Genomic DNA, 72,089 nt, shown 5'->3' with positions numbered 1-72,089 from the left:
GGTCACGTACCAACAAGAAAGAAAGGAAGGAAGGAAGGAAGGAAGGAAGGAAGGAAGGAAGGAAGGAAGGAAGGAAGGAAGGAAGGAAGGAAGGAAGGAAGGAAGGAAGGAAGGAAAGAAGGAAAGAAGGAAAGAAGAGCGAGCAGGAAAAACTTCATAGATGAAGAGATGACTAAGAGGGATTTTGAAAGATGGGGAGAGTTTGCTGAGGGAAGAGGAGGAGAAAGTGTGCCTCAAGAACCAAAAAGTAGTCCATGGAAAAGCACAAAGTGAGAAGCAGTGCTTCCGGCACAGAACTTAGCCCGTGGAAGGCACAAAATTGAGAAACACGTGGCAAATTTTGGCAACAGCAGGTAATTCAGCAAAGGATATATAAAAACAGGTAAGGAAAGAAGGGAACGGAGGTAGGGGCTTTGAGGATACGCAAATTAAGCCATTCAAAGAGGTTAAGTAAGGAAAGAGCACCATCAGACTTGGCTTTTAGAAAGACCTGTCAGCAAGCAGTCCTGAGGAGAGTTTCACCACTGCATAGTGTGAACATCTTCACCACGGTGGCCACGCGACATACTACATACTGTTTAGAATGCACAACTGGTGTGACTATGTGATCAATTAGATTTGATAGGGAGTGGTAAAGAAGAATGTAATTGAGGATGATCTGCAGATTTCCAGCTTGGGCAACTGGGTGAATAATGATGCTACTCACAAAGACAAGAGACTATGAGGAAGCAAAAGTCTCAGTTAATGAGTTCAGATTGGATTCATTAAGGATGAGATGGTTATGAAAGATTCAAGAAATGAAGCCTTATAGGACATTAGAGAGCTAGCAAGGCTGAAGAGACCTAATGGTAGTTGAAACATAGGTGTGTGGATAAGATTGTGAAGGGGGAGAGTATAGATAGAATCAAGAACAACATCAGGATACACCTGCATTTAAGAGCCCATAAAAAATAAAAATAAACAGTGAGGACTAGTCAGGCAGGAAGAGAGCCATAAAAGAAACATCATAAAAGAAAGATGCCTGCCATCGTAAATGTTAAGTGGTAAAATAAAAAATGAAACGTGCAATTGGCTTTGTAAATTAGATTTTTGGTGACCATATTCAATAACATGCATTCAAAATACATGTAATGAACACCTTACCTATTCTGAAGCACTTTCATCATGAAGCATACACTCTCAGCAATAAACAATAAATGTGACCCTGGCCATTGTGGCTCAGTTGGTTGGAGCATCGTTCCATATACAGAAAGGTGGTGGGTTCGATTCCAGGTCAGAGCACATACCTAGGTTGTAGGTTCTACCCCCATTTGGGGCACGTAAGGGAGACAACTGATTGATGTTTCTCTCTCTTGCTCGCTCACTCTCTCCCCCTCCATTCCTCTCACTAAAATTCAATTTAAAAAAATAAATAAATATGTTAACCAAGTAAAAAGCAAATATGATAAAAGTGTTATACAATAAATAAATAGGGCAAAAAAGTAGAGATGGCAACAGGAGGGCATGGAGGAGGGTGGTCTGCGCAGGTCTCTTTGGCAGGTGACATTTAAGCAAACATTTAAAGAGATGAGGGGTTGAGCCATGAGGATATTTTGGAAGAGTGTTTCAGAAAAAGGAAATAGCTTATGGAAAGGCTCTAAGCATGACTGGCATTCTTAAGAAATAGTAAGGAAGACAGAAGGGCTGGAACAGTGCAAACTAGGAGAAAGCAATAGGAGATGAGATCAAAGACTGAAGGTCATCTATAACGCTGTGGCTTATTGTAGGGACTCTGACTTTCACTTTATGCAAAATGACAAGCCATTAAGGGTTTGGAGAAGAGGGATGACATGACCTGATTGTTGCTTTGAGGGTTTACTCTGGTGAATAGACTTGGGGAAGGGATGATAGGCTCAAGGTAGAAAGAAGGACATCAGTTAGGAGGCTGCTACAATCATCCAGGTAAGAGATGCTGGTGATCAGAGCAGGTGGCAAAGGTGGTGAGGAGTGGGTGGCATCTAGATATTTTCTCAAGATGCCAGCAGGATTTTCTTTTTTTTTTATCCTCACCCGAGGACATTTTTCCATTTTTTGTTTAGGTAGAGTGGGAGGGAGAGAGAGGAACAGAGAGAGAGAGAGAAACATCGATGTGAAAGGAACACAAAGAGTGGCTGCCACCCACACAACCAACCAGGGCCGGGACAAACTGCAACCGAGGTACATGCCCTTAGCGAGAACCGAACCCGGGTCTCTCAGGACCGCAGGCCGACGCTCTAACCGCTGAACCAAACTGGCCAGGGCAGGATTTTCTGATGGATCAGAAGAGAGAATGAGAGAAAGAGAAGAGTTCACTTAAAGTGTAAATCTGTTAAATATCCTGGTGGAGATGGTGACTAAACAGTTGGGTACATGAATATAGATCCAGAAGAGAGATCTGGACTATAGATATAATGCAAAAGCTGCAGTCACATCCATGGTATTTAAAGGCATAGACAGCCCTGCTGGTATGGCTCAGTTGGCTGAGCATTGACCCATGCACCAAGAGGTCACTGGCCCAATTCCCAATCAGGGCACATGCCCCAGTTTCAGACTCAACCTCCAGTAGGGGGCGAGCAGGAGGCAGCTGATCGATGTTTCTCTTTCATGGGTGTTTCTCTCTCTCTCTCCCCCCCATCCCATTCTCTCTCTCTAAAAATAGTCAATAAAAACATTAAAGACTTAAGAAGAGGGAGTTCATCAAGTAAGTGAGTGTGGATGTGGAAGAGAAGAGGACTGAGAACTGTGCCCTGCGGACCTCCAAAGATAGGGATTGGGGAGAAGAGGAGGAGCCAACAAAAGCACTTGGAGAAGGTGGTCCATGAGGTGGGAAAAACCAAGTGAGCGTGGTATCCTTAAAATAAGTGAAGAAAATGCTGTTATGTCCAGCGGGCTGAGGAGTGAGTTGGCCATGGCATTTAATAATGTCATTCAATAAAGTACGAGAGGCAACACCCCATTTAAGGCGAGTTTAAAAGAGAAATTTGGAATTGTGATTTGTGCAAAGAGGAGCAACGAAATGTTTAGTTGGCAGAGTAAGTGGGGGCAAGAGAAGTAATATTCTTATTGTTGTTAAAGATGGGAGATGGGTATTTGTCTTTCTCTGACTGGCTTATTTCACTTGGCATAAGACTCTCCAGGTCCCTCCATGTCATCTCAAAGGATACAAGATATTTCTTTCTTACAGCTGCATAGTGCTCCGTTGTGGTGTACCATCACATGGTCTCACTTATTTGTGGAATATAATGAACAAAAAAAGCTGATGAACAAAACAGACCCAGAGACAGAGAAAGGAGAACGGTTCAGACTGACAACAATGCTGGGGATTGGGGGTGGGGGAACAGGATAGGGAGAAGGGTGTCTGCGGGGGAAAAGGAGAAACATCTGTAACAAAAATAAATTAACATAAAATAAAATAAAAGATGGAAGATGGGTACAGGTCAGATTGCAGTGAGTTGAAGAGGAATTAAAAGTTCTAAAAAATAAGGGGCGGACAATCAGTGATCGTTTCAGAAAGCATGGTTGTAAAGGGTGGGGTGAAAGAAAGTACTATTCAAAGGGTTACTACAGGCAGAGGTAAGTTAGCTTCCCGTCTTTTATTTTTTATTTATTTTTAATTAATTAATTAATTAACTTTTTGTTACAGATGTTTCTTCTTTTCCCCCCATTGACACCCTCCTCCCCCTCCCACCCCTCCCCCTTCACAGTATCGTCGTCTATGTCCACTGGTTACCCATATATGCATATAAGTTTTTTGGTTTATCTCTTCTCACCCTACCTCCCCCTTCCTTGGAGGTTTGTCAGTCTGACAAATATCACATGATTTCACTTACTTGTGGAATATAATGAACAAAATAGACCAGAGACATGGAAGTAGGGATCAGACTGACAAAGCTTCCTGTATTTTAAAGATGGTTTTAACATTTTGAACATGTGTATCTGTGCCCATAGAAGAAAATCACAGACGCCCTGGTCAGTTTGGCTCAGGGGTCAGAGCATCGGCCTGCAGACCAGAGAGTCCTGGGTTCGGTTCCCGCTAAGGGCACGTACCTCGGATGCAGTTTGTCCCGGGCCAAGTGGGTGGCAGCCAGTCAGTGCGTCTCTCTCACATCGATGTTTTTCTCTCTCTCTTCCTCCCTCTCCATCTGACGATAAATGCAAAAATGTCCTCGAGTGAGGATAAAAAAAAAAAGCAAAGAAAAGACCATAGAAGGCAGAGACAGGAAAACGTATTGAAATGTGGTTCCTGAGATGGCAGAAGGGTATAAGGCACAGGTTGGTGGCTCGGCCTTGTACAAACTGTGTGCAGCCCTTGAATCAGAGAGATGGCAGTGAGGATAAAGATGGAGGTAGGTGGAGATGTGGGAACTGAGGAGGAGGGAGAATTCGCTGGCTGGTTTCTATCTTCTTTGCAGAGTAGAATAACGTCATCTGAGAGTAAGGAGAGGGAGGGCAGAGACGTAGGAGGGAAACAGAGACATAAAGGGCAGACAATTTGCAATGGTTCTTTTATGCCCCCTACTGACTGCTGAACACAATTTGCTTGCTTGCTTTTCTCTGCCTAATCACACAATTGTACACACATACCAACACAAAAATGTAATTGTAAGAATAGGTAAAATATACCTAAACACAATTTCTCAAATATCCCATTAGAGTTGCAGCCTTCTTTGTTTTTAGTTATTATGTAGCACATGCTACAGATAAGACAAAAAAAAATTCTAAGATGGCCCCAAATGATCCTTACCTCCAGATAATCATGGCCTTGAACATACCCTCCCCTTGAGTTTGAACTGGATCAAGTAGCTTGCTTTCAACAAACAGAATACAACAGTAACAGCAGTGAGATGTCACTGCTGAGGGTGGGTTAGCAGGCTGGGACTTCCATCTTGCTCTCTCTGGTGGAAACCTGCTGCCATGTTGCAAGCTACCCAGTGGGGAGGCCCACAGGGCAAGGAACCACGAGGGATTTAGTCCTCCAGGCTGTCTAGTTGTGCAAGGAAAAAGGCAGAATGTCTGCACTGGAATCCTGACTTCATTATATTTTCAATAAGAAATGGGACCCTATTAGTGTCTTTTTGAGTGTTAAATATCCTTATGAGTCAGGCTACAGTTTGTGGCATTAGGTGTGGGGAAATTACATGTCAGAAATAGGACTAATGCTCCCGGAAAGAACGATGCCTCTATTCGGTTCTTTTTACGATTATGAAATTCACTACGGTGCTTCTGCCAGAAAAAGGAAGCCGGTTCAGAATCAGTTCTACGATAATTGAGATTCAAAATTTAAAGCGATTTACTGAGCTATTAATCTGATTATACAGAAACTAAATTAAAATCCTACCCGACTTACACTCTATTCTTCCACAAAAATTGTAGAGATTTTCCATGCCAGTTCAAAATGATCTACATCATCAAGTCATTGTGCTCATTACCTTCCCCCATATCTCCAACTTTTCTTTTTTCTTGTTTCGATTTATTGTACTTAAAGGGTTTCTATGTTTTCTTTCACCTTCTCTCTAATCATTCTCCATGTCCTACCAATTATTTCCCCCAAACCTATCTGTGCCCCCTTTTCCTATGTCCCTAACATTACCATGTCACCGCACACCATTCCCTGTGCCTAGGCCTCATCATGTACTTGATGCATCATCAGGTCTGTGCAGCCCCCTCCCCTTCCACTCCCCACCTTCCAGAAACCGACCTCCTTCACCTTTCTACACGGATAGGGCACATCCATTTTGCACAGCTTGATCCTATTCCACTGGGCACAGGTGATGGTCCAGACTAGGACTGACAGTAAGAGCTACTTTCTGTGGTGGCAGAAGATATAGAGTTAGGCCATGCTCCCCCCGCGTACCGAGGCCCTCAGAGAGGGAAAGAGAATCCAGTGCACAGGCAGGAGGGAGAGGAAGTCGAGGCAGAGGTCTGGTCTGGCCACCGTCCTCAGTGACGGTTGTTCCTTAGGTCTTCTGCATTCCAGTCTTTTGGTTTCGTTATTATTGTTTGTTGTTTTTTAAGTTCTGCAGTAATTAAACGGTCCTAACTAATATGCGGTGGGATTCTCCTAAGGGTTCTCTCTGCTTCTCATCTCTCCCTGTTCTCATCCATCCGCAGGCCGCTGGCAGACAGGTACGTTTTCGGATTAAGGAATTAGGCTTTCTTCAGTAATCAAAAGGAACCAATGTGCAGTTGCGGGGAGAGGTGACATGGGGGAAAGTTAAGTTTTTCATAAGTAGAGCTAATTGCAGTGCAAGAAATAGTTGGAAAAATTATTAGTGGCAAACAAGCGACTGCATCTCTAACGCAAGAGCTGACCACATTTCTGTCTGATCATCCACCGGCCCTCTGAATTCAGACCCTTCCAGCCTCTCAGGGACCGCAACGGCGAGCAACATTGCCACCTGCTGGGCTTTAGAGAAGTTACAGGGCTCGATTTTCTATTCAAATATTCTCAAACTTCAGGGTTTGAAGCCATCTTTAATTAAGAATCCGTTGTTGTTGTTGTTGTTGTTGTTTTAAAAAAGTAAATAAAATACAATTATGTTTAATGATAATTCTTATCTTTTAGGTCATAATACTATTGCTGAATGATAACTCTGGAAATGCTGCATCTGTAAGAATTGTAATTTAATGGCACCAACTAGAGTAAAAATGTAAAAACTCAAATAGAACACCAACATTAAATTAAGCAATTCTAGCCTAGTTAAATGTGTCTTGCAATAGAGCAGGTTAAAGAGACACATTTGATTCTCCATTCAGACTTGTTGGGAAAATGGATGTAGTTCAATTAAAAGGCATCTTGCCAGAAGGACAGATTTTTTCATTGCTGCTCTTAGTAATGACAGTCTCCTCTGGAGTAAATTTAGAGTGGATCATCTAAGGTCGATAAGTAGCAAAACAATATTTACATAAAGTTGTTTATGGCTTCATTTTAAGTAATAAAAGAAAAAAAAAGAAAATGTACAAGTAATTAAGTAATTTATGATCACTGTAAAACATTGGCTCAGTGGTTGAGCATCGACCCATATACCAAGAGGTCGCCGGTTCGATTCCCAGTCAGGGCACATGCCCAGGTTGTGGGCCAGATCCCCAGTGGGGAGCATGCAGGAGGTGGCCAACTGATGATCTCTCTCATCGATGTTTCTATCTCTCTCGCCTCACTTCCTCTCTCTCTAAAATCAATACAGCAAAAAAAAACTTTAAAAATAAATAAATAAAAATGTATAAGTTAAATGAGAAAATTAAAAATCACTACAATTGCAACTATGGAAAAATATGCATGCTTAATGAGTGGTGGCCCGAGGTCAAGCTATGCACCCACCCATGGAACTCATGTTAAATCGTGTTAGGGTGAACTTCTGGGGCACGGTGAACACTTGCCTTTCTCTGTGGTACCCCTGCTCTGTATCAGATTCGGAACCACACTGATCTAGTTTGGGCCAACGTCTGAAGCCCTCCCCACTATCTTGTGTGAGACCTTCCCTTGGCCTCTCACCTTATGTGTATCGGATGCCAGTTTGCCAAAATCCCTCAGACTTGCTGTGACCCCCACTCCTCTCCTTAACATCTGAGCAGTCAGGAAGGTACGGTCTACTCCCAGAATAAAAATCTTAACATTACCCCTTCAAATGCACACACAATCTCCAGGGGAGAGTAAAAATAGTTCTTTACTTTGTCCCTCAAAGCAATTACCAACCCATACAGAACCCAATTCCCGTGGGCATGAAGGGATCCCTTCTCTCTGGTCTCCCTTCTGTCTTTCTCTTTTTATTTTCTCTATTATTTGAGTCCTTTCTCAGCCCTGGGGGTCATTTGATTGCGCTGAGTTATCCCGTAGCGAAGCCGGAGCAGAGGAGAGTACAGAGGGTAATTCACATCCGCTCGGTCCTGACTAAGGCAGGATAATGGACAAGGGTACTTTGAGGTCCACCCTCAGAGTGAAACATCTGAAGGACAACCGAGACTTCCTCTTGCTAACAGTGTTGTTATTTTAAAGCAGAGCAAGGTCTGTCCTTTCTCCACCGATATTAACTCACTGTTTATACCCTAGCTTGGCACTGACTGGGGGAGTCCAGGGGGCAAGGTGGGGTAGGGAAGACCCACCCAAGGAAGGAGGTGAGGGAGCTTTGAAGTTCCATTTGGGATGGGGGTGGATGTGGGCCCAACACCAATATCACAGTCAGACTTCCTGCACTCTCCCTTTCCCACAGGGGACTTCCAGACAACCTGCTAGACCTACAATTTCCAAGGGTGGCTTGTGTTACAGAAGAGGATGGTAATGGTCTCTTTCATATTATTTACACAATAAGGTCCTGACCAAACACTACATTTATATGCAGCTGCTTAAAATAATAGTTATGATCTCCCGACAAGGGAAAAGCCAGGCTTTCCGTTCCGAGTGTCTGACCGTGAGATACCTGCAGTCTGTAGCTGTTTCTCCGGCTGTTAATTTCTTCCATCTGTTGAGTCAAAGTTCACAGACAGAGGTAAACCATTCACGGGCTTAAGTAAGATTTATTTTGAGGACGAGACAGATGCTGATAGAAAGCCAATGAGAGTAAAACTCAGAGATGCTATATTCTGACTGGCCTTGGGATGGGCAGTTTACCAAAAGCAAAAATATCTTTGCATTTTTTTTCTGATGACTTGTTCTGTCTTGACTAATCACCATCCAGGAGATGATGAGAGCTAAATGCTCCAGTTACTCAAATGCTGAGCCTATTTGTGTGTTGGCAGAAGGAGCAGCCAAGCCTGTGTGACTGATGTAAGAATTCAACTCGTCACATAAAATGGGATTGAGTTTGTTTAGTGTTTTATCTCCAAAATTTGGCCCACACCTTGGGCCCAAGAGTGTCTCAAAGTTTTCAGAACTAACTTATATTATAGCAAGATTCTCAATGCTGGCTACATTTCAGAATTACCCTAGCCTCTTATTTTATTTTTTAATAAGTTTTATTGGTTTTTAGAGAGAGAGGAGCGGGGAAGAGAGATAGAAACATCAATGAGAGAGAGAAACATCCATCAGCTGCCTCCCACACACTACCTACTGGGATCAAGCCCACAACCCAGGCATGTGCCCTGACCAGGAATTGAACCAGGAACCTCTTGGTGCCTGTGATGACACTCAACCAATTGAGCCACACTGGCCAGGGTTACCTGAGGCCTCTTGTTTATTTTTAAATCCTCAACCGAGGATATTTTTCCATTTATCATCAGATAGAGTGGGAAGGAAAGAGAGAAACATTGATGTAAGAAAGACACATCATTGGTTGCCTCCCACACGACCCGACCCGACCAGGACCGGGACGAACCATAACCAAGGTACATGCCCTTGACCGGAATTGAACCCTTGACTCATTGGTCCACGGTCCGATGCTCTAACCGCTGAGCAAAACCGGCCAGAATGAGGCTTTTAAAAACTGTCAGTGCCAAAGCCCAAACCCAGACTAATTCAATCAGAATCTCTGAGCAGCCTGGGCAAAGACTTTTTTTTTTTAAAAGCTTCTTCGGTGATGTTCAGCCTTTGCTAAGAACTGGTGCTATTCAGCTCGCAGCGGACTGGGAGCAAGCTAACACCCTTACCTCTTTTTCATCGCGTTCATTCGTAACGGCCAGGTTTGAAAAGTGTACGTAAATAATCAGCATCACAACTTGAAACTCTGACCAATAATTTTAGTCCTTAACATAGACATTTTCTAAATGGTTCCTAGCAGTTTCATGAAACATCAGTACAACTTCTATTTATTCCTAAAGAATAATTTATGTGCTGGGGAATTCTCTTCAGTTCCCACATTTGCAAAGCCTAAATACATCATTCTTTTTAACTGACCTGTGTATTTTTGTATACTTCATTAGTAAGTCACAGTCTAAAAAGCAACTTCATCTAGATAATACTAAAGCTTGCTGCGTATGGAAAATGTGTGAAGAACACATTTTCCTCAATTATTAAATAAAGGAAAGATTACTCCGTGTTTTTGGTAAGAACTACAAATTACATTTATATAGTCTCTGAATATGCATGTATATACATGTGTTAGTGAAGATGTAGATTAAGTTGCTGTAACAAGGACACATCAAAATACGGAGGATTAAATACAATTGAAGTTTATTTCTCTCTCATGAAAAAAAACAAGAGGAGGGTAACTTTTGGTACAAATGAGCTATATCAATTGTTATCACTTTCCAGCGAATGGGAAGAGAGGAAAGGAGAGAGGCGGAACACATCCCATCTGCCCACACGCATGCCCAGTTGCAAGGAAGCCTGGGAAGTGGGGTCTGCATCTGGGCAGCGATGCGCCCAAACCAAAGACTTCTATGCTGATACAAAAAAGAGGGGAATGAATATTAGGGATCGTTCTCAATCTCTACAACGTCAACATACAACCCCAAATCTAAATATACTTAGCATACAAAGGAACTATATGGTTGTTTAAATTTTATTTTGAGAATGTTTATTTTCATTAACATTTGAGAAGTTTAAGATTTGTATTTATTTGATCAAAAACCTATTGTGTGATACACCCTCTTCCTTTAGGTTTATAGCTTTAGCTATAAACACAAGTGATGCATAGCAAGTGATACGTATAATATGAAACATGCTATACCCCCAAATCTATTCCTCTGCACTGAGCTGGGTTTTCCCAGAATGCAATAGTTCCACAGAACAAGGTCCAGACAGATATATTGATTGTCAGTGTTATTTCTTTTATTTAATGAATAGATTCTAGCAGCTTCGTCATGGACTCTTTTGGGAATCTGATGAAAATATACTTGGGCTCCTCTACCCATATATATCAAAATTTTAACAAACAATTTTAAGGGTTTAGAGACACCTTCCCCCATGAAGCTTAGTTTTAGAGTACCTTGACTATGTATAATGTGAGAGGTTTTTTTCCCTGTCTGCCACAGCAGCCTGGGAACACATAGATGACATCTCTAATCTCTATCTCTGGGATCCATCAGTGGAATTCCTAGAACTCTGGCCCAAGGTGAGACACCTAGCACAGGATCTGGAGCATATTGATTGCTTAGTAAATGTTAGCTCTCTTGCATTTCAAGGCCCCTTGGCTGCCTTGGTGTTCCATGCATTCCCCTTGATATTCGTCTCACTCCTCCCATCGTCACCAACATGGTCACCCCACAGCCATGGACGTTGACTTGGTCATTCTCACGGCATGAATGCTGCTCCTTCTTTTGGCATGAACCTGGATCTCTTCCCCATCAGTGGGACACTTTTCAATCCTTTTGCTCATCCAGCATCTGAAGCTCCTTCCTATATATAGTACATATACTAATTACCTCCTTATATGTTTGGATGAGAGACAAGATTTATCTTGTGACAGAGAAGCTGAAAATGCAATATGTTTTCCAGGGCCCCTTGTAACTAGTGCGTGGGCACTCAGTACAGGCGCTGCCGGCTTTATGCATCTATCACGGACTTTGAATTGAGAACTAGTGATCCTCCAGATATACCGAATTAAAATCTAAAGGGGAAGTATTTAAAAATATTGTATACACACACACACGCACACACACACACATACACACACACATGGGATGGGACAAATGTTGGTTTATAGTTGTGAGTACACAAAACACAGAATTTATTATTGTATTATTATTTATTTATTATTGTATTATTTTTCATATGAACAACTTTTGCCCCACACTATATAAAATCCCCCCAAGTGACCGCTGCTTTGACATTGTGAGAGAACAGTGAGAAAGGAGAAGGGGCAGACCCAAGGGAAGTCTCCTTGATTCTTGTGACAAATTTGTAGAGGCATTCCGTGCCCTCCAAGCTGAAATGTGGGTGAAAGCATGCTCGAAAAGTAGAAATGCTGAGGTGAAGTAGGTTCCTCCAACGATAATAAAAATATAAGGAACGTTTCCTTGTAATTCCCACAGTTTTCACAAAAGGCCAATCTGAGAGACCAGCAAGAACTAATGTTAAATTCAAACACCGCGACCCTTTGGTGCGGCCTCATAAAAAAGTTGAGAATTTGTTTTCTTTTTTCCATATCTATAACAGGTATACTCAGTGACATATCATAAACAACATGTAAAGTCATTTTATCAAAGTGCTACCTGAATTATAAATAAAATTAAATTTCAAAAAATAATTTAAGAAATTTTTTTATTTTAATGGAAGAAAGCTAATAAACTACCTTGTGATGTTTTAGAGGAAGTGTTGTTTAATATACAGATATCCTAATACTATCACTATAAAAAATAAGCACATACTTTGGGCTATTTTTATCTTTATTACAAAACAAATATTTTATGTTGAGGTAACATTTCAAAGGGTATTTGGCAAAAATCAATTGAATTCTATATATACAATTTTATGTGCAACATATGTAAAGGACTCAGAGGACAGTTTTCCTAGCATTGCACATAGACAGATTTTAGAAAAAATAAATAAAGCTAAAAGTTTTCTATTTAAAGAGGAATCTCCTCCCACTGTCCCCATCCAGTCCTCCACATCATCACCAGTGGTCAATGAGGTGATATTCATGGGAGTCCCACCAAAAAAATGTCAAAACTGATAAATTAGTTGGAAAAAAGTTGTGTGTATCCAAACATCTCACTCTGGTTCATAACTTGAAAGTGCTTTCACAAACTAAACATTCAATTATATAGGACTTACTGTTACTTATCTCAAGAATAAATGAAATTCTCTCATCGTCAGTGAAATAATCCTATGAAGTGTTCTGACTCCAGTGTCTTCTCTGCAGTGAAGTCCTCCCTTCCCTGACTCCCCAAGGCAAAGTTGGTTGCCCCCTTCTACACTCTCATAAATTGTGTTCACACCTCTGTGATAGCACTCACCACATGGGATTGCAGTAATTCTTGTTTCCCTTATATGTATTCCTCTTTAGCTTTTTAGCTTTATTTATCCCTCTGTAAGCTCCCCAGGAGCAAGAAACAAGCCGTAAGCTTCTTTATATCCCTAGCACCTCGCACAGTGCCTGGCATGTAATGGAATGTCAGTAACTGTTTGTTAGGTTCATGAGTTAGGAACTATTTCAGCTGTGAAGCTATAATGCGTATCTTTCCTTGCTTCCCGTTTCATTGTGTTCTGGTGTCACTCCCCATTATTTAAACCTCTACGGTTGGTGACACCCTAGAAACAAAAGTAATGTCCAGCAATTCCTTTCAGAAAGCAATGACCCTCAGTTATCCTTCTGATAAAAACAAGTTACAGTTAGAATTCTTTCCTCGCTCTCCAACCTCTAAGGCTCCTCTACCTGAGAACCACTTCTTGGGAAAGCTGATGCTAATAACCATCTTGGCAGTCATTGTCGTCTTGATCCCCGATGGGTTTGTTGTGATAAGCATCGACTGTTAATTTTCTGCTTTCTATCTCAGTGTTTTTTGACTGGCCATCTTCCTCACTGCTTGATTTGCTCTCAGTAGAGTTGCTATCTTCTTGTGATTTGCTGCTGTCCTGAGAATCACTGTCATTGTCTTCCTCAGACGGGCTGTCCTGCTCAGACTGGCTTTCCTCGCTCTGGCTCTCCGTGGAGGCCCTGTCAGACTGGAGGCCCTCCTGGCTAGAGCTGTTCTCGTCCTCAGCGGACTCGGGGCTTTCCTCGGAGTATTTGAGGCTCTCATTGGATTCACTGTCAGCTTGCTCCTCCCTGGATTTGCTGTCTGAACTGGAGGGCGTACTCAAGCTGTCCTCCTCACTGGACTCACTATCTTCCTGAAGTTCTTCTGAGTGACTGGAGGTATTATCTGGGTTGTCACCCCTGGACTTACTCATTACCTCTTCCTGAGATTCACTACTGGTTTCTTGAGATGGCAGGTCAACCTCTTGACTAGATTCACTACTGGTGTCTTGTCCATTTTGACTGTCTTCTTGGGACTGATTCTCCTCACTGTCTTCTTGAGATTCACTCTTGCTGTTTTCCCTGGATTGGCTGAGGCCAGCTTCTTTGGACTTGGTGTCCTCTGCGGAGTCACTCATGACGTCTTCCATTGTGTTGCTATTACCAAGATCACCCGTGTCATCTTCCACAGAAATGCGGGACTTCCTGAAACTTTTCCTAGCGGGATTCTCCCCTGATCGGCTCTCCCCTGAATCCTGAGTGCTTGCTTGCTCGTCACTGTTCCCTTTTGATTCTTTTGATCGGACACTGGCGCTGTTCATTCTGGAGTGGCTTCTCTCACTCCTGATGGTGTCTGGATCATCGCTCTGCATCCCTTCATCATCAAACTCAGAGCCATCCCCGTGGCTGCTGTCTCCCTCACTGCCGCCTCCCACCCAGTGCTCCTCACTCTCGCTCTCTTTGCCAAGGTCCCTGCTCTCACTGGTGGTATCTGGGGCACTGTCTTCCCTGGATTGTGTGGTGTCAGCTGAGTCTTCATCGCTTCTGAGTCTGGAGTTTCCTCCTTGTCTCTCTTCAGGTCCTGGGCCATTGTCATCATCACCAAAGGTGTCATCTCCACTGTCATCTTCATCATCATCTTTATCATCGCCTTCCTTTCCTCCATTCCTAGAGAGGCCACCAGCTGACCCATGAACATATGGATGATCATGAAGGCCCAGGCCTTCCTCTGATTCGGCACTGTCACTGGGGTCTTCATTTACCTGGAGTTTGAGGTTAACAGACATGGTCAGTACCACAGGAGGTGATACAGAGGGTGCGTATTATCTAGTATCCATCTAGGTTCTTTCTGTTTTCTTCTTCCTACATCCCTCATCTAAACCACAGTCAATTTCACTGCTCAATAACATCTTTACCAGAGGTTAAAAAGCATGGAAGAGGAATTGAAACTCAAGTCATTCCATTTTATACAAGTATAATTCACTCATGCTGCAAAAAAATTCTCAAAAAAGCTTTATTGAATCATATTTATAAAACTCAAATCATATTGTAAGTATGATTCCTTAAAAAACTCTCAGAGAGCCTGGCTGGTGTGGCTCAGCGGTTGAGCACTGACCCATGCACCAGGAGGTCGCAAGTTCAATTCCCGGTCAGAGCATGTGCCTAGGTTGTGGGCCCAATCCCCAGTGGGGGACATGCAGGAGGCAGCCAATCAATATTCTTTTTTTTTTTTTCTTGATTGATTTTAGAGAAAGAAAAAGGGAGAGGGAGAAAGATAGAAACATCAATGAGAGAGAACATCTATCGGCCACCTCCTGCATACGTCCCACTAGGGATTTGGTACACAACGTGGGCATGTGCCCTGACCAAGAATCAAACCAGCGACCTCCTGGTGCATGGGTCGATGCTCAACCGTTGAGCCACACCAGCTGGGCCCAGTTAATGCCCTTTCTCATCGATGTTTCTCTCTCTCTCTCTCTCCCTCTTCCTTCCCCTCTCTCTAAATTCAATAAAGAAAATATATTTAAAAACTGAGAAAGAAAAACTTTCAGAGTCTTTTGTAAATTAAAGAGTTGGTTTATAATGCTCACTCATAAAACTGTTTGGTTTAAAACAGAGATTTGAAAAATACAAAGTGATTTAAAAATGACCCCCAAGGACTCTAATACACTGCTGGTGGGAATGCAGACTGGTGCAGCCGCTATGGAAAACAATATGGTGCTACCTCAAAAAATTAAAAATTGAACTTCCATTTGACCCAGTGATCCCACTGCTGGGAATATACCCTAAGAAGCCTGAAACACCAATCAGGAAGAATATATGTACCCCCATGTTTGTAGCAGCACTATTTACAATAGCTAAGATCTGGAAATAGCCCAAGTGTCCACCAGTAGACGAATGGATAAAAAAGCTGTGGTACATATACACAATGGAGTACTATGCAGCGGTAAGAAAGAAAGATCTCTTATCCTTTGAGACGACATGGAGGGACCTGGAAAGTATTATCCTAAGTGAAAGAAGCCAAGCAGAAAAAGACAAATACCACATGATCTCACTTATATACGGAATATAATGAACATAACAGTCTGAGGAATACAGTAGACCCAGACACATGGAAGTAGGGCACAGACTGACATCCCTCAGAAGAGGGGATGGGGGGTGGGGGGGTGGGAAGAGATAAACCACAGAACTTATATGCATGTATGCATGACCAATGGACATGGACAACTAAGCCAGGGACAGGGTGGAGGGGGGTGGGGTGGGGGGTGCCAATGGGGTAAAAAGGTAAAATATCTGTAACAAAAAAATAAATAAAAATTCATTAAAAAAAAATAAAATAAAAAAAATAAAAATGACCCCCAAATTTTTTTTCTGAATCAAATCTGTTGGGGGGGGGGGGTATGTATTAAAGCAAGAGGATGAAATCTTTAGCTAAAATGAAAGTAAAACATTGAAATACAGTCTACATCTCACCCAAATCGTGCTTATACCTTATTTGCCCAGGCAGAGAGTTGCCCGTATAAAGCTTAGCTAGAAGATCGCAGCTAGTGTGACTACCAAGGCAGCTCAGGTCAGTGAGCTCGGACAGGTTGTTCCCGTAGGTAAAACAATGGGATGCTCTACACAGATAAGGAAGGATGGTGAGTCATCATCACTGAGATCTGAGAAAATCTGCTCGTTCTCATTCTTGTTCATTCTTTTTTTCTTTTTGTACATGTTCCTACCGATCAACATCTGAGTTTCCAGTCGGGAATACGACATAATGAGGTCTCTTCCCATCAGTAGTTTACACTGAAATGCTGCACCTGAGCGTCTGTGTGGCTCTCTGTGCCACAGGGGATGCGGCACCCTCCCCAAGCAGACTGTCACTGTCCCGCATTTGAGCTCAGAGAACACTGTGGTAATAAACCACCACTTCCTGGAGGAGAGCATTTTCCCAGTTCTATGCTCATCAATTTCTAGAATGTTCCTCTAACAAACCTTTAGTAAGTAGTGGCACAAAGCCTAATAATTCCTCTTCCAGCTGTGGTTGAGTATAGAATGCAGCCCCGCAGAGGAAAACCTGGTTTCCAGAATCTCTGGAGCCCATAGGGTTTAGTCCAGTCAAAAATGATAGAACAGCTAAGAAAGTAATGACATTTAGTCTTAGAGAAACGGAGGAGGAGGAGGAGGAAGAGGAGGAGGAGGAGAAGGAGGAGGAGGAGGAGGAGGAGGAGAGAGGAAAAAGAGAAAAACAGTGTTTTGTTAAAGAGATATCAGTTAACTCAGCTTTTCTCAACCCCAGGACCACAGAGGAGACTATTTTAAAGAGAACGTCGTTACTAAGGCCACTGTTTCTTCCAAGTTTCCTCAGAGCTCTCCTGGTCCCTCCTCAGCAGGGTGCTTGAGGGAGGAGGTCTCCAGGCCCGGCAGATACTTCGAGCCATGTTAGCCAGGACACTTTTCTCTGCCTGATCTGAACTGCCCTAATTGTAAAAGCAACATTTTAGACTGATGAATGAACTGTTGTTCATCTAACATAGTCTGTGACCATGTGTGTGTGTGTGTGTGTGTGTGTGTGTGTGTGTACGCGCACGCGTGCGTGTTCTTTTTAACTAGAGGGAAATTAAGGGCCACAATGTCTATAATCTGACCCCAGTGACAAATATGGAATGAACAGCATGTCCACATCTGAATTCTCCCACTCATTTCTCCCCTCCTATTTTATGGGACTATTTCGTCAGCATAACCAATGGTTAGAAAAGGTTATATTTAGAACAGTCGCCAGGTAATTTAACATTTCCTTCCATTCCTAAACAGTCTGAAAAGTTAAGAAAGGTCTGTTTAATTACCTGCTCCTCTGAGCTAACTTTACTTTCTTCTGATGACTCACTGCTCTCCTAAAAGGAAAAAATATATAGACATTGTTTGTAACTCCTGAGGAAAGGCAAAAAAATTGATACACACCAATTGCTTGTGGTTGGGATTTACTGCTTTCCAACTGGCCTAAGGGAATGGGGAACTGCTAACGTTACTTTAGAAGACGTTTATGACAACAAATAAATGAGATAGTTACCAAAGGTGGTGTTTGTGTCTGAGCCAAATGACCCTGTAAAAAAGGAAGGAAAATAAGTTACTTCTTCACAGATGAATCATGTCATCACAAATATTTAGAATAATTTTAGGTGATTTTTTTTACGTTTCTTGATATATATTTTGAATTACATGAGCAATAATGATATTTTATGATGAAATAGCTAAAAAAAATGAATGTGAGGTGACTAATGGCTGAAAGAATCTTATGATATAAAGACCTGAAAGATTTCTGTATTTCTGATATTTCTCTTAGAGAAATATTTACTTTCTTTGAAACTGGGTGTTCATACAACCTAGAGGAAAAGTAAGATAGGAAAAACAGCATGAGAACTCAAAACCCAGATTTAAGTCTCAATTAGCTCCTTGGTTTGGGTATTAGCCCTGAAAACCAACATCTCAGTGTTAGCGTTGAAATTCATGTGTCTCAGGAAACCCCTGAGTCTCTGGTAAATTGCAGTGGTTGATCATGCTATGGGAATTTGGACAATTCACTTCCCCTATCAGTTTCTGGTTCGTAAATCAGTTACTATCTGTAAAAGAGTATCAGCAGCCACTGTGCTTACTCCACAGGGTTTCTGTGAGGATAAAATCAGCCTATGGAAGCATATTGAGAACTATTCAATATGACATCAACTAAAGTAATGATCCACTTTGAGAATATCCACTTTATAAAAATTCAATAGTAGACAAAACTGAAGGGGGAAAGCCATTAAAGCTTTCTCGAGTCACATAAGATCACCAAAATAAAAAAGAAATTCTAAATCTGAAACTTAATTACTCATAGTTCTGAGTTATTTCACTTCCTTTAACCTTCCAAAAACTCAAAAAAAAAAGTCTGAGCCTGTGGTGCTCTGACCCTGTCTCCTCTCCTCCTTCCCCCTGAGCAAAGCTAAGTCCCAAGGTCCCAGGAGGCTCAGAGCTGCTGAGAGATGGGTGTGCAGACCCGAGATGCCGAGTAGAGCGGGAGGAGCTGCTCTCCGCCGCTTCTCAACAAGCCTCTCGGGCAGCACTTGGCTGGAGATCTCTCTTCAGCAGAAGGAGCTGTAGTCACTTTAAGTCTCTGCCCTGTGACAGTGCAAGCAGGCACAGTGACAGACTACTCCAGTCAGCTGTCATTTGCTTTTTTGTTTGTTTGTTTGCTTGTTTTTTTTATTAATTTGTTTTTGTTACAGATGTTTCTCATTTTTCCCCCATTGACACCCCCCTCCCCCCGCCGCAGCCACTGTAGAAAACACTATAGAGTTACCTCAAAAAGTTAAAAATTGAACTGCCATTTGACCCAGTGATCCCACTTCTAGGAATATACCCTAAGAAACTGAAACACCAATCAGAAAGAATGTATGCACCCCCATGTTCATAGCAGCACTATTTACGATAGCTAAGATCTGGAAACAACCCAAGTGCCCATCAGTAGATGAATGAATTAAAAAGCTGTGGTACATATACACAATGGAATATTATGTAGCTGTAAGAAAGAAAGATCTCTTATCCTTTGAGATGATATGGAGGGATCTGGAGAGTATTATGCTAAGCGAAACAGTCAGTTGTCATTTGGAATTAAGGGGCGGAAGGGAGCAAGACATTGGTATTTTTCTCATGCCAGAGCCAGAACACAGTATGTGTGTGGTACTCTTAGTCTCAGGCTGAATGAGTGAAAGGATCCACAGTGGCTGCTTTGAAATTAACTAGCCTAAGGACATCTCTGAGACAAGTTCGTAAGAAATCCTGCCATGTCCTTTCCAGCCTCAGTCAGGGGCAGGACCCCCTCTCAGGCCTCGGGCATGATCTTCCCACCACTAACAGCATACGCTCTATCATACGCAGCAGGAAACAAGATAATAAACAAGACACTCTTACTGAGAGAAGATTTTAGCCCTTGTAGTTCTAAACTTGAGAACCTACTGACCTCCTAGACCCGGCACCTTCCTGACGGGGATAGGACACCTGGTAGAGGGTGCATCTAGATCCAGAGTGACCCGGTTCAAAGTCTGGCTCTAATACTTCTTAACCATATAACCCAGACAGACTAGGTTACTCTCTCTGTCTCAGGGTTCCCGTGTGTAAAATGGAAATAAAATACAGCACCTAGTTTATTAGGTGCTATGAATTGAAAAAGCACACAGAACTGTGTCTGTCAATGGTTCTTGAGTCTTTGAGAGTTCATAACTATCAGGTCACTCAGAGTCAACACTCAACCGTTGTTAGTTATCATTCCAAGGACTGTAGTGTCCTCGCATTCTTCTTTCTTCTCTCACTTTCCAGGACTTGGCCTGCTGCCTACCCAGACATCTGCTAAAACGTATTTCTAGTCCTAATCCTCCAAGGACAGTCTCGGTTCCTTGTCCTCCATCCCCTTGCACTATTATACACACCCATTATGGAAATAAAGCTAAAGAAGAAAAGGCTTCCTTATTATACTATTAAGTTGGAATTGAAGTATTATATGAACTAAATTTTCTTATATGAGCTAAAAATTATAGCTCTTACTACCTATGTCTTAAGTTATTAATGTGTTCATTAAATCATTAACAGTTTCAACATTTGTAGTGAAGATCATTTGGTTATACTAATAATATATTTAAAATATTTCAAAAAATCTTATTTCTACTCACCTTCCATTCTTCAGAGCTCTCAGAGTCAGTATGTTGATGCCTGGCTACCTAGAAAATTCAGTGCACATGGTCAGCCCACAGAGAAATTTCCAAGGCACCTTACTTAATTAGGAGCAGTAGTAGTCAAATTTTAGCAAGTACCAGAATCACCTAGAGACCTGTTAAAATATAGATTGTGCTACACCATCCCTAGAAAGTCTAGTTCAGTAGGACTGAGGTAGGACCCAAGAATTTACATTTCTAACAAAGTTCTAGTTGATGCTGATGGCGCTGGTCTGGGGATGACGCTTTGAGAGCCACTGCTTAGGAGAGAGAAAAGTGAGACTCGTGGCTGGTATCAATGGCCACTGAACACAATAAGGAATAACTCAAATGACATTTTAAAGAAAACAGCTCCCTAAGAAACTACTGTTTTCATCTGACTGAAACATACATAGCCACCTTGGCTCATAGCCAATGAAAAATGTGAAATTTTAGGTATAAAAGGTTTGGGGGGTTTCTTTTTTTCATGTATCCCTCTCCTGATACTTACTGGAAGAGCACAGGACAGCCCCCAAAGGGACATAAGCAGGATGCTGGTCTTCATAGCGGGTGACACTTCTACCTGTGATGAAGGACATGTTTTTGTCAATGTTAAAAAGATGTAGGAGCTTCAACTTTTTAACAGTTTCTTCCTATTTAAAAAACAACTCATCCAAATGTCCATCCACTGATAAATAAAATGGGCCATATCCATACAATGGGATATTATTTAGCCATAAAAAGGAATGAAGTACTGATACATGCTACAAAGTAGAGAAATCTTGAAAACACTACACTAAGTGAAAAAAAAATCCAGACACAAAAGACCACATATTGTATAATTCCATTCATATAACATGTCCAAAATAGACAAATCTATAGAGACAGGAAGTAGATAAGTGTTTGCCCAGGTTATGGGGAGTTGGGTTGTTAACAGCTAAGTGATGAATTGTGGAGGTGATGAAAATGTTCTAAAATTGATTTTGGTGAAGGTTGCACAACTCTGTAAATATATTAAAAACTATTAAACCGTACACTTCAAATAGGTAAAGTATATGTGTGAATTGTATCTCAATAAAGCTGTTTAAAATAAACCTTACTTCTAAGAGATAAACGGAAAACTTTTTGTTTAAGCAGTGTTGCTCAGTGGTTGAGCATCGACCCATGCACCAAGACATTGCCAGTTCTATTCCCTGTCAGGGCACATGCCCAAGTTGTGGGCCCGATCCCCAGTGGGGGGCATGCAGGAGGCAGCCAATCGATGTTTTTTCTCTCATCAATGTTTCTCTCTCTAAAATCAATAAAGAAAAAAAAAATTTTTTAATAAAAAAAAAGACTTTTCAACGAGGAGGTCTATAAACACTTCTCCACTAACACATAAAATATGATAAATAGAGGGAAAACTAAAGAAAAAAATACAGAAATTTCTGACCATTCACTTTCATAATGATTATGCAACTTGGTATGGCAGAGCAACCTGGCAAATATATTCCCCAAAAAACTATATGGATACCATTGATAGCTGGTGGGCATTTGTCCACACACATACACATACACATACACATACACATACACATACACATACACATACACATATACACACACACACACAAAGTGGCTTTCCAGTCACATATATAACCTCATAACAATGTCTACACAAAAGTATATTGGCTTTGCATTTTTTTTCTTGATCTGCAAGAAATGTGCTATGGCAGGCTTTATATTACAGCTCGAAAGCTCATAATATCTACTGTGCTACATTTAGTTAGAACTTCTACATGAATATGCCAAATCCCTTCCAGTGTCACGCACAGCGTGGAGGCTCTCGGGAAGAGGAGAGGTTGGATGCACTTGTGAATCATGCTGAGAGACACAGGCCAAATCAAACCACATTTTCGTGGAGGGTGGCTTCATTTCACACCTCAAGAACTGGTAACTTGGAAAACAATTTGTTCTACATCTAAAAATAAATGTACTAGATGCTAAAGAATTATTAAGATGATTTAAAAAATAATAATTTGCCTTGCGGCTGCCTTAACAGGCTAGTCAGATGGACTTCCATATGTTTTGCGAAAAATCCTACAAGTTTACTGCAGACTTCACTATTGTTGATTGGTCTTTTGAAATGTTAAATATACACTATACTAGTGACAAAAGATCTAAGTCAGAGATTCCCATCCCTGGCTGTTTATTAGTTTCATCTGGGGAGATTGATTGATTGATTGATTGATTGATTGATTTTAATCCTCACCCAAGGATATTTTTCCATTTATCTTCAGCTAGGCCAGGAGGGAGGAAGAGAGAGAGAGAGAAACATCAGTGTGAGAGAAACACATCGATTGGTTTCCACCCGTATGACCCCAACCAGGGCTGGGGATGAACCGCAACTGAGGTACGTGCCCTTGGCTGGAATCGAATCCAGGACTCTTTGATCCAGAGGCTGATGCTCTAACTGCTGAACCACACTGGCCAAGGCATCTGGGGAGATTTAAAGATATACCACCCGGCCAGTGTGGCTCAGTGGTTGAGCATTGACCCATGCACCAAGAGGTCGCCGGTTGGATTCCCAGTCAGGGCACATGCCCAGGTTGTGGGCCCGATCCCCAGTGGGCACATGCAGCAGGCAGCCAATCAATGTTCTCTCTCATCAATGTTCCTCTCTCTCCCTCTCCCATCCTCTCTCTCTAAAATCAATAAAGAAAAAAAATTAGCCCTGGCCTGTTTGGCTCAGTGGTTAGAGCGTCCGCCTGCGGTCCTGAGAGACCCGGGTTCGGTTCCCGCTAAGGGCATGTACCTCGGTTGCAGTTTGTCCCCGGCCCTGGTCGGTTGTGCGGGTGGCAGCCACTCGATGTGTTCCTTTCACATCGATGTTTTTCTCTCTCTCTCTGTTCCTCTCTCTCCCTCCCACTCTACCTGAACAAAAAATGGAAAAATGTCCTCGGGTGAGGATAAAAAAAAAAAAAAATTAAACATACACCAATGCACAAATCCCACCGCTGAGTAACAAATCAGTTCACCTAGAGAGGGAATAGGCATGAAGTTTGCTTTTAAGGTGCTCTAAGTGATTTTAACCCTTGATCTGAGAAATAAGCATACATTGCTCAATAATGTCTGAATATACTAAATAACATCTGAAACATTGGACTTGAGAAGTCATTTAATCTTATTTTTAAATGTATTCAAGAAAACAATAGAAATCCTACAATAAGGAGGCTGAGCATATTCCTCATTTCTGCTCTCACAGAGCTCACATGGTCCGACAAAGCCTCTCACTTTATATCATGAGCATTATCCCTCTTCAACACTGCCATTCTTGGTGTGTGCTGTTTTCTCTATTCTAATTCAGCCTACTTCTTATCAGTCCTTGTATTTTGATATTATTTAATATTTTTCAAATCCTTTGCCTAATATCAACAGAGAAAATGTATGAAAATGCTCAACTGCACCTATAACAAGCCTAATTCAAGAAGATACTACTTTTGAGGGAAACCAGACTATCTCATTCCAAAATATACCTTTTGACCATAAAACTTATTTTGAGCTGAAGGCACTTGAGAAACAGCAGGTGCAAGAAGGGCACGCTGATCCTCCTTTTTCCTCCTGAAAACAGGAGATAAAATTCCCATGTGAATGGTCTTCTCTGTACTACAAGGAAAGGTGTTTATTCTTACCTGCAGAGACCAGACTCAAGGCACAAACAAGCCTTGTTAAACTAACCCTTATTTCCCCAGTTATTTCTACACAATTTATGGCAATAGCCCAAAACCCTGGTCTTGCACAATTTTCACAAATGTATTGTTTCCTTGTCTAAAAGGTATACTAGCCCTGGCTGGTGTGTTCAATGGTTAGAGCATCGGCCTGCACACTGAATGGTGGAGGGTTTCATTCTCAGTCAAGGGCACATACCTGGGTTGCAGGTTCAATTCCCAGCTCTTGTTAGGGTACATGTGAGAGGCAACCAATCAATGTCTCTCTCCCACCCCTCTGCCCCTCACTCCATCCCTTCCACTCTCTCTAAAATCAATGGAAAAAACATATCCTTGGGTGAGGATTAACAAAATAAAGAAATAAATAAGCCCTGGCCAGTTTGGCTCAGCAGTTGGAGCCTCAGCCCGCAGACCAGAGGGCACGTACCTCCATTACAGTTTGTCCCCGGCCCCTGTTGGGGTCGTGTGGGTGGCAACCATTTGATGTCTCTCTCTCACACCGATGTTTCTCTCTCTTTTCCTCCCTCTCTCCCTCCCACTCTATCTGAAGATAAATGCAAAAGGTCCTCAGGTGAGGATAAGAAAGAAAAGAAAAGAAAGAAAAGAAAAGAAAAGAAAAGAAAAGAAAAGAAAAGAAAAGAAAAGAAAAGAAAAGAAAAGAAAGAGAAGAAAGAGAAGAGGGGAGGGGAGGGGGGAGAGGGGGAGGGAGGGAGGGAGGGAGGAAGGAAGGAAGGAAGGAAGGAAGGAAGGAAGGAAGGAAGGAAGGAAGGAAGGAAGGAAGGAAACTTACTGCTCTGGTCACTTCTTCAGGTTTCATTCTCTTTTGAAGGTTCCCATGTACATGTAAAATTTTTAATAAAACTTGTATTTTTCTTCCTGTTACTCTGTCTTAGGTCAGTTTAATTCTTGCCCAGCAGGAGTCCCTAAGAGGGCAGAGTTTGCCTCCTCTACACTTCTCCTTCGTTTCCACAATCAATTTTTTTTTTTTAGTTCTTAGGTTTATTTCTTAAGAAAAGAAAAGTCTTCCCCAAATATGATACTCTCAAAATAACTGCATGCCAATGGTTTTAGCTTCACAGGTCAAATGAAAGGTAGGCCGCTCACCATTTTAATTTTCAAAGTGAAATTTGAACACGGTGGTAATCTCCTGCTGGTCTGAAAATTAGCCAAGTCTGAAATATTCCAGCCTTGATAAAAGGCCAATGAATACCGAGTTCTCCTCCTGTATTTTCTCTTTTCTCTTATCCAAATAACAAAAAAAAAATAAGGACATGCTTAGTCTACACCAATGAATGCTGGGTTTGGGGGGACTGGGGTTGTTGTTTGTTTTTGTTACAAAGGAAGTAAATGCTTCCAGTGTTCAATTTTCTTGGCAATGGAATATCTTGAAACATAAGATGCACTAATATGCTCATGCTTCTAGAAATACCATTTAACACCCAGACCTAAAGTAGTAATTTCCCAAATGGAGGTCTGATAAACTAGAATAAAATATGCCGCGGGGTCCTGATAGAGCAGACATCGCCTCCCAAAGAATGTCATCTGCCATCCAGCATTGAAAAAGTCAGATCTTAGAACCTATGCTAGATTTTTAATTAGTATTTTTATCTTAAAAAAAAGTAATAATGACTCTTTTGTGAAATGTATTTCCAAGTGAGAGTTCCAACCTCTTATAAGTTTTTCCACTACCACCCTAAAAAGTCTAGAAGCAGATATGCAGTAGCCCTATTCTGAGTAATAAATTAGCAAAATAGCTGCAATCCTGAAAGATATGAATCCAAAACCTCAAGTTCTTCTTCAGGGATCAGCACATGTCATCTCTACATTGCACCCTGTCATTCTACCATCAGAGCCTGGAGCAAAAGGAATCAATAACCTCCATTTGAGTCCCGCCTGTTTGGGAGGCTGGATATGTATTAGAGACTTTCAACCATTGTGAATTGTTCACCCAGAGCTGAAAAGACGGAAAATGTTTAGGCTTGGAGAAGGCAATTAATTGCAGGTCCTTCTCTTTCTGGCCACCCTCGAGTGCATCCTGAACTTCTTGGTGCTCTCAAGTCAGCAAACTTGTTCTGGAATTTCCTCAAAGTTTACAGTCACGTATAAAGTACATATCTTCTTTCACTGAAATACGTACTTTTCAATTAAGAGATAGGCCAAAATAAGGAAATAAGAGCTTGAAAAATCATTGGCTCTATTTATCATGCTTAATCTGGTTGTTTTTAGCTTAGTGCAGTTGTCCTTAGTAATACTAATAAACAATTTATCCGTTCATTGCCAGTCAACAAATATTTATGGAAAACATTCTATGTGCCAGACACTGTTCTACGTGCTGAGTGTGTAATAAAAATAATAAGCTGGTCTTAAAAAAGTAAAATAACCCAGAACCCGATTAACCAGAACATCCATTGGCTAGAATTTGTTTGATTATTATTCTTTGAAAATAAAGTGCAATTTGGCCAGGACATTAAATCTCTCAGGAATTCAGAGAACCAAACCAATAAATCAATTAAAATGTCTGATCTTTCCGATTATAATTGTCTTAAGTTCAGTTACAATCATTCCCATGTCAATTGCCTTTAACCACAGTATAATAATTTTTAGGTTCTCAAAATGAACAGATTTGGAAGGCCTCTAAGCTTCTGACGCACATTGGCCCACATCACCATTTGAGGGTCAGTAAGTAGACTGACTAATGCCCTTTATGAAACTGTTTGCTTGTTCACATGTTGTAACCAACCATATCAAAGTAGGACAGTCTATTTGGTTCTTAGTTAAGCAGAAAGTATGGTTCACCGGAGGTTATGGCTCCTAAGAAAGACAGGTTGCTAGAAATGTTGCTATGGCACATGGGATCTTCTCCATGTCACCCAGAATTCATTGCCTGACCACAGCTCCTGCTCGGTCATGAAAGACACAATTCTGACACAGATGAAGTGGAATAAATGCAGCAAATAAAAATACATGTAGTTAGAAGTATTCTATACTAGAAAATGTTTTTAAAAGACAATTGTATTCAACATTTACTGAATTCTGAACGTATACAAGACATCATGTCACCATGAAAACCAAGCTAAACAATACAAAAGCATTATAGTAATCACACCCTTTGTTTATTTCAGTGGTCTTGGCATCTTCTTTCAGTTACTCTGCCCATAAAGTATATTATTGAATACTGTCTAAATGAATAGCATTAAATGGTTTTTAATTTAAAACACCATATTTTGAAAGTCCTGCCAGTCTAGTTTAGATTCTTTCATAATGTCCTGTAGGCCATGAACCTCACTATATCCATGAAACCTAAATGTAAAATTTGATTTGTTTTGTTAATTAAAACTAACCTTCAAAATGACTTTTCATCTGCCTCTGGTTCTGTAAACCTTCCTTTTCAAAAGTACTATGCATAGATCTAACTAAAGACTACTGAGAAAAACACCTGGCTCTATTGACTTAACATGTCATTTCAGTGTCATTATTTACTGTGGTATAAACAACAGGCACAAAAATGGGAATCATTTTTACCCAAGGCACAGTTCTGCCCATCTTTCTCTACATGGCATGCCTCTCAATATGTACACATATTTAATATTTTTCAAACAACACAGAAGAAGTCATTTTTCAAAAAGTAAACCATGAAAATGTCTTACCGTCTTCAGTTCACAAAGGTTTGTTCCAAAATGTCTTGACAATCAAGCTGAAGTTCTCACAGAGGAAATCTGTGCCCAACAAAACCACGCTTCTGTTGATGTTCTGAACACTTCTCTGATGGTGCAGGAATTTAAATGCTGCTTCAGCTCTTCCTAGCCAATCAACCTTGGGCTGGGGGTGACTGACATCACAAGGTGTCACCGGGACTCTAGCACACCCACACTTCCTCCAGCCTGCAGAGGCAGATTTTCCCTAAAAAGCTCTTGTGGTTCCCAAATGACTATACTAGTTTCCATTAAATTGAAGATCTTCCTAAAGCTTTATTTTGATTTCTAAATATATGTCATTCACATCCATGCAGCCTTATGAACATTATAAACAATGACAATATCTTCCACCCACTGATAGATCCCAGCAGATGCAAGGATGGGAGAAGGAAAGTCAAGGGGTGGGTAGAAAGTTTCCTGTTAATGTACATTACCAGGTTGTACAAGAAGAACCTACTAAAATACTAGATTTGCCTAAATTGTTGGTGCTAAAAATATGGGCTTTTATTCATTCCTTTTTTTTTTTTTTCTTATAACCACCTCTACTACTCTCTGCTTTCCTCTCATCTCCCTTCCCCCATATACACACAAGGTCCAAAATTTTTACTAATCTAATGAAGTGTCCACTTACCGAATTCTGTGGTGACTGGAAATGTTAAAAAAAAAACATCCTAAGTAACTTTTGTTTTTAACCAAAAGTAATTTAAATCTAAATACTTCATTATTTCCCCAAACTGCTTGTCATATTTTGGTTTTAACTGGTGACTCTTTGAAACAATAATTGGATTAGGAAGAAGGCTAGCTGTGTAGCATCTAAAGAAACCAATTTTCAAGGGACTCTCTGTCATCACTGAAGATGTAATGAAAGGGAGAAAATGGCATTGATCAGGACTCTTCCGGGAGTATATTGTCTGTGGGGACCTGCGACTGAAGTTGGCACTCCCAAAGGAGCCTGCTCAAGATACAATAGAACAACCAGTGAACAAATATTTAAAGAATATAAGTCACTGGAGTTTAAATTCCTCAAGAGTGAAGATATTTGCTTTGTTTGCTGGTGTACACCCAGTGTCTTTATACCTAGTTTCTGGGTCATAATAAGCACTCAGTAAATACTTTTGTAAAGGATTGAATTGATTGGCTTCAAAATGGGCCAGATTGTTAGCTTGCCTATAGTACCCGCGTGACTCACTCTGACATTTTTTGAAAGTTTTATGATTGTTGGAAATCTTTTCTGATACTCCTACCAATCTGGTTTTAGAGAATTGGGGTTGCCCAGTTTTATCCAGGAAACTAATACAAACATATGTACTCTTACCTTATTCAATTTAAACTGCAAGAGGGTAGAGAGCCGAAAATGAGAAGAAAGGAGTTTATTTCCTTCTAGAGCTGATTAGAAAACCAAAGTTCACGTGGGGATGCTATAAATTCCCTATGTTCTGTCCTGGTTCTGAATTACACTTCCCAGTGGTTTCCTAGGTCACGCCTGAGGTCTATCCTAGAAGAAGCTTATAATCTTATGTCAGAGCAGATTCTGGGAAGGTTTCCGCAGAGGGTGTAACAGGACATTGTTTCAGAATCGCTTCGAATCCCCAAATACAGACAGATAAAGCAACTAGATAACAATACTAAAAACCATGTACAACACTTACAGCAAACTAAATGTTTTATTTACCTAATGTTGTATTAAAAAACCACTCCTATACTTTGTATCTTAAAACAATGACCATTTTATTATCTCTTATAACTGGGGCTACCAGTCTGGAGACTCAACTGGAATAGAATATTCAAGATAGCTCTCTCACGTGGCTGTTATCTGGGAGCTCAGCCAGAGCTCGTATTCTGAGCGTGTCAGTTCTCCACATGGTCTCCTCTCCTTGTAGCTGGGCTTTCTCACAAGGTGGCCGGGATCCCACAGCTTCACAAAATGTCATTTTCTCTGCATTCTGTTGGCCAAATCAGTCACAAAACCATCCCACATGCAGAAGGAAAAATACTCCTTACCTTTTGATGTGAGAAACAGAATGAATATACAAGGAGGAGAGGAAATGTTGAAGCCATATGGAAACCTGTTACCACACTACATGACAGGTTATACCCACAAACTCCAAACCAAGTGGCCGAGGACGAGCTACCAACTGCCACAAGAGCTACCTGACCCATGCAGGAATAAGCAGAGGGAAGCAGAGGGACATCTGATGGACATGAGAACAGGAGCACTCACAAATAGTCAGTAGTTATTGCTGGTGCACGCCAATGGCACGCAGTGAAATCTGAAGTACTAGGAAGCACAGCTTCCTTCCAGGACAGACCCATATAGAGGAGAAACTGCTGGGAGTAAAATACAAATTGCACAGAATATGTACATGAGAGAAGGCACAGGTAAGTGTGGGAGAGGGGAATGGATTCAGGAAATCTTAGAAAGCAAGCTGCTTTAAATACACACACACACACACACACACACACACATACACACAACATGAAAAGAATAGATGAGGGAACTATGTGAAAGCTACCCTGAGTAATGCCTCCTTCCAAAAGTTAAGGAAAACCAATTTAATATAAAACAAATAGCAAAAAACTATAAAGTTTAAATCTCTGGCCGGTTTGGCTCAGTGGTTGGAGCGTTGGCCTGCAGACCAGAGAGTCCCAGGTTCGGTTCCTGCTAGGGGCATGTACATACATACATACATAAATAAATAAATTCCATAAGAGCAGAAAAAACAACCTTATAGACAATGAAAGTATGCTGAGAATACAACAAAACATAACTTTATATTTTAAAAAGAGCCGAAAGACATTAAGAAGATAATACAACAGATGAGAAAAAAACAACTTATGTAAAAATTAGGAAAATTCAGAAATGAAGTATAAAAAATTAGGGAAATAAAAGAAATAATACTAAACTAGAAGGGACACAAGAGGGAATAAACACAACAGATAATTCTTTAAGAAAGCTAGATGGCAAAAAGGAGGACATGTTTTAAATGTAAAAGAAATGAAGGAAGAGGAAAAAAGTATTTGGGCCCTGGCCCGTTTGGCTCAGCGGTTAGAGAGTCGGCCTGCAGTCCAGAGAGACCCGGGTTCAGTTCCCACCAAGGGCACGTACCTCGGTGGCAGTTTGTCCCTGGCCCTGATTGGGTCTTGCGGGTGGCAGCCACTCAATGTGTCCCTTTCACGTCGATGTTTCTCTCTCTCTCTCTCTCTCTCTCTCTCCCTCCCACTCTGTCTGAACAAAAAATGGAGGAATGTCCTCAGGTGAGGATAAAAAAAAAAAAAAAAGTATTTGGTAGCAAGTGCCTTATATTAAAGATGGGCAAAGAAGATCCAAATTACAGATAATAGGAGCTTTAAAGAAGATGATAAAAGTGAGAGAACAAAAGAAATACTATAATGAATAAATAAATAGCAACATTTATAATTCAAGGGAATTTCTCTGAATTAAAGAAATATATATTTAAAACTCATATTGAAAGAGCTCAGCATATATCTAAGAATATAAGACTAAAATGACCAGCACCAAGACATAAACTAATAAAGTTACAAGACTTTAAAGATAAAGAAAATAATTCTTTTGACTTCTAGGCAAAGCAGCAAGTGACTTACAAGGGAAAGAAAACTAGATTACCTTAATACCTTTTGACAGCAATGTTTTATGCCACAAGAATATGGAATAACATATTCAAGACATTCAAGATAAAAATGTAAATCAAGGATTTTATGGTTTGCAAAATTAGCTTTCAAGTATAAAGGTCTCAGACAAATTATAACCAACATGCAATACTCAGGAACTATAGTTTTCTCAAACCCTTTCTGGAGAATCTACTAGAGAATAAGCTTCAGACAACCAAAATGACTAGAAAGATATTGTCATAAGAAGAGGTGGTAACCATTAAATATATTTTTACTTGTAGAAATAAGAGTAAATGAGGCTAAAAAAGAGAAATTATAGTATGTAACAGTATATACTAAGTGTAGATATAATACAGCTTTTTAAAAGATAAGGAGATTGAAACACATGAAAAAAGAACTTCAGATTTTCTTATGGTGATAATATTGTTATTCTGAAATGTTTGTGTAATATGAGATAAAGTAAATTAGTAATTATAAATTATTATTATTTTTCTTTGTCTTTATTGTTGAAAGTATTACAGTTGCCCCCCCCCCCTTTTTCCTTTATTGATCCCCTCGCCTCCTTGCTCCTGCCCCTCTCCTGCCTTCCTCACACTATTTTTTTGTGTCCATTAGTTATGCATATATGCATAGAAGTTCTTTGGTTTATCTTTTCTCTTCCCCCTCTTGCCTTCCCTCTGTGGTTTGTCAGTCTAACAACCAATTTGTAAGTCTTAATCCCTTCACATTTTTTGCCCATTCCCCATCTCCTCCCTTTCTGGCTACCAACAAAATGTTATCTGTATCTATATGAGCCTGTTTCTGTTCTGCTTGTTCATTTGGTTTGTAGATTCAATTGTTGATAGATATGTATTTATTGCCATTTTATTATTTACATTTTTTTATCTTCTTTAAGAAGATCCTTCAACATTTCATATAATACTGGTTTGGTGGTGATGAACTCCTTTAGCTTTCTCTTGTCTGGGAAACTTTTTATATGTCCATCAATTCTAAATGATAGCTTCACAGGATAGAGTAATCTTGGTTGTAGATTCTTGTTTTTCACCACTTTGAATATTTATTGCCATTCCCTTCTGACCTGTAAAGTTTTTTTGAGAAATCAGCTGACAGTCTTATGGGAGCTCCATTGTAGGTAACCAACTGCTTTTCTCTTGCTGCTTTTAAGATTCTCTCTTTGTCTTTAACCTTTTGTATTTTGGTTATGATGTGTCTTGCTGCAGGCCTCTTTGGGTTCATCTTGTTTGAGACTCTCTGTGCTTCCTGGATTGTATGTCTGTTTCCTTCACCAAGTTAGGGAAGTTTTCTTCAAATAGATTTTCCATTTCTTGCTCTCTCTCTTTTCTCCTCTGGCACCCCCATGATGTGACTGTTGGTACACTTGACATTGTCCCAGAGGTTCCTTACACTACCCTCATTTTTTTGGATTTTTTTTTCTTTTTGTTTCCTTATATTCCAAATTGATGGTTTGCTTCTTGGCTTCACCTACTCTACTATTGGTTCCCTATAAATTATTCTTTATTTCAGTTAGTCATCCTTCATTTCTGACTGGTACTTTATTATGCTCTTGAAGTCCTCACTAATTTTCTTGAACATCCTTATAACCAGTGTTTTGAACTCTACATCTATAAGATTGCTTATCTCTGTTTTGTTTAGTTCTTTTCCTGGAGTTTTGTTCTGCTCTGTCATTTAGGACATGTTTCTTTGTCTTTTCATTTTGGCTGCCTACCTATGTTTGTTTCTATGTGTTAGGTAGAATTTCTATGTCTCTTAGGCTTCATAGGGTGGCCTATTGTAGTAGGTGTCCTGTAGAGTCCAGTAGCACAGCCTGCCTGATCACTACAGCTGGGCCCTTGAGGTATACCTTTCATGTGGACTGTATACCTTTCTGTTGTAATCAAGTCTTGATTAATGTTGGCACATCAAAGGGAGGGATTTACTCTGGCTGATCAATGGCAAGGACTGGCTGTGCCCACTGGGCACTGACCTCTGATCACCTTGGATGATCAGCTGTGCAGGGGACCACCACATAGAGCAAGACTTAATTCAGCAGGGCTCTGGTACTCACTGAGTCCATCCTTTGAATGTGTTGCTTATGGAGGTTGTTGGGTGGTGGTACTTCAATATGGTCTTGTTCAACATGAAGTTGTTCACTGGGACTGGGGTCTCCCTGGAGGCACAGGCCAAGGTCATCCATTGCCTGTGTTCTACCCAGGGCCACCAAGCATAAGCTACAAAGTGATTTGCAGATGGCTGCTTCCTATGCAGGGCTTGGAGGTGCCCAGGCAAAGCTGAGCTGTGAACCAAGACTGGCTGCTTCTAGTGCTGGGCCTGTGGCCACTTAGCAGGTATATAGGGCTCATGGAGGCCAGATGCTGCTCATTTGAGAGAATTTAGGAAACTCTGAAGCAGGAGCCAAGACCTGCCAATCCTATGGTAAAGCCACTGGAAACAGTCTGGGTGGGCCCAAAAGTTGGGTGGGGCAGGGCCTTAGGGAATCACCAGGGCAGGGCAAAAAGTATGAGCCAGGTTAATGGAGTCTCAGATATGGTGTCCCTCTGCTGGCTCCATGGGGGAAGGGCTCACCAAAGGAACAATGGCCTCCCACAGCAAGTCTGTCCAAGAGAAAGCTGCCCCTCCAGTTCTCGCCCCAATGCTAAACAACTCAATTTTTCCCCATATGTCCCTGGTGCCTTTCAAGCTGCCTCCCCTACCCTGAAACCTGGAGGTATCGGGTCCGACTAAGTCTGTATGCAAGCCCTTTAAGAGGAACTGCTTGGGCTCCAGAAGCTTCAGCCTCCCTCAGTCTCAATTCCCACTGGTTATTAGCGCCAGAAGTTATGGGGACTTCTCTTCCTGGCACTGGAACCCTGAGCTAGGCACCTGGTGTGGGACGGGGACCCCTCCCTCCTCAAGGAGGACCTTCACAGCCAAGGTATCCATCCTGGTTTTATCCACCACACATGGGTGTGGGACCAGCCCGTCCGCACCTCCACCCCTCCTACCAGTCTCAATGTGGCTTCTTATTTAATTTTGTAGTTGTAGGACTTCCATTCAGTTTGATTTCAGGTAGTTCTGAATGATGGTTGCTCTGCAGTTTAGTTGTAATGTTGATGTGGTTGTGGGAGGAGGCAAGTACATTTACCTACACCGCCATCCTAACCAGAAATCCAAATTTTTTTATTCCTTTTAACCAATGTGTCCTTGAGAATTTGGGATTCTCAATGTGGAGGACAGGAGATACAGATTTACTACAATAGAGTAAAAAATCCTGTAATCCTGAATTTAAATGGAAAAAATCAGAATTTTTCAGGAATTATGTAAACACACACACATGTATATCATAGCTCTGTCCCTGTAGACATTTAAAAACAATGACAAACTTGGGAGGTGGGTTAAGATAGCGGTGTAGGTAAACGCAGTATTGCCTCTTCCCACAACCACATGAAAATTACAACCAAACTACAACACAACCATCATTCAGAACCCCCTGAAATCAAGCTGAATGGAAGTCCTACAACTACGGAATTAAAGAAGCAGCCACATTGAGACTGGTAGGAGGGGCGGAGGCACGAGGGGCTGGTCCCACACCCACGTGAGGTGGATAAAAACCAGGAGAGACCTCGGCTGGGAAGGTCCTCCCTGAGGAGTGAGGGGTCCCTGTCCCACACCAGGTGCCCAGCTCAGGGTCCCAGTGCCAGGAAAAAAAGTCCCCATAACTTCTGGCTGGAAAAACCAGTGGGAACTGAGGCTCAGGGAAGCTGCAACTGCAGAAGCCCCAGCAGTTCCTCTTAAAGGGCCTGTGCACAGACTTACTCAGACCTGCTCCCTCTGAGCTCCGAGAGGAGGCAGCTTGAGGGGCACTGGGAAACAGGGAAACTGAGCTGTTTGGCCTCGGACAAGGGCTGGAGGGGCAGCTTTCTCCTGAACAGACGTGCTAGTGGAGGCCATGTTCCTTTGGTGAGCCCTTCCCTGGGGCGGCAGACAGCTGCCATATCTGGGACTCCAGCAACCTGGCTCACAATGCTTGCCCTGCCCTGGTGATTCCCTGAGGCCCTGCCCCACCCAACTTTCGGGTCCACCCAAGCTGTTTCCAAAGGCTTTACCATAGGATTGGCCTGTCTTGGATCCTGCTTCAGAGTTTCCTAAAATCTCTCAAACAAGCCACATCTGGTACCTAAGCCCACCAGTGTACCTGGCACCATCAGACCAGTGGACACCCTGTGTCAACACAGACCAGTGCACAGTAGCGGAGCTGTCAAGGTGCCAGTTGCGAAACCACAAATGTCCAGGAGGCCAGCACCATCCCCTGCAGTAGCAGCCTGATCAGAGTCAAGATATACCGCCAGCAACAGAGGCTGGGGAGCAGACATCTATCCCCAGGCAACAGAAGCACAGACCAGCAGCAGAGACCCATCCCCCAAAACTACAGCAAAGGCTGAGCAGGAGCTGAACCCCACTGGGCAGCAGTACTCCCCAGCCACCAGTGGTGAGACCTGGGGCTCCATAGGGCTCTGTGCAACACAGCTATCCACAAGAGCAGTGGGGAGCCAGGAATCCAGAGGGGCTTGTGCGACCCAGCAGCCCACAAGAGCGGTGGGAATCCGGAGCACCAGACAGACCTGTGTGACCCAGTGGCCCACAAGATCAGTGCAGAGCCGGGGTTCTAGAGGGGTCAGTCTCAGCGAGCCCCATACCTCTCATTAAGTGGCCCCAGGCTTGGCACTAGAAGCAGCCAGCCTTGGTTCACAACTTGGCTTTTCCTGAACACCTCCAAGCCCGGCACAAGAAGCAGCCATCTACAGTTCACTTTGTAGCCTACGCCGGGTGGCCCTGGATAGAGCACAGGAAGTGGCTGACCTCTCCCCAGAGCCAGCACACCTGGTGGACAGCTGCAGACCACTTCAAAACACCACCACCCAACCACCTCCACAAGTGACACACTCAATCAGTGAACTCAATGGGTACCAGAGCCCTGCTGAATTAAGTATTGCACTGTGTGGTGGGCCTCTACACAGCTGATCCTCCAAGGTAGTGGCTAGTGGGCACAGCCAGTCCTTGCAGCTGATCAGCCTGAGTAAACCCCTCCCATTGACGTGCCAACAGCAATCAAGACTCAATTACAACAGAAGGGTGTACAGTCCACACTATGGGTGCCCCACAAGGGCTCAGCTGGGGTTATCAGGGAGACTGTACCACTGGATCCTATAGGACACCTACAACAGTAGGCCACCCTACAAAGCCTAGGAGGCATAGCAACTCTGCCTAATACATAGAAACAATCACAGGGAAGCAGCCAAAATGAGGAGACAAAGAAACATGTTCCAAATGAAAGAAAAGAAGAAAACTGCAGGAAAAGAACTAAACAAAATGGAGATAAGCAATCTAACAGATGCAGAGTTCAGAACACAGCAATCAAGGTTCAGAACACAGGTTATAAGGTTGCTCAGGGAACTTGTAAGACATCCAAGGGACTTAGTGAGACCTTCAAGGAACTTAAGGAGACCTCCGAGGAACTTAGTGAGAACATCAACAACTTTAAAAAGGGCCAGTCAGAAATTAAGGATGCACTAACTGAAATAAATAATTTACAGGAAATCAATAGTAGAGTAGGTAGAGCCAAGAAGCAAACCATTGATTTGAAATATAAGGAAGCAGAAAACACCCAACCAGAACAGCAAAAAGAAAAAAGAATCCAAAAACTTGAGGATAATGTGAGGAGCCTCTGGGACAACTTCAAGCGTGCCAACACTTGCATATAGGAGTGCCTGAAGGAGAAGAGAAAGAACAAGAAATTGAAAACCTATTTGAAACAATAATGACAGAAAACTTCCCTAACTTGGTTAAGGAAACAGACATACAAGTCCAATACAGAGAGTCCCAAACAACTTGAAACCAAAGAGGTCCACACCAAGACACATCATCATCAAAATGCCAAAGATTAAATACAAAGGGAGAATCTTAAAAGCAGCAAGAGAAAGGCAGTTACTTACCTACAAAGGAGCTCCCATAAGACTGTCAGCTGATTTCTCAAAAGAAAATTTGCAGGCCCAGAAAGGAGTGGCAAGAGATATTCAAGGTGATGAAAAGCAATGACCTACAACCAACACTACTCTAACCTACAAAGCTATCATTTAGAATCGATAGACATATCAAGAGTTTCCCAGACAAGAAAAAGCTAAAGGAATTTATCACCACCAAACCAGTATTATATGAAATGTTGAAGGGTCTTCTTGAAGGAGAAGAACAAAAATATGAACAATAAAATGGCAATTAATACATATCTATCAACAATTGAATCTACAAACAAAATGAGCAAGCAGAACAGAATCAGAGTATAGATACAGAGAACTTTTTGTTGCTTGCCAGATGGGTGGAGGCTGGGGAGTTCAAAGGGGCTGTTGCAAACAAAGAGTCCATTGAAAGTGTAGTGGCTTTTCATTGGCTGAGTTGTAATAGTCTTTCATTGGCTGGGGAGATGGGTGAAAGAGATGAAGGAATTAAGAAGTACAAATGTGTTGTTAGACTGATGAACCTCAAAGGGAAAGGGGGAAGGAGGGTGGGATGAGATAAACCAAAGAACTTCTATGCATATATGCATAACTGATGGACACTGATAATAGTGTGGGGATGGCAGGAGGGGGTGGGAATGGGGAAGAGAGGGTCAATGGGGAGAAACATCTGTAATACATTCAACAATAAAGATGAGTTTAAAAAATAATAATAATAATAAATAAATAAATAAATAATTAATTAAAAACAATGACAAACTTAATAGTAGTTAGTGTCCCTAGCACCCAGATTATACCCTAGCCCAGGGCTTCTGGGGGAATTTAGTTGATTCCAGGTTTGTGGCAAGAAATGTACAGAATAAGTCTGGCACACCCTGTCATACCAGATTACAGGAGAGCTATAAAAGACTATTAGAAACTCAGCAGCCAACTCAAATGGGCTTCCACTAGCCAAAGATGGACCAGTGTAATCTTTAAAATAGATAATACAGCAGATCCTTGAACAATACTTCATCCAACATTGTTTCATTGTAATGTTGATGGGATGGTATAGAAACTTAACTCTTGTTTATATCAATTAGCCTATGGTAAAATTGGTTTCATTATATGTTGTTTCACCTAAAGTTGCAGAACCTACTGACGATGCTGATTGAGTGAGGTCTTACTCTAAATACAGAAGACTGAAACCTATAGTTGACCTTAAACAAATAGATATCCAGCAAAATGGTTTTATTTGGTAACAACAAAGAACTGCAATTTGGAACATGTGGTCAAATGGCAAACCACACACAAATTCTGGAAACAAAGAAGAGGAATGTTCTTTTTTTTTGGTACGTGCCCCTAGTGGGAACCAAACCGGGGACTCTCTGGTCCGCAGGCCGACATTCCAAAAGCTGAGCCAAACTGGCCAGGGCAGGAATATTCTTTTATAGAGGAAAGGGGGAGTTCAAAGGGGCTGTTGCAAACAAAGAGTCCATTGAAAGTGTAGTGGCTTTTCATTGGCTGACTTGTAATAGTCTTTCATTGGCTGAATGGTTGCCTGACAAGGAGAAGATCCGTATTCTTCCTGCTGGACTAGCAGGATAGAAAACATCTTCCTGTTGAAAAGGGGAAGTATGACTCTTTGTGTTTGGGGTAATTGATGATAAGTAGTAGGCCATGAGAACTCCCTATAAAGCCCTCCTAACTCCAATTTAAATGAGGTTTCTGTTAATTAATCTTGCATTGTCAAATTATTTTAAATCCATAAGTTTGTAATAATAAAATAAAACATGAATTTGTCGCCTTAGGATGATCACAGGAACACAATTCACATTATGTGTAAATATTGTAAATAAATGGAAAGAATGAGGAATTTGTCCAGCCCCATATAAACTGAACCAAATTAGAGATGAAGGAGAACGTATCTTTACAAATGTTTCAATTAACATGTTAAAAGAAAATGATAGAATTCACCATTTTGCAACCCCTAATGAATTAATCAATCTGGGCATTGCATATCAATGACTCACAAAGAGAGACAACCAAAGTATATGCTTCCTGACAAAACAACACAATATCACCTATAGTTAGCCCAACAGATCAAACCCAAGTCAATCAAATATCTGGGTCCAGCTGCCAAGTTTCAGGAAATACAGATAAGGGGAGTATTTGGATTTGCACATGTGTGTAATCAGTAAAATATAGACTAGGGGAAGCTCTACAATTCAAATACCACAGGTTCTTCAATAGATAAATTGTTAGGAAAAGAAAGAGAAAAATAGAAGTGTAATTTAAGTGATTTTGAGACTTAAAATACATAGCAATTGTTTTTCATTGGGCAAGACTAGGTTATCATTTTAGGTTTGCACACTTGGATGATAAAACTCTAAAAAAAATCAGGGAAGTGATTTCTGCAAAATGCAGTTATTACTTTTTGAGACATAAATGTTTAGTTGGGATGGAGCACATAAGGGGCCTCTGGGGTGACTGTCAATGTTCTATTTCTTGACCTGGATGGTGATTACAAGAATATTCACCTTATAATAATTTATTAAATTATAGAGTAATTTTGTGGAGCTTTGTATCTGCAGTTATTTTTATAATAAAAGTTTTTAAATATGTTTTTCAAAGACTAATGTCACATAGCAAATATGTGTAAATTTATGAGTTTACGCATTCAAAATGATGCCAAAAACAAAACAGTATGAAAAACCCCTAATTAGTGGCTACACAAGCATTTGCTTTATAAGGTTTGTTAAAGTCATGCAATTGTTTCATGCTTTGGGGTATGCATATTATATTTTACAATAAAAATTCTTCAAGATGAACTTTCTGTTTTTAGAAAATTAATGTTGAATATGATCATTAAAAATAGCTCTTCAGCCCTGGCCAGTTTGGTTCAGTGGTTAGAGTGTCAGCCGGCAGTCCAGAGAGACCGGGTTCAGTTCCCACTAAGGGCGCGTACCTCGGTTGCAGTTTGTCCCCAGCCCTGGTTGGTCGTGCAGGTGGCAGCCATTCGATGTGTCCCTTTCACATCGATGTTTCTCTCCCCACCCCCCCTTCTCCTACTCTATCTGAATAAAAAATGGAAAAATGTCCCTGGGTGAGGAAAAAAAACAATAGCTCTTTAGCTCAGCCAGTGTGGCTCACTGGTTGAGCATCGTCCCATGCACCAAGAGGCCACCAGTTCGATTCCCGGTCGGGGCACATGCCCAGGTTGTGGGTCCAATCCCCAGTGGGGGGCATGTAGGAAGCGGCCAATCAATGTTCTCTCTTATCGATGTTTCTCTCTCTCTCTCCCTCTCCCTTCCTCTCTCTCTAAAATCAATAAAGAAAAAAAAACCTCTTCTGAGCTCATAATTTTACCATTCTAACCTTAACCAAACAAGTGATTGTAAATTGTTTTATATCAGAATTTTTTGAGTTTTTAGAAATGTTTTTTAATCTCTTCTCCATAATGAAGGTTAAATTAATTCTTTGTTTTGAGGTTTGAGGGTGGATTAAAATATTTTTTTAACTTTTCTATTTGTAAGAACATTTAAAAATTGAAACTGGCTATTTGAAGATTGTTTGGGAATTTACAATTCCACAACTTAGTTATTCGAAAAAAATTGATTTCAGTCTACCACAGAAATCAATTCTTTTACAATCCGGAAACCTCAGGATGTTCTGATCTTGGGTAAAATTGGCGGTAGGATAAAAAAGGATAACTCTGAGTACATCATGTCCCTTGTTTTTCTTTGCCAACTAAAATAATGCTTAGCATAGATTACAGCACCAGTTCACCAACTTGTCCTAATTGGGACTTCCTTTCTACAAACCTCCATGAGCCAATGAAAGGATCCCAAAAAAGTCCACTCTCCATTTGTAAAATGAGAAAAAGATTGGTCTGGAAAAAAAAGAGTAGCTCAATTTCAAAGTAAAAGGTCTCTAAGATGCATCTTACTGTCAGACCAGTGGCAATCATGACAATCATTTGTTAACACCATCTAATAAGATCAATAAAGTGATGGTGTCAAAGCACCTCAGATACCATGAAATGACAGGCATATAGTGTTGGTTCTGGATGCAAACATATATGAGGGAGCATATTTTCTCTCAAATGTTTTATTCATGGTTATTTCACTTGGCTAATAAAGAATGTCATTTTGGCAAACCAAATTAGGCATACATTATATTTCTTTTTTTTTTTTTAATTTACTTTTGTTACAGATGTTTCTCCTTTTTTCCCTATTGACACCCTCCCCCCATCCCTCCCCACCCTGTCCACAGCTTTGTTGTCCATGTCCATCGGTTATGCGTACATACATATAAGTTCTGTGGTTTATTTCTTCCCTCCCCCCACCCTCTCTTCTGAGGATTGTCAGTCTGTACCCTACTTCCATGTCTCTGGGTCTACCCTGTTCCTCAGACTGTTATGTTCATTACATATATTTCTTTAATTTAATTTATATGTACAAAAGTATTAATCAAACGCACCATCGACATGACAAAAGATAATAAGAAAGGTGGTGGTGAAATGGATTGTTGACTCATGTAGTAGTTACCTCCACTGTGTTTTGCTACTCTGAGGTATCTGAATTTGATGAGAAGGAGCATAATAATCACTAACACCTTTGACAACAGTAATTATTACATAGATAGGTGAACATTTCATTTGGATATGCATTCACTTTTATATGGTATTATCGTGTCCTCACTTTTTTATTCGATCTGTATGTTTAAGAATCCACATGAGCCCTGGCTCATTTGGCTCAGCGGTTAGAGCGTCAGCCCTTGGACTGAAGGGTCTCAGGTTCGATTCCCAGTCAAGAGCACATACTTGGACTACGGATTCAATCCCCGACCTGGATGTGTATCATGAGGGAGGCAACCAATCAATATGTCTCTATCACATCAATGTTTCTCTCTCTCTCTCTCCCCCTCCCTCCCTTCTATTCTAAAAATCAATGAGAAAATATCCTCAGAGGAGGATTAACAAAAGAAAAAAAAAAATCCATATGAACCAAATTAGAGATGTCTACTTAAATACAGATATGAAATTTGCTAACCCTCTCAACACTTTCCTATATTTTAATTAATTGTAGACCAAAATTTTTCTTCCTTCTTTTACCAATAGAATATCTATGTCTACTAGGTTTCTTTCTTAAGCCCATAAAATAAATATCAGTTGTAATCTATGTGCTCATTTTACTGTATTTCCTAATCCTATTTCCAATAATCTAATCAAAGGCTACTTCTCTAATGAATTAATTTTAACTTTTTAACATTTTGCATTTTGTTCTTCTACTTTCCAGCTTTCTTCTCTATGAATCCTATACTTCAGGCATATTCATCTATTTATTCCAACACTCAATACATTCTTCTTCTAACCAGTGGTTCATTTTACTCAGAATTCCCTCCTTGCCAGCTGTTGTATTAGTGTTTGCCAGACAAACAGAACCAATAGAATATATACATACATATATACATATGTATGTAGAGAGAGAGTTAAGAGGAGATGATTTACAGAAATAGTCTCACATAATTACAGAGGCCAAGAAGTCCCATGATGTGAAATTAAAAATATTTAAATACTGCCCAGCCTGTGTGACTCAGTTGGTTGAGCATTGCCCCCTGCACCAGGAAGTCACCTGTTCAATTCCTGGTCGGGGCACATGCCCGGGTTGTGGCCTCAATTCCCAGTGGGGAGCCTGCAGGAGGCAACCGATCGCTGTTCCTCTCTCATTAATGTTTCTGTTTCTCTCTCCCTCTCCCTTCTTCTCTCTGAAATTAATAAAAATATATTTTAAAAACTATTTAAATACTGATATGAAGTCAATATATCTTATGTTCCAGGATAGGGGAATAAAAGAGGAAAGAAAACAAAGATATTTGCTTTATTATTACATAAATATATTAATAACAAAATGAGGAAATAATCATGACAATTACAGTCCTCGTTTTTGTAACTAGCCAGGGGGTCACAGCTGGTATTTATAGCTACCTTCTTCTACTACCCATTCCGTGTTCCCTTTTCCTTCAGTAAGCTCCTCAGCTGGTCATGGTTCTTTACCTGGTGTGGTCACCCAAACCTTCATTTCTGAAGTCTCTGGGCCATTTGTAGTCCTGCCTGGATTGGGTGCTTATAGTTTTCCATTGGCCTTCATCACAGAGCGTGATAATACTAAGAGACACCTTAACAGGCCTCTTATATTCCAGACATGCTCTCGCTCATCTCCACGGTGGAGTAATAGTTCTGTTCCCCCTGGGAATCATGATTCGTCAGCCCAGCCAGCACTGTAACTCTCTTCTTAACCTGTTGTTTCAGAAGTATAAGGAGCTTCAGGTGGCCAGGTGGTGAGTTAACTTTTACTTCAATGGAACAACTGTTGTGTCTCCTGGTGGAATCATTCTTCCCCCTGGAACTAAAACCTCTAGGCCAGCAAAGCATAAAGTCAGAGGAACAGAAAGCAAAAATTTTGCTGGTAGATCACTGGAACTAATAGCGAGTGATGCCGCTCCCATTTCTACCCCCTTGATTCCTAGACTCATGAATCCTGGCTGTCACAGAAACAGCACCATTGTTGGATATTGATTCAAAGCATATGCAGCTTTCTGTAGAACCCTGCCCTAGCCCTGCAAGGTATGTAGCTAAGTCTTTAAAAGGCCATTCCACACCCTCTGTTAAGCCAACTACTTCAGGATGGTGGGGAACATGGTAAGACCAATGAATTCCATGAGCACGAGCTCACTGTGGCACTTCTTTTGTGTGTGTGTGATTTGAATTCCTTAATCCGAAGCAATGCTGTGTGGAGTACCACAACTGTGGACAAGGCATTCTGTAAATCCATGGATGGCAGTTTTGGCACAAGCCTTGCACCTGAGAAAGCAAATCCGTGTCCAGAATAAGTGTCTCTTCCAGTAAGAACAAAATGCTGCCCTTTCCATGATAGAAGGAGTCCAATGTAATCAACGTGCCCCTGGCTGATCACTCCAGGGAGTGGTGCCATTTGGGGGCACAGTGTTAGTCTCTGTTTCTGGCAGATTGGGCACTCAGTGGTGGTCATATCCAGGTTGGCCCATGAGTGGGAGTCCTTGTTGCTGAGCCTATGCATAACCTCCATCTCTGCCACCATGGGCACTTTGTTCATGAGCCCATTGGGCTATGACAGGATGGCTGGAGAGAGAGACTGACTGGTATCCACAGAATAGGTAATTCTGTCCATTTGAATATTAAAATCCTCCTCTGCTGGTGTCACCCTTTGGTGAGCATTCACACTGGACACAGATATTGTCACAATTTGGGGCCACTCAGATAGTCTATCCACAAACCTCTTCCATCAAACCAGCCAAACCACTGCTATGGCCCATGAATCAGTACATAGCCCCACATCTGTTCTCCTTCCAAACAAAGTGAACAGCAGTGTTCTCTGCCCCAAGTCCTGCCCATTGGGAGGATTTGCCTTTACCACTCTCATTAAGGGATATCCCAGTAAGAGGCTATAGTACTGCAGTTGCCCACTTTTGGGTGGTACCTGCATAATCTGCAGAACCATCTATCAACCAGGCCTGAGTCTTCTCATCCTCTGTCAACTGATCATAGGCAATGCCCCATGAGGTCATAGGCACAGGCTGGGAGAGAAAAGGCAGTGTAGCGGGAGTGGGAATTGTGGAAATTTGGACCACTCCTTTATGTAACTTACTTGTTCCTTCAGGGCTCAGGCCCAGTCACATATACACCACTCCCATTTGATGATGGAGTGTTGCTGTACATGCCTAACTTTATGGCTTTGTGGGTTGGATAACACTCGGTTCATGATGGGAAGCTCAGGTCACACAGTAACTGGGTAACTCAACTGTTCAGTCTCTACAAAGGCTCAGTAACAGGCCAAGAGGTATTTGTCAAAAGGAGGTAATTATCTTTAGATGACGTTTTACAGGCCTATGCTGCAATTTTCCTAAAGGGCCTGCAAAAGGCACCTAACAGCATCCTTATCTGCCACGGACACTTTAAGCTCCATTGGATATGCTAGATCATATGGCCTGAATGGGAGAGCAGTTTGCAATATAACCTGGACCTGCTGCAGAGTCTTATCCTCTCCTCAGCCCCACTCAAAAGTAACAATTTTTTGGGTCACTCAGTAAATGGGTCACTCAGTAACACACCCAAATGAGGAATATATTACCTCCAAAATCCAAAGAGACCCACCAAGCATTATACCTCTTTCTTGGTTTTAGGAAGGGCCAGATGAAACAAGTTATCTTTCATCTTAGGAAGGACATTTCAACATGTCCCACACCACAGAACCCCTAGAAATTCCACTGAGTCCTGAATCTTAGTAAGGCTCCTGAATTTTAGTAAGACATATTTCCCACCCACTGACACACAAACCAATAATCTAGAGTGATTGCTACTTCTTGCTCACCTTGTCCAGGCAGCATAATGTCACCAACGCATCTATGCAATGGTCCAGTATGATATCTTCTGAAATAGAAAGGCAATCAAGACCCCTGTAAACTAAATTATGACTTAGGGCTAGAGAGTTGATAGGTACAACAAAGGTAGGAAGTGAAGCTGTATTGTTGTCCTTACAAGCTGCAAGGAAACTACCCTGGTCATTTTTATGCACAGAGATGGAGAAAAGGGCATTTGCCAGAGCAATGCTGGATACAAGGTACAAGTGGATATTTGCACAAGCACTGAAACCACATCTAGTACACCTGCAGTAGGAGTCACCACCTGGTTAAAATTATAATAATCCACTGTCACTCTCCAACACCTGTTTTCTGCTCAGGTCAAACAGAGGTAATAGGGATGTGGTGGGAATCACCACCCCTGCCTCTTTCAAGTCCTTGATGGTGGCATTATCTCTGTAAACCCTCCAGGAATGCAGCACCACTTTTGAATGAGTATTTTCCTAGGTAGAGTCAGTTTTAATGCTTCTACTTGGCCTTTCTTACCATAATAGCCCTCATTCCCCAGGTCAGGAACCCAGTGTGGATAAGTATGTCTCTTCCAATTATGCATCCTGCAACTGGGGAATAACCACAGGTTGGGTTTGAGGACCCACTGGAACCCCCATGAGATGGAACTGAACTAAATCTCCATTGATCACTAAGCCCCTACTCTGTCGGGTGGGCCACAATGACATTTGGGGTCTCCTGGAATTAGCGTCGGTTTGGAACCAGTGTCCTGTAGTCCCCACGAGTCTGATTATTTCCTTTCCCCCATTGACGTATGGTTATCCTGGTGAAAGGCCATAGATCTCTTTAGGAGAAATGGTGTAAATTTATGGTAGTGTACTGGGGTTTTTCCTCAAGGGAATCTGGTCTCCCCTTCATTCAAGGGGTTCTGGATCTATGCACTAGGTAAGTCTGAGAATTGGTTGAGGGACTGTGCCTATTTTTATTTGAGTTAGATTTTGTTCACTTGATGTAGAAATTTTCTGCTTATACATGTAAAGCTCACCATCTATGTCACTTCTATAAACATTATGATTAACTAGTCAATGCCATAGGTCTCTGCAAGTCAAACTATTCTGATTACTGTTTTGACTCTGCTTTCCATTGCGGTAACCACACCTGACTTGTCTTTGGCAGTTGAGTGCTTCCACTTGGCCCCTCCACTCCAAGATCCAATTACCCTTATTGCATTTAGGTTTTCAAATCTAATGGCTGTGGTTCCCATGTAATGTCTGGCCTGCAGAGAAGAGCAACGAAGAGCAATCTCTGCTGGACCCTCCCAGTATAGGTAAATAGGTCTTAAATGACAAATCAACTCCAATGTTCCAATCTCCGTAAGTCTCTGATTCCTTTTCTCTACCTTGAACCAGAGGAGGTCAAGCATTTCCAAATTTCTCACCAAAGCCACCTTTTGGCCCATGTTTCAATCAACCAACCAAGCCCTCAGAGCCCTTTCTAACTCCCAAACTGCAACATTAAATGCAGAATCTCTACTTAGGGAGCCCATATAAGTAAAGTCAGCCTGATCCAACATTATGTTCTTTCCACCATTATTTTCTCACCCTGAGTATCCACTCCCATACATTTCTTGAATTTCTGCTTATAGAAGTAGAATGAAAATAAATTACTAGAGAAATTATCACACTTAAATTTCATGGCAATGTCAAGTTTCTATAAACATTAGAAACGTTTACTCTCAATTTCTATACTTCTGAATTCTAACAAACTGTTTAAAGGCTGTAACTACTCCATTGGTCACGCTTTGATTAGCAGTAATATAGACATTGTAAAGATCTTGAGGTTGAAAACATTATTTCAAGAGCTCTAAAAAATTAAAATTGGCAATGGTGTTGCCAAGTCTCTAGCCACAGACATTCCAGACTGGGACACTTCTCCATTAAACACTGCTCTGAAGATTGGTCATTAAAACAAGGAAGAAAATGTGTTATCAAATTTATCTATACACAACCCTAATGTTATTGACCAGTTGTTTACCTATCTGATAAGTCTGGGGTAAGCTTATTTATCAATGATCATTTTGATTCAAAATATCAGGCTTTCTCTCTCTAAAATGTAGAGCCATAAAGAATATTGTGAATTTGTTTTTCTGACTGTTTCTGAGTGTTCATTTTTGTGGGGTTTTCTGCTTGTCTCATTTGTCCTGGGTCTAGTCAGAATGGAAAAGAAGACCAGGCTAAGATTCCTTGGTTGAACAAAATGGATGCATTACTCACTTACATTCTTCAAGATGAAATGCAGTCCCAACAACTTGCAGATGATGACAGGTGAATATTTGAGTTTTACCAAAAGATAAAGCCCAGAACTAGTTATAACCATCAGGCTCTTAACTGTCCTTCAGACAAACCACAAACGCCAAAGAGAAATATGTCAACAAACCAGAAACCCAGAGTCAGCGAGACTCCTGAGAAAGAAACTTCTATAAAGTCAGTGCAAACAACCTGCATTTCAGAAGAGGACATGAAGACCATTTAGAGATGGGAACTGTTGAATACCAGAACTTGAGCAATTATGGTGGACCCCTAGGAGCAGAATGGAATAGACAGGAAGGAGACAGAACGGGACCTGCCTGTCTACATGAGGCAGGGGGGAAAGGGCAGTGGAGGGGTTATGCCACACTGCAGGTTTAAACCGGGAAGTCTGTGTGCAGAACATTGAGTCTAAGTGGAAATGACCATGTGTGTTGAGGTTATAGAGAGTAATCAGCAAGAATGAAACATGATGTATGGGAGTAATGCAAAGTCCAATAGGTGCTGGAATGGGCAATATTTAACGAGCAGGTGGGTATCTGGGAGCAGTGCCAGAATCTGAGGAAAGGATTAGCAAGAGAAGCAGTCTTGGTTTTAGCAGCAGTTTACCTCCTGAGAAAGTAAAAATGAGCTCTGAGTGAGAGTAAAAATCTACCCACCATTTACCAGACTGGACTAATAGCTAGCTACAGACTTAACGGAAAATAATCTCTCTATCAAGGACACTGAATCTGTACAGGGTCATAGCAACCCCCTATGTTAAATGACCCCAGCTTTGTTAACTACTGAGGAGCTGTATTCACTAAAATCATAGATTATCAAATATTTTGCTCTTTAAAATATCAGCAAAAATAAAACACCTCACTTTTGCTTGGAGGGTCTAAGGCACTTTGACACAGAGAATCATTCTCAATTTATTTACAACCCAGGGGCAGAGATTAAGATAAGGGGTCTCTGGCTACAATAGTCCACATTCCTCTTTTTTTTTTTCTTTTTCTTTTTTTTTAAATCCTCACCCAAGGACATACTTAGAAAGAGGGGTGGAGGAACATCTATGCAAGAGAGAAACATAGGTAGGTTGCCTTCCATGTGCTCCCCGACTGGGGATCAAACCCACAACCCAGGTAGTGCTCTGACTGGGTATCAAACTGGCACTTTTGGTGATTTGGAACAATGCTCAACCACCTGAGCCACTCTGGACAAGCACATCCGTCTTAACTGCACTTTCAAGGACACAGGAGCCTGGGTCTACCTCACAGTCCAAACCAGATGTTAACCCCTTTAGCCACAGCTTGCTTTGCTTTGAGTGTCTCAGACCCTGCTTTATTTAAGTATCACTTAGATTCCACCCTTTCCCAAAATTAGTTGTATCTTTTCCTTGTTTTCTGAGATGCCAGAGGTTTCTGGGGGGTGCAGTCTCCTTCCACGTGTTGGTTCAGTAAGCCTGACTGTGTCAGACAACAGGTGTGCTCCCGGCCATGCAGGCTGGTGGGGCTGGGAAATTTCTACCCGTATACTAGAGTGAGATGAGGAAGCCACGCAGAAGCCCAGTTAGAATGATCCAAAGGGACTGTGGCATGGGGGCCAGGTGAAGAGTCCACTTACCAGAATCAGGATATTAGAATAAGACAAGAGGGAGATGTGCCAAGACTAAGTGTTGGTCTGTCCGAGCCTGAGTAATTCCTGCCTCCCGCACAGATTGGTCTGAGCACAGAGAGATGGAGTTAGAACCGCAAGGACAGAGTCGGAGCTTGCAGCTGAAGAAGGTGCTGAGGAGGCAAGAGCCGGAACCCAGCTGGTTGTCTGCAATATCGGAGCAGGAAAAAGGGCCCGCGATGGAAGCTCCACACAGCAGCCCCTGACTAGGGGGTCTGCCCAGGGCCTCACACAGGGAGATGCCTGGGAACTAAATTCTGTGCAGGACAAAGTGTTTCCTCCCCGCAGACATTTCTTCATCTCATCAAAGGGAAAAAAATACCAGGGAGGCCCTGGCTGGTTTGGCTCAGTGGTAGAGTGCTGGCCCACAGACCAATGAGTCCTGGGTTTAATCCCAGCCAAGGGCACATACCTCGGTTGCAGTTTGTCCCCGGCCCTGGTTGGGGTCATGTGGGAGGCAACCAGTCTATGTGTCCCTCTCACGTCAATGTTTCTCTCTCTCTCCCTCCCACTCTATCTGAAGATAAATAGAAAAATATCCTCGGGTGAGGATTAAGAAAAATACACACACACCAGGGAGGAAAAGAGAGTAAAAATAAAGGAGAGGAGTATAGCCAATGGCAAAGCCCAAAACAATGGACTTGGAAGCAAAGCAATGGACTTGGAAGCAAAGGAGGCACCTTACCATACAGCGCTCTGTGAATGCAGCGCTTCATGCTGGAGCTGGACTAATGGGAACCACATGGCGTCTCATGGGAAATACATGGCGTCCAATGTATTGGTGATCTTTGGATTTCATACCATTTTTCTGAGTTACATAAATGCCCCATAGGAATTAACTATTTATTCCCCACACACACACCCACCCCTTTTTTTTAGCATGTGAGGCCAAGATCTCTGTTCAGAGGGGAGAGGTTGGGAACATTGTACTGTTGACTTGTTTCTTCCTCTAGGATTTGCTCGCGAGTGGCAGTGAATAGATCACTGTGAGAACACAACAATATTTTCATCTATGACTGAACTATTCCATTTTGTTCCTGCTCCTTTTAGGGAGAGGAAAATTGTTCCTAGTTATTTTGGTCTCAAGTTTTTCAAAACTTCCATTACGAACCAACTGTAAAGCAAGTTTGATTTCTGGGAATTCCATTCCAGTTAATAACTTAAAATGTATTTATATGGTGAGGTATGACTCTCTAAAGGTTATCTTTTTATAATCTATTTTGAGAAATAGACTTTATAGCAAAATAAAAACCTCTTACTACCTTCCTGATTTGTGGTACGAGCAGGTGTGGGAGGAATTCCAGGGTCCGGTGGGAAGGCTAAGATGACCTCTGAGAGGCAGTTTTAAGATCATGTGTCTTCAAGTCATACACGGAGTAGTCTGTGCAACCAAAAGGAAGTTTTGAACTTCCAACAAACCCACTAGTACCCGCATGATAGACTCTTACTCAGAATATGACAGTGTTACCTGGGCTCTTTTACTGCAGCATAAATCAGTCCAGAAACCCATCCCCACACCTCCACTCTTGCCCGACCCTGGACACGTACACCACTGTTTCATTTCTTTTATTTTTTTAACCACTGCTTCAAGGTGGGAAGGAAACTTAGATGTAAAGAGAAACATGAATGTGAAACTAAATATAAAATGATTACTAGCAGTAATAATGTTTTTTAACACTTTTCCAAACCAAAGGCTTTTAAATTTTTACTGCAACCAGTGGTCAGAATGACATTTTACATCATGTCCTAGTACCAGCATGCTCAGACATGTTTGTACATCTATAGAGACAAATGTCACGTTTCATGAAACACTAACAATGATGCACTATGATTCTCCTTTTTTTATCCTTTAATTTTACAAAATGTTGGTCCTAAGTCACTAAACTGATACCACGACTTACAAAATGAGTGAAATTGCAGTTTAAAATATTATTCTCATGGACAATATTAGCAGATAGCTTATTAATCTTTATTCCAGAAAATAACCCCAAACCAATTTTGTTTTCTAACACCAGACTTCTTGTGTACCAAAGATCTATTCTTGAGACATTCTTTTCAAGTGTCTCCATTTTTGCCTTCGAGGTCCAGAGGCTGATACCAATATTATTACCTAAGAAAATCAGGATCATAGTCTTCCTTCCTTGTTTCTGACATCAGCTCTAGATTCTGAACATCTCCCACCCCAGAAACCCTTCTTAAGATGAAAGCTGGCTGAAATGTATCCAGCTCGGGTGTCAGATTGGTGCCACAGGCGCGAACGGCTTAGAAAGCAGTGGGGAACACAGGGAGAGATTAAATACCTAGGGCGGTTCACAAAATGAAACGCACACAGACTGTCAATCTGTGTGTCATTCAAGGTATATTCTTAGGTTAAAAATAGTAAAATAAACACATTGTGTATAGTAGCCTTTCATGTGTTCTAAAAGGGTGACATGGGTCCTTATATGTGTATAGAATATTTCTGGAACGTTCCACAGGATACTAATAATGAGAATTTCCTCTGGGGAAGAGAAATCAAGGACTGGGCATCTGAGATGATGGAGATTAAATGTGTTTGTATACCTTTTCATAGTGTTTGGATTTTTATTTTATGTATATACATATACTACTTTTTCAATTAAAAATAGTTAATTTTTAAGCATGTGATGGAGGGAGTAAGTACTTGCAAACTCCCTCATTAAGATGAAGGGTGATTTCCTTGTGAACAATCGTGTCAATAGATGTTTATTATAATACCTAAATTCATTGCCTCTTTCATTTACAAGTTTATACAACTTACAGAGTTTCACATCCATTGCCTGACTGAATGCTCATCACAGCCTTTTGAAATGGGTGGGACAAATACTATACACTTATTACATTTAGAAAAACAAAACCTGAAGCTTAGAGGAGTTAAAAATCTAGAGCATATTTTCACAAAAGAAGCTTGGAGTGATTTACATGACTGTGAAATTTTGAAATACTGAAATTTCACAGTATTTTGAGCTATCAAGTAGTTTATGAATAGCAGTATTTTTAAAGCCTTCAGAAATATTCCTTGTAATATTGATCTCTTAACTAAGAAACTCTTGCTTACAGGAGAAAAGAGGCATAAAAAAACAACCTGCTGAAACTCTTTGTGTAAAATGTGTCTAATATTAGAACATAAATTATCAACTATTGCCTGGTTGAGAATTAACATTAAAGAAGTAGCATCCAAAATTTTGCTGTATAAATTTTTACCTTTGAATTAGAACAAACCTAAAATAATTGCCTAAGTGGAAAAAGAGGGAAATGACAAATCATCGATACTAAATCTTGAAAAGATACCCTAAAGTTTTATGGGTATGGCCATCGTATGTCCCAGTGTCCCAAACCAGTTCCAATGTATACCTCCTGTCCCAAGTAATTATTGATAGCACCCCTTTGACTCTTAAAAGTATCCTAGTTTGAGTAATAAAATATATCTCCACCCTATGAAATATCACAGTCTAGGCTCATACAGTTTTAAGATCCTCATGTTCTATTGGACTTCATCTCAAAACTAAAAATTACCCTCATTTATGCAAGTGCTGAAGGATCCATGCTCAGGTTTAGCTGCATATATGACTCAAATGAAAGAAGAGTAGTTTCCAGGCACTTCCCACCAGCAACTGTGGCTTTATTAAAGAGATTAATAGTGAGAAGGGAGTCTCAAGGCCTCATTTGGAAGTTTTGGTTTGTGGGGGTTTAAGAGGAAATGTGAACCAAGTTAGACATGGTGAGACTGAAGCAGAAGACAACAGATTTCACTTAACAGAGTTCAATGAATGAAGGACCCTTCCCTTCAGAGTCCTTCATTCATGGCTTCACGTGGCTTCATTTATTTAATAATATTCAGAGAGTGGCTGCTGGGGGCAAGGCACCGTTCTAAGCACTGTATCAGTTTTTTAAATGATTTGGGGAACTTCATGCTCAATTTCCAGTGGTTTTTAGGAATGTAATACTAGGTATCAGATTTTGTTTAAATCAGCCTCTGAATTCCTAACACTCTTTAGAATTTCCCTAATTTGGAATTACTCTATTCAAAAATTACAAAGATTAATCCCAGAAAGGTTAAGTTATTGCTGCTTTTTTTTTTTTTTTATGTTACAGATGCATTTCTTAGAACAAGTAAATGAATTACTAGCCAAGCTGGGTATAGTACAGCATCTTTTACTCAGCAGTGAGCAGACCATCTATTCAGAAAATATAATTACTCAAAAGATTAAGGCAAAGCCACAAGCTGTTTATAAGAAGTGTTTACTTGCCACATTCTCTAAAGCACTTGGCATTTTAGTTGAAGTTATCATAGTGCGTGATTACTTGAGGTTTTTGTGTAAAGTATTAAGGAATACTTTCATTGTTCTTTTATGTTTAGATTTACACTTTTAGCAAAATCTTTTCAGAATATATTTTAACACCATATACCAAAGGTCACACTTTCAGATTCTCTCTCTGAGGGAGTTGGGACTTGGACAATCAGCTAGTTGGGCTTAATTTCCTAGTCTTATGTGGATGTTTGTATGTCTTCTGCTTATTTCTCCCCTCCCCTTAACTTTCTTGGAAATCTTTATTTCCTATCACTCACCAAACTTTTCACAGAAGGAATCTTGTGAGATTTTCTTTTATTCTAATCATCACTGGTTGAGTGATTACTGTCACTGCCTTCACTGTCACTGTCACTATCACTTCCATTGTTGTTGCCATTATGAGACTTGCTCTTGCCGTTACTCTCATCACTACTGTCAGAGGCACTGTCGCTGCTGTCACTGCTGTCACTACTGTCACTGCTATCGCTGCTGTCGCTGCTGTCGCTGCTGTCACTGCTATCACTGCTGTCACTGCTATCGCTGCTGTCGCTGCTGTCACTGCTGTCACTGCTGTCACTGCTATCGCTGCTGTCGCTGCTGTCGCTACTGTCACTGCTATCGCTACTATCGCTGCTGTCGCTGCTGTCACTACTGTCACTGCTGTCACTGCTGTCACTACTGTCACTGCTATCACTGCTATCGCTGCTATCACTGCTATCACTACTATCGCTGCTATCACTGCTATCACTACTGTCACTGCTGTCACTACTGTCACTACTGTCACTGCTATCACTACTATCGCTGCTGTCACTGCTGTCACTGCTGTCACTACTGTCACTACTGTCACTGCTATCACTACTATCGCTGCTGTCACTGCTGTCACTGCTATCACTACTATCGCTGCTGTCACTGCTGTCACTGCTGTCACTACTGTCACTACTGTCACTGCTATCACTACTATCGCTGCTGTCACTGCTGTCACTGCTATCACTACTATCGCTGCTGTCACTACTGTCACTGCTATCACTGCTGTCACTACTGTCACTGCTATCACTACTATCGCTGCTGTCACTGCTGTCACTGCTATCACTGCTGTCACTACTGTCACTGCTGTCACTGCTATCTGATTTGCTGTTACTGCTGTCACTACTGTCACTGCTATCGCTGCTGTCACTGCTGTCACTGCTGTCACTACTGTCACTGCTGTCACTGCTGTCACTGCTGTCACTGCTATCACTGCTATCTGATTTGCTGTTACTGCTATCACTGCTGTCACTACTGTCGCTGCTGTCACTGCTATCTGATTTGCTGTTACTGCTGTCACTACTGTCACTGCTATCACTGCTGTCACTACTGTCACTGCTGTCACTGCTATCACTGCTATCTGATTTGCTGTTACTGCTATCACTGCTGTCACTACTGTCACTGCTGTCACTGCTATCTGATTTGCTGTTACTGCTGTCACTACTGTCACTGCTGTCGCTATCTGATTTGCTGTCACTGCTGTCACTACTGTCACTGCTGTCACTGCTGTTACTGCTGTTACTGCTATCACTGCTGTCACTGCTGTCACTATCTGATTTGCTGTCGCTGCTGTCGCTGCTGTCACTGCTGTCACTACTGTCACTGCTGTCACTGCTGTCACTGCTGTCACTACTGTCACTATCTGATTTGCTGTCGCTGCTGTCACTGCTGTCACTACTGTCACTGCTGTCACTGCTGTCACTGCTGTCACTGCTGTTACTGCTGTCACTACTGTCACTACTGTCACTGCTGTCACTACTGTCACTATCTGATTTGCTGTCGCTGCTGTCACTGCTGTCACTGCTGTCACTATCTGATTTGCTGTCACTGCTGTCACTGCTGTCACTGCTGTCACTGCTGTCACTACTGTCACTATCTGATTTGCTGTCGCTGCTGTCACTACTGTCACTATCTGATTTGCTGTCACTGCTGTCGCTGCTGTCACTGCTGTCACTATCTGATTTGCTGTCACTGCTATCATTGCTGTCACTGCTGTCTGATTTGCTGTCATCACTCCCGTTGTTACCATTGCCATTACTATCACTATCATTAGCATCTGATGTGCTGTCACTGTCATTATCTCCTTCTCCTTTTGAGTCACTGTCATTGTCATTATCTTTTGATTCATCAGAGTTATAAGATGCATCTCCTCCGTTACTGCTGTTATTGTCACCTTCCGAATTGGCATCATCACTGCCATTGGACTCATCGCTGCTGTTGGGATCATCTCCTTGCAAAGATTCATCATCAAACTCGTAACTATCATACACATCGCTGTTACTGTCACTACCTGTTTGGTCATGTCCAACCTTATTTTCAGGTTCTGATTTCTGGCCCAGTTCTTGCTTGTGGTCAACCTCTCCTTGTGTCTTGACATTTCCGTTGCCCACAACCATTCCATGTTGCCCTTTACTCTCTTTATCTCTGTTGACTTTCACAGCTTCTTTGGCAATATTGGTTCTGTTTCCACTGCTAGAACCTTCAACTTCTATTTCCTATAAAAAGAATGTTTAAATAGTGAATGTTATACTGCAAAATCACATTGGTCTGAGGAAGACTAACAGGAGAGTGGCCAGAGAAACAGAAGTTCAACTTCCAGTTCTTCAGAAACATCTGTTTGTGAAAATGTGCTTTATTCAGTGCTTGAAAGTACCCTAGTGCTTGTTTTATATAACAATCCATCCATATTTTTACCCAGTAGAAACTTTTATAAACCATTACATGGTGCAGCCATTATTTAGTATAAGACTTTCCTAGAATTATAACCAAAATTTCAGAAATGTCTGATTTTTTAAATTGTTGTATATCAAAGTCTAGTAAGGACCCTGGCTTTCCCATCAAATATTCAATTAATTTAGGTGTGAAAATACATGAATGCTTGTCATGATTATTTTTGTGCTACCATTAGAGGTGGTGGGGAGAATTTACACTGCCATTTAAAAAAAAAGTCACAAACTAACCTTGTCTGGGCTCTTCTCATTAGTACTTGGCTCTGATTCTCTGGTGATTCCATTATCCATACCATTGTTTCCTCTGTGACTGGGTTTTCCCATGTCCTCTGTTCTTTGGCTATCATTTTCTTCTGGAATACTATCGGAATCCTCCTCACTCTTGGAGGCATTGTCTCCATCCGTGTCATGGGGATCTTCCTTTTCTTCAGGGTCATTGTCTTCACTACTAATTGAATTTTGACCTAAGCTATTATCGTTGTCATCTTCTTTTCCAGGACCCTGACCCTCCTGGCCCTTGCTGTCATCAGTGCCCTCTTGTCCATTTCCTGTTTCTTCACCTTCATTATCCCCAGAGCCCTTGTCTTCATCCTCACCTGCTCCATCCCCACTAGGACTCCCATCAGAATTATCTAGGCCAGGGTCTTCTCTATTGCCCGCTCCACTTTCCCCTGGTGTTACCCCTGCCTCCTCGTGACCATTTCTCTCACCTTCTTTCTGAGGTATTATTTCAGTGGTATTACCCTCATTTCCACAGGAATTCCCATTTGCTTCATCCTCTTGGCCTGTACTATTACTGCTTCCAGATATTTGATGTTCATCTTCTTCAACAACAGTGGTATTCTCACTCTGACCTGCACCTCCAGCATCCCCGTTTTTTAAATTCTCATCAATATTTCCATTAATATTGCTCCCATCTGCTGCTCCGGTATTGTCAGTGGTGCTTACTTGTCTCCTGATACCACTGGCTGTGGTGCTATCTTCTTTTCCATATATCCCATCATGACCATATGTTTCTGGATTTCCTGTGCCCCCGTTCGGATCCTCAGGATTTCCCTCTTCATCTACGAACATGGAATGTGCAGAAGAACGTTTTCCTCCTACTTCTGCCCACTCAGGACCATCTCTCTCTACTTTATAACCATCTTTGGTATACTGTTGCCTTCCCATTTCATCTTCATGCCTGGGGACACCATTTTCTTTGGCGGTGTCATTAACATTTAACTCATCCTGAGAAAGAAACAATGCAAAATAATTGGAATATCATCTTGAAGTGATACAAACTGAAAGGCTGAGCATCAATTTGAGGGCGGGGGGGAGTAATGGACTTCAAAAACACCTTAGAAGCACATTTTATATCCTATACCTGTATTGACACTTTTGATTTTGCTGGAAGATTTAAATTCACAGGTTTGCCAACAGCACATCTCTCCAATGGCTTGACTTGAGGAACCTACCAAAATTGAAAATATTCTTATTTTGTATGCATGCACATACACGGACACACACACACACACATTTTTCCCTAAATGAAGAAAATAAAGATATAACACAAAGGCTAACGTATGCTCTAATTAGGTAGAAAAGAGAAGCCACTTTTTACGGGGCTTATGTGGAATTTGAACTGGCATACAGATAGTTTTCGTAACAGTGTTACCGATTTTATCGAGGAATTAATTTCACCTATAGAAGAGGGACATTCTTTTCTAAAGATGAAAAGATAGACATTTGGTGTTTCTGTGCAAGAAGCCTCTTGCAAAGCACAAGAACTACCCTAAGTATAATTCTGGCAAAACACCTAAGAGAACAGTTGGTTTGACCAGAAGAAAAATCAAGTAATAGGCCACTTCTGTGCTCTTCGAGAGCACATTTGAAATAGTTGAGGATTTTCTCAACTACATAAACACCAAAGTGTTTGGTGTCATGAAAACATATCAAAATGTTAAACCTAACAGCTGGCTAATGAAATTACAAATGGTTGAAGTCTCTTAATTTTTCTTTGTTTGTGTTTATCTATATATTCCAAATTTTTTACAGTGCGCATTTAAAAAATAACTCTCTGAGTAAAACATTAGTTTTTTGCCTATGTTTAAAAATTCTATTTTTATTTCTTGAAAACTTCCTAAACAATACAGTCTTCATTGATATTAGAATGAAGTTCTGAGCATGTGAGCAAAGATGAACAAAGTCTTCATGATTTGGGGGCATTTAATGTAAATTGATCTGAATTTTTAAATGAGAATCCTTCTGAGCATCATGAGTTTCATTTGGAGGAATGGGAACATGAATTTGGAGTCATGTTTACTTTTGTTAAGATGCCAGAGATATCTTGTCAATTCTTTCATGCAAATCTAAATGTTTAGGCTCAGCTTATCTGTAAAGTCTTAAGGAGCAAAAGGAAGGAGGTTTTCTGAGGAAGGCATACTTACCGGAATAGCCCATGCTGCTGCCCAAAAGCAAAAATATATGACTATCTTCATTTTCTTTAGAAATATTAGTTAATGACTGTTTAAAAAAACAAAAGAATAGCACAACATTACTTACAGAGCAAAAGATAATGACCACAGTGATGTATTATTTGCTTTGTAAGCATTTGCCTTTTTCCTGGGCAAGGAGTATTTATCAAACATAAGAAGGTGGCTGGCCACACTCACTTCCAGAGCACACCTGGAGTGTCATAGAGACGTAGGGGGCATCATCAGGGTCAGCTCCAATGGGGCCACCTAGACTTTCTGCCTCTGTCAGTGAAGGGAAACAGCCATGTAGCCACAAAGTCATAACCATAACTGTGTCCTTCTGCTGGTCTTGATGGTAATCATATCTTTCTCTTCTGAATAGTTTTAACCAGGTATTGACTACTTGTGCTAAGATTGCGCTTAAAAGATGAAGCACTTTTCATCCCTTCTCCAAGTTTATACAGCTGGGCTCTTCTAGAGTATAAGGGACAGAGGTGAGGAAGGCTGGGCTAATAGAAGGAACATGGCGCTTGGATGTAGAGACCTGGGTTTGAATTCTACCTTTGCTACTTGCTGTGTGCATTTGAGAAATTTAAGCTTTTATCTTCAGATAGAGCAGGAGGGAGAGAGGTAGAAAGAGAGAGAGAAACATCGATGTAAGAGAGACACATGAACTGGATGCCACCCGCATGACCCCAACCAGGGTTGGGGACAAACTGCAACCGAGGTACGTGCCCTCAGCCGGAACCGAACCCAGGACTCTTCGGTCCATGGGCCGACACTCTCACCGCTGAGCCAAACTGGCCAGGGCAATTTAAACATTTTATTAAGCCTTGTTTCCTCCATCTGTGATAATAATAGTATCTACACTTCAGGATTATGCCAACTATCTTAACAGAAAAATCTCTCAGGAACCTTCTCTGACTACATTTCTGAGGGCATTTGGTGTCTCTCTTTTTCACACACAGCAGCTTCTGCACACCTAATTGGCAGCATATTGCACTGTGTTAAAATGGCCTGGTTACTTACATGTTCCCTTGTCCTACTGAGAGCTCCTGAGACCCAGGAGAATGTCTTGGTAATCACTGTATACATAGCATAGGAAAAGACCTTTTATGAATATTGTTGATGAATAAATAATTACTAATATAAGCAATACTTGGCACTGTCCTGGGTATTTAGCAATCTCTTAATAAATGATAGCAATTATTATGAGGAACTTCTAAACATATAATCCTTTATTCCTATTAGAATTCACATTCAGAAATGTTCTAGTGTGTGTGTGTGTGTGTGTGTGTGTGTGTGTGTAGATAGAGAGAGAGAGAGAGAGAGAAAGAGAGATAGAGAGGAATAGGTATTTACAGCCCATGTAAATAAAAAATTTTAATTTCCATTTGCTACAAATTGGATTGCTTGATGTAATGATGCCATTGCTATAGAATGGAAGGGAGAGTTTTACTCCTATTTCATGACTCTCCCACTGGATTTATAAATTATAATGCTGCATGTTATAGAAGAGGCTTTATTTAGTTTAATGTTGATAATGGAAACGTAATAAAATCTCAGTGAGCATCAACTTCCATAGAGTTATTGGCATTTCTTCACAGGCGAGAGGACACAGTTCCAGAGCTACTGAGAGAAAAAATAGAAGGTGCTCACTCTCGTAGCTGCTCAGCAGAAAGCCAAAACCTCCTTCTAAAATACTATAGTTTAAAAACGAGTCTGAGGTGACCTGGGGACAAATATAATGCAGAGCTCTGGGCATAGATGTTGAAAGGCGTCTGTTTAGTAAGCAGGGGTTATACCGTGCCTTGCAGTCCCAAACCTAATTATTACAGAGACTCTGCAGAAGGCCAGATTACTGTGATTTGGAGGAGCCATGGTGTCCTGAAAGGTACCTGCAGTGAAGGTCAGAGCTATGTGCAGCCCATTTCTAAGCTGCAGTCCAGAAATCTGACCACATTAGCTCCCTTCAGATCTACTCCGGACAATTGCACGATGCACGGTGATGCTGTCACCGTCTCCACGGGTAGGTGAATGGCTCGAAAGACTGCTATAGAAATGGCCTGTTTCATCAGCCTGAAAGCAGAGGCTTAAGAACTGTGTGGACCCCCTTCAGATTATTGCGGGTATTGCCACAAGTAAAATTTGTCACAAGATTTAGCAATTACCTAGTTAATTTGGACAAATTTTTTAAAAAGCTAAAAGAAAAGCTTAATTAAAGCCCTGTTTGAAAGCCCAAGCTGGATTTTTAAAATCTCAGTTATCTAATTTCTAATCGAAACTAACCAAAGCAACCAGATAAGTATCAAATTTCCACCTCAGTTTACCATTTTTTTTTTTTTTTAGTAGCATGTCTTTCTTTTTCAAACCTATCATATTATAAAATGGAAAAGGCATGTGACAAAAGTCAGAATCTCTAACTATTCTAAGAAGTATTTTAAATATAGCTTTTAAAACCCTAATGTCAATTGGAAAAAAAATAATGTTTTAGGTCAAGTGTTGATTTTTATTTTTAAGAACCAAGAAGTTATATGTAAACTGAGATTCATTCATTCATTCAACAAACATTTGAAGGCCTAATGTGGGCCAGATACTGAGACCTAGAAAACAGACATGAGCCCTATCACGAAGTGGATCAGACGGACTGAAATAAATGTACTATAATGTGTTAAATCAAATTCACCTTTATTTCTCTATAGAGTCAGTGTTTAAATGTTACTATTGTTACTATTTAGAAGAGGAAGAGCCCTGGATGGTTTGCTCAAGTGGTTGGAGCGTTGTCCTGTACACCAAAAGGTTGTGGGTTCGATTCCCAGTCGGGGCGCATACCTAGGTTTCAGGTTTGATCCCTGGTAGGGACGCATGCAGGAAACAACTGATAAATGTTTCTCATAGCGATGTTTCCAACTCTCTCTCTCTCTCTCTCTCTCTTCCTCTCTCTCTGAAAATCAATAAAAACATATCCTTGGGTCAGGGTTAAAAAATAATAATAATAAATAAAAGAGGAAGAGATTTTTTTTCCCCTTTTTAATTCAGTCCCATTACATGTTACACTGCAGTGGTGACACTTTAAAAAAAAAAAATGGCTTTAACTAGACTCAAGATTCTTTAAAATGGTTTTCCTGGATAAAATTAACAATAATGGAAACTTAGTGAATTATACATAAAAGATTCTAATTTCTCATTCTGTTGTTACTATTCAAAAATATTTGCTTCATCTTACATATACTCTTTCTATTAGCAACTGATATTTTAACACCCTGGCTGTGGAAAAAAAAAAAAAAAAAAACCTATTCTTCAGTAATGCAATATTTTGCTAGCTGAAATTTGTATTCCTTACCACATAATTTCTCATAATCTTTTAATACAAATCTCGATCTGATAAGTCAAAAGGGAGGGGGGGAATCTAATCATACAGGGTTATTCACGTCTTAAAATCCAGTTGGCTTTTCTGAAATTCGAATTTCTTTCTAAAGGTAGCTGTTGGTTCTGAGTAAAGAGGATGTTTCATCTTACCTTGAAAGCTCTCAAAGGAACTTTGAAAATCCAGGATTTCTGATCTTTTTCTTTGAAGACTGAGTGGCACACTGTCCTGGACTTTGGCATGATAATTTTGTACCTGCCGAAATTTAAACTCAGTTTGATCATTTTCTCCACCAATCACTGTTTAGGATCCCTGATATAGGGTTATGTCGCCATGTCTATGGAGCACATAATAACGTCCCCCACTTCCTTTACTTGCTGATAGTGTATTTGCTCACCGAGCCATTTTGTTCCAAAGAGCCTAGACCAACTTTCACTTAATTAAATAGCTTTTGGGGAGGCTGTTTTGCATCTTAAATATAGAGAATCAGTGTAACACACCTGAAAAGAGCCACTTAAATTCTGTCACCCTGACATTTCTTGTCTTACTAAGGTTGGCAATCTAAGAAAACTCTAGGTTTCTTTAGTAAATATGACTGCCTATTTAAGATCCCTATCATTCCTGAGGTAGGTATTAAAGTTCTGTGCTATAATTCAACGTCCACATACAACAGCCTTGACATTGCTCTGAGAGGAGTCTTTAACATTCTATAAATAGTAACTCCATAAAATCTCTCTGAAGTTTTAAAATGTAACACTTTATTTTTCAAACTAAGTTTTAAAAATAGATATTCAAAATACCAAAAGTCATTGTAAAGTGGTTACACGTGCAAAAGTATGTACAGACAAAAGATTTCGCTCTCAGTTCTCTGTTATCTGCTGGCTGCGGAGGACAAAATAGAGAACCGGATCATGTCTCTAGCAGAAAGTTTTGGTACTGAACTCACCATCCTCTTGAACCCCAGATGTGTGCTGTGATGCAGGTAATCTCTAGACCATTTCTCCAGTTTGTGATTTCAGAAACTTGACAATCTATGTCTTTCCATGAACTTGTTCAGAATTTTCAGGAATCATCTGATATTTGTATAACATCAAAGGATATGAACCATGTTCGACCACTAATTTACTATAACCCAACAGCAGTACAGAATAACTACAGAATTTGTGTATAGGACTATTACAGGAAAGCAGTAAGGTTGAAAGGAAGTAGGGGGAATGGAGAGAGGATTTGCCTTGAAGCTATGTTTTCATAGTAAATATTTTGTTTTTATTTAGACAGCATGTTTATGTAGGTGGCTTAAAAGATCTTACCAAATTTTAAGGAGTCTAGGTCACTCCTGGGAGTAACAAAACACCTCACTCACACACACACATACACACACACACACACACACACACCCACACCCCAGTGGGGGTTAGTGACCTGAACCTGCCTTCTTTTTCCTTCCATTTGAATGAACATGAGTTGCAGTGAGAGATTTCAATAATTGATAGAACTAGTTGACAGAAAATCAGCACAGATAACGAGTTTTAAAAAGAAATATCAACCAACTTGATCCGATTGACATTTGTTGAACACTTTAACAACAGCAGAATAAACATGCTTTTCAAGTATAAATGGAACATTTACCAAGATAGACCATATTCTAGGTCCCAAAACAAATACCAACAAATCTAAAAGGATTTGAGTCATACACAGTATGTTTACTGATCACAATAGAATATAATTAGGAATCAATAACAGAATGATCTCTGGAAAATCCCAAATTTGAAAGCTAAATAGCACACTTCTAAATAATCAGTGGATGAAAGAAGAAACCAAAGGGAAATTCAAAATGTATTGAATTTAATGAAAATGAAAACACAACTATTTATCAAAATTTGTAGGATGTCACTAAAGCAGTTTTTAAGGAGAACTTTATAGCACTAAATGCCTGTATTAGAAAAGAAAAAGGTCTCAAAACAATGACTTCACTTTCCACCTTAAGAAACTATAAAAATAGCCCTGGCCGGTTTGGCTCACTGGTTGAAATGTCGGCCCACGGACCAGAGAGACCCAGGTTTGGTTCCCACTAAGGTCAAGTACCTCAGTTGAGGTTTGTCCCTGGCCCCAGTTGGGGTCGTGCAGGTGGCAGCCAGTCTATGTGTCTCTCTCACATTGATGTTTCCTCTCTCTCTCTTCTTCCCTGTCTCCCTCCTGCTCTATCTGAAGAAAAATGCAAAAATGTCCTCGGGTGAGGGTAAAAAGGAAACTACAAAAAGAAGAAAAAATTAAATTCAAATTAAGCAAAAGAAAGGAAATAGTAAAGATCAGAACTGAAAGTGGTTAAAAAAAAATGTTTTAAAAAATAGAGAAAATCAATGAAACCAAAAGCTGTTTTTTTGAGAAGCTTAATAAAATTTAAGACTCTAGCCTGGCTAATCAGATACATAAGAGAGAACACATAATTATCAATATAAGGAATGAGAAAGATGAAAATACTACAGATTCTATAGACATTCAAAGATTTAAAAGGAAATATTATGAACAACTTCAGGTCAATAAATTCAGTAACTCACATGAAATGGATAGATGGTATGAAACCACCAAAGATCACTCAAAAAGAAATAGATAACTTGAATAGCCCTATACCTATTAAAGAAGTAAAATTCATAGTTAGACATCTTCCCACAATAGATTGCTTTCATTTTGTACTCTCTCTTTTTTTTTTTTTTTATCCTCACCCGAGGACACTTCTCCACTTTTTGTTCAGGTAGAGTGGGAGGGAGAGAGAGAGAGAAACATCGACGTGAAAGGACACATCGAGTGGCTGCCACCCGCACAATCGACCAGGGCCGGGGACAAACTGCAACCGAGGTACATGCCCTTAGCGGGAACCGAACCCGGGTCTCTCAGGACCGCAGGCCGAGGCTCTAACCTCTGAGCCAAACCAGCCAGGGCCATTTTGTACTCTCTTGACTGTCCTTTTTAATCTAAGCAGGGAGCGTTTCTACTGATAAAAATTTTTCAAGAAGCATTCCACAAATTCCAAAAGGGTCTACTTAGACAAAAGTTATATCCACAGATCTTTCTGTACCTTTGCCTTTTGCTGAGATTGCTGAAGGACAATGCTCTGAAACTACTTAGCGGTCCTCCGGTTTGAGTGAAAAGATCTGTGAGGAACACCCAATCTCCTGTGAACAAATATTCGGATCTTTTGATAACTTTTCCAGCTTTCAGCAAAGTATTGCAGAATCACTCTCTCAGCCTTTTTTTTTCCTATATCATGCTCTCCTTATGGGGAATCTCTAAATTTTATCATCTTTTGCCATTTGAAGAGGCAGAGAATTTCAGTATTATTAAGTCCTGGTTTCTTTTTGTCTAACAGTTCTTCTCTCAATGTATTTCTCTCCTCTTGCATTTTTCTATAAGCTACAAGAAGCATCCCAACACTTCGCTTGGAAATCTCCCAGGCTATATACCAAGCTCATTGCTTATGAGTTCTGCTTTGCACAACTGAAGAACACAATTTAGCTAAGCTCTCTGCTTCGAGGGTAACAAGAATCCTCATTCCTCTACATTCCAGCAATGCCTTATTCACTCCCTTCTGAGACGTCACCGGTATCTTTCACATCTATATTTCTTCGAACAGTCTTCCAGCCTCCGTCCATTGCTTGATTCCAAAACCACTCTTACACTTAGGAATTTCTTATGGCAGCCCCCACCTCCATGTACCAAAGTCTGTGCTAATTTCCTATTGTTGCCTAAAAAAGTCAGCAAGAAGATCTCTGGTTTTAGAGAGCTCATTTGACTAGGTTAGCCTTATCCAAATAATCTCTTTAAGGTCAACTGATTAGTAAACTTAGTTATATCTGTTAAATCCCTTTTGCCACATAACAAGACAAAAATCATGGAAATGATACTTCATCATATATACCCTTTTTCCCCATACTCAAGGGAGAAGGGATTATATAAGAGTGAGCGTCATTGGGGGTTATTTAAAAATTCTGGAGTGGGAAGGGGGAGGATGGAAGGAAGGAATTATAAAAGGTCATGAGGAAATTTTTATATATACTTTTCATTGTCTTAATTGTGGTGATGGTTTCATAGATGTGTATATATGTCAAAACATCAAATTGTACACTTTAAATATATGCAGTGTTGTCTGCATTACACCTCAATAAAGCTGTTAAGGGGGAAAAAAGTAATTAAACCATTTTACATCCTGTAAATTGAGAAGTTAAAACTATTGCTTTAATAAGGGCTCCCCAAAAGCAAAAATAAACACAGTTTATTATGGAAGCCAAACAACTAAAATTTAAGATCTGGACTCAGATATCTATATCAATTTAGTAACTAAACAAATTATCTAAAAACCCTTAATTAGGATTGTTATTTTGTCCCTAAGCAAAGAATTTGGAATGGAGCTCTTAACCTAGTGGCTACTCTATTAACATGACTTTGAACTATCTGCCTTCCTGTTTTCCTAAATTTAGATAAACAGCAGCTGAGCCAAATGTCAAAACTAAGGCAAGAATAGCAATAGCAGTACAGACACAGAGAGAATGTTCCAACTCCGATTATTTCAAGTTGACTCAGAATGGTTCACAAACCAGCAGAAGGCACGTGAGTAGTGGTTCTCTGTGGGGGCACATATATAATGTCTTAGCCAGGCACTGGTGAAAGTTTAAAGAGCAAAAACCTTTCATTCAATTGCCAATATTGAATTAATGCCAGTGCAATTAGGAAAACAAAATTAATTTTTTTAAAAAACAACCATAGCTTTTTTTTTCAAGTGATAACCATTTCTTCTAGAGATTTTATTCCATTTCCCTTAAGTCTACAGTTAGCATAATGTTCTTTGAGATAGCTTTATATCTCGAGAAACAGACACATCTGTGGGCCAGTCTTAGCTTCCATTGTCTTATTATGACTGAAAACACAACAGTTACTAGACCACGTAATCTTTTCTTCCTGTGAAAAAAGGAATACTTCAGTTTTTCTCCTTTCTCATGCATATATTTTCATTTTTCAAAACTGTGTCCCAGATAGAGAGCTTCTTGAGAGTAATAATTAATCAGAGGCTTTGAAGTCAGAATCTGGGTGAAACTCCCACCTGTCACTTACTGTGTGACCTTGGAAAAGTAACCTAATCTAATATTCAGTTCCTCATCTGTATAACTATGTTATAATAACAACTAACGCTTGTTGAACATGTATATATACACTGCAATCTAAGCCTATTATCTCATGTCATCCTTAAAATGATCGCACATGATAACACAGTTATCTATCTACATCACAGACATGAAGATCCTGGGTCCTAAAGTGGCACAACCAATAAGTGACAGAACTCAGATTTGAAACCCAGAATTCTGGTCTTAGAACCTGACTCTCAGGTGCCAAATTAACTGCCTACTTCTTAATGACACTGTGAAGGTAATACATGGAGAATCGCCCCGTGCCCAGCACACACACAGAACTCCTAAAAGGAGAGTGATTATGATTTTCACAATTCTTCACTAAGTCCAAGTCCTTTACTTGTCACTGATCAAATTTCCCTAGGATTATTAGCAAAGAGGTGTATTTTAAATAAGACCCCAAAACTTTGACAGGTATTTTATTCAATACTATAAGTAAAATACTAATCTTCAGTGAAAACAAACGTCTAATGGCTCACACTCTCTCTCTCCTACTGAACGCTATGACTCCTAACAGACTCACCTACTTCCAGTCTCCAGGCCCTGTTCCCAAATCTCTCACACAGATGCCAGAGTGATCTTTCTTTCTATCTATCTATTTATTTATTTATTTAGTTATTTATTTATTTATTTATTTATTTTTATTATCCTCACCCGAGGACATTTTTTCATTTTTTGTTTAGATAGAGTGTGGGAGGGAGAGAGAGAGAGAGAAACATCGACGTGAAAGGGACACATCGAGTGGCTGCCACCCACATGACCCAACCAGGGCTGGGGACAAACTGCAACCAAGGTACGTGCCCTTAGCGGGAACCGAACCCGGGTCTCTCTGGACCACAGGCCGACGCTCTAACTGCTGAGCCAAACAGGCCAGGGCATCTTTCTAAAATACAAATCTAATCATGTCACTACTTAGATTCACTTGCTTTTTAAATTCTCACCCAAGAATATGTTTTTATTGATTCCCGAGAGAGAAGAGGAACACCACACTGTTGCCTCCTGCACATGGCCCAACCAGGGATCATACCCACAACCTGGGTATGTGCCCTGCCAGTAATCAAACCCGTAACCTTTTTGATGTACTGGACAATGCTCCAACCAACTGAGCCACCTGGCTGGGACTAGATTCAAATGTTAAAATGACTCCTTAATGTGGCTTGGAACTTCTTAAATTATCGAGCCTCACCTGGCCACTCCCCTTCGAGATCCCTTGAGACCCCTGCGTGCTGGGAAGATCACAGAGAAGCCCAGCCAAAGACACGGTTGGGATCAGGTTGCCAGAGTTCCTGAATATAGACGATATGTCGTGTATTTTAATAATCTTTCCTGCTCTCTGTATTGACTTCATGAGGATGACTTAAACGCTCTGTACTCAGCTCCTCTTTTTTGTTGTGGTTTTTGTTTTGTTTTTTTATCCTTCCCCAAGATATTTTTGCATTTATCTTCAGACAGAGTGGGAGGAAGAGGAGGAAGAGAAAGAAAGAAACATTGATGTGAGAGAGACACATCTACTGGGCTGCCACCCGCATGACCCCAATCGGGGCCAGGGACAAACTGCAATCGAGGTATGTGCCCTTAGTGGTAACTGAACCTAGGACTCTCTGGTTCGAGGGCCGATGCTTCAACCACTGAGCCAGACTGGCCAGGGCTAGCACTTCTTAATAATCACAAAAAGCTGGCCATTTACGTGAGTTATCCCCACAGCAATGGGTGCTTTAAACCTCTTATGTGGCAACACTAGCCTAAAACCATTTCTTCACAAATAGAGATCTATACAATCCAATACGTTCTTTCTTGCAGATTTGTCTGAGAGAAGACTAAAAGGAGGGACTTAAAATTAAAATAATACTTTTCATTCTTTGATCAAAGTCTCAAGTCATGTACAAACAGCCACCATTAATTGGTGATAACAGATCAATACACATGCTCTGAAAACCATCCAATCAACAACCTCGTGCCAATAACTATGCTTCTGAAAGTTTGCAAATCAGTGACAGCCCAAGGTTCCAAAAATAGACCAATCAGGACAACCCTGTGCTTCTAGAAACAGCCAATCAGTAAGTGCCTACCTCTAGCACATCTGCAAGTCCACCAATCCCTGAACTCTCATTTCCAAAAGTCCACCAATCCTTGAAAGCCAGTCTTCCCAAAACATTATTTCACTAAGACTGTGCCTTACAAGTGCAGCTCTTCCTTGTAAGTAAAGGGAGGTTCACCTTTTTCACATCAGACATTGAGTTCAATTTATTGTTTATGTGAAAGTTTACAACTCTTTAACAGGTCAGCCTATTTGCAATTACTCATGAATTCTGACTTCTGAGTATTTCAGTCTTTTTAGTCCTTGCTGTGGTTGCTCTTCATTTTAACTTACGTGCAAAATGTCAAAACATTGTGTTAATTTTGTGATAAATTTTCTGAACAGTGAACATTTATTAAATGAGGGAAAAAAATTTGGAAGCTCTTTGTGCAGTTCCCAACTGTGATTTAATATTTTAAAATTATGGAAAGTCTAATGTAATGATAACTAAACATAAGAGATGCACAATTTCCTTACTAGTGTCAAAGATGTGATAAACAATAAATTTTCATGAAACATTCAGATGAGGGAGATAAACAATCACAGAAGCTGTAAGGGCTTTGCATACTACATATCATCATCAGGCTTCAGCTTAAATGACTGTTAAAGTGTCCTGTTACCAGGAGTATTCTGCTCCTAAAATTACAACCAAATTATTAGGATGAAACCTACTGCAATAATAAAAAATCCAATAGTTGCCCTGGCCAGTTTGGCTCAGCGGTTGGAGCATTGGCCTGTGGTCCAGAGACCCAGGTTCGGTTCCCACTAAGGGCACGTACCTCGGTTGCAGTTTGTCCCTGGCCCTGGTTGGTCGTGCGGGTGGCAGCCACTCGATGTGTCCCTTTCACGTTGATGTTACTCTCTCTCTCTCTCTCTTCCTCTCTCTCCCTCTCACTCTATCTGAATAAAAAATGGAAAAATGTCCTCAAGTGAGGATAAAAAAATAAACAATCCAATAGTTCTATTTACTGTCATAGAGCATATTGAAGACCTAATGTCTTACCTCTTTACAACATAGCTACTGATGCAAGTACAGTTGACTCTTGAACAACATGGGTTTGAACTGTGTGGATCCACTTATACCCTAACTTAAAAAGATATATGCACTCCCTTGTCTATTGTTCACTGCGGCATTATTTAGCCAAGATATGGAAACAACCAAAGTGTCCACAGATGAATTAATCGATAAAGAAAATGTGCTATATAGATACAGATACAGATACAGATACAGATACAGATACAGATACAGATATAGATACATAGTTATCACACAAATAAACAAAATCAAGCACATAGATACAGAGAACAGGTTGGTGGCTGCCAGAGGTTGGGTGGGGAGGGGGAGGCAGGATGGGTTAGAGGTAGGTAAAACAAGTAAAAAGGGTCAATTTACATTATAAAATAAGTAAGTTCTTGGGATGTAATGCACAGCATGGTGACTGTAGTTAATAATACTGTATTGAATGTTTGAAAGTTGCCAAGATAGTAGATCTTAAAAGTTTTCATTTTTATAAATGTGCGTTTTTTGCTATTTATTGTATTAGCAAACAAACTAGAAATAATCTAAATATATACCAGTAGGGGACTGTATAAATGAAAAATTATATATTTACATGATGGAATAACTATATGGCATTTAAAAAGGAATGAACTAGAACTCTACATAAAAGCAAATAGTTAGGGGTAGGGGGAAGCAACTAGAAACCACTGAATATGTTTTCTATCCTTATAGTTTTGCCTTATCCAAAATGTTGTTATATCACATGTAATTATATCATATTTAGTAGTCTTTTGCGTCTGGTTTTTTTCACTTAGTTTAATGCATTTGAGATTCATCCATATTGTTGCAGATATCAGTAGTTCCTTTTTTTTATTGTTCAAATATTTTGCCTGCTTTTTCACTGGGCTGTTATGTATGTAACTCTGCTCTGAAAATTAAAATAAAGCTTTGGGAAAATTAAAAAATAAATATTTTTGTGATATTGTTGGCAGTCTTGCA

The 72,089-nt window shown here is 40.7% G+C and overlaps 2 protein-coding genes across 3 annotated transcripts; both read right to left on the bottom strand.

The window, feature by feature from the left end:
- Window positions 1-13,294: 13,294 nt before the first annotated feature.
- On the bottom strand, window positions 13,295-21,122 carry DMP1 (dentin matrix acidic phosphoprotein 1). 2 transcript variants are annotated; one of them, XM_036244687.1, is made up of 5 exons: window positions 21,065-21,122; window positions 20,537-20,580; window positions 17,905-17,937; window positions 17,681-17,728; window positions 13,295-14,611 (listed from the first exon to the last, which is right to left on the bottom strand). In XM_036244687.1, the coding sequence occupies exons 1-5, from the start codon at window positions 21,120-21,122 to the stop codon at window positions 13,295-13,297; spliced, it is 1,500 nt and encodes a 499-aa protein (XP_036100580.1). The 2 variants fall into 2 exon arrangements, with proteins under 2 accessions (XP_036100580.1, XP_036100588.1); XM_036244695.1 differs by lacking the exon at window positions 17,681-17,728.
- Window positions 21,123-54,577: 33,455 nt separating this feature from the next.
- On the bottom strand, window positions 54,578-59,490 carry LOC118630670 (dentin sialophosphoprotein). Its single transcript, XM_036262656.1, has 4 exons — window positions 59,440-59,490; window positions 58,377-58,463; window positions 57,242-58,240; window positions 54,578-56,776 (listed from the first exon to the last, which is right to left on the bottom strand). The coding sequence occupies exons 1-4, from the start codon at window positions 59,488-59,490 to the stop codon at window positions 54,578-54,580; spliced, it is 3,336 nt and encodes a 1,111-aa protein (XP_036118549.1).
- Between the last annotated feature and the right edge of the window lie 12,599 nt (window positions 59,491-72,089).

Source organism: Molossus molossus, unplaced genomic scaffold (genome assembly GCF_014108415.1).
Source record: "Molossus molossus isolate mMolMol1 unplaced genomic scaffold, mMolMol1.p scaffold_m16_p_1, whole genome shotgun sequence".
In the NCBI taxonomy this organism is placed as follows: Eukaryota; Metazoa; Chordata; class Mammalia; order Chiroptera; family Molossidae; genus Molossus; species Molossus molossus.
This window is presented reverse-complemented; position numbering and strand designations above follow the sequence as displayed.

What these genes read in the sequence shown, in the direction of transcription:
- DMP1 (XM_036244687.1), bottom strand. Translation starts at nt 21,122, where the DNA reads ATGAAGACCAGCATCCTGCTTATGTCCCTTTGGGGGCTGTCCTGTGCT. An exon ending in GTCCTGTGCTCTTCCAGTAA is followed by an intron (nt 20,581 to 21,064) that starts GTATCAGGAGAG and finishes TTTTCTAGGTAG; the next exon opens with CCAGGCATCAACATACTGAC. An exon ending in AAGTTAGCTCAGAGGAGCAG is followed by an intron (nt 14,612 to 17,680) that starts GTAATTAAACAG and finishes CTCAAACTCCAG; the next exon opens with GTAAATGAAGACCCCAGTGA.
- LOC118630670 (XM_036262656.1), bottom strand. Translation starts at nt 59,490, where the DNA reads ATGAAGATAGTCATATATTTTTGCTTTTGGGCAGCAGCATGGGCTATT. An exon ending in AATCAAAAGTGTCAATACAG is followed by an intron (nt 58,241 to 58,376) that starts GTATAGGATATA and finishes TTTCTTTCTCAG; the next exon opens with GATGAGTTAAATGTTAATGA. An exon ending in ATGAGAAGAGCCCAGACAAG is followed by an intron (nt 56,777 to 57,241) that starts GTTAGTTTGTGA and finishes TTCTTTTTATAG; the next exon opens with GAAATAGAAGTTGAAGGTTC.